The sequence below is a fragment of the Acipenser ruthenus genome, chromosome 11 (assembly GCF_902713425.1).
Source record: "Acipenser ruthenus chromosome 11, fAciRut3.2 maternal haplotype, whole genome shotgun sequence".
In the NCBI taxonomy this organism is placed as follows: domain Eukaryota; kingdom Metazoa; phylum Chordata; class Actinopteri; order Acipenseriformes; family Acipenseridae; genus Acipenser; species Acipenser ruthenus.
In genome coordinates, this window is record NC_081199.1 from 43198153 (window position 1) to 43258336 (window position 60184).

Consider the following 60184-nt stretch of genomic DNA (forward strand, 5'->3'; position numbering starts at 1 on the left):
CACTTTATCAGTCACTACACCCCTAGTAGTAACATGCTGAGCAAATTAGATACGATTTTATCTGATAGCTTTAGCTGGGATGTATACTGTAAATAGCTGGTTACAAAAATGAACAACTATCAATGTGTTAGTGGTAGTTGTTACATTTAATAGACTAGTAAAGTGTGACCCAAGTTTTATATAGCAAAAAATAAATAAAAAGCAGTCATGTTGTTTACTAGCAGCACCTGCATTCGCTCTCTCTCTCTCTCTGAGTAGGACATCAATAGTGGGGGGGGCATTCTTCTAGTTTTATTGATCTGGAAATATATTTATTTCACAGTGATGACAATACTGCATTAGCACTTGCGCTTGTAATAAAATCCAAAAGAAACACTGAATTTGAATCCAGATGCCTGCCTTCTCTAATATCCTTGGAATTAGCAAATGGGTATATTAGTTTTACCATGCATTCACTTTTCTCATTAGCTATTAGTTTTACCATGCATTTGCTTTTCTCATTAGCTATTAGTTTTACCATGCATTTGCTTTTCTCATTATAGCCCCTAATAACCATTTCAATGTCCATGTGTGCTCTCAGACCCACTTCAGTCTCCAGTAATCATTCCACCACCTATTCTCATTAGGGTTTTGGAAATGGAGTGTTGCTTATCTATGCAATGAGGTTGACTTGCTTCACTCTTAAACAGAACACCGCAGGCGTGCTGGAACAGGCTGTGACACCCTGCTTTCCATTTCTTTTTCCAGATGTACACAGCACTGTCATTTGGAGTGATGAAACGTTGCAGCCAGTATTTCAGATCACTGAGGTTGTATAGGTTTTTGCAGCACTGTGGGGGTAGCTCACACTGAGATGGTTTCATGGTACTTTGATAAAGAACCTCCCTCCTGGTAGTTTTGCATTATTTTTAATGTGTCTCTTTTTTAAGTGTGTGTGCTGTGGGGTTCAAATGAAAGTATCTAATCGCAGCTCGTGATCATTTGTTTATTCCTTCAACTTGTTTCCAGCCCATATATAGATCAATTCACAAACATGAAACATTAGACTCCCCTCTCCGATTTCGTCACACATTTGAGTGTTTAAGAAATACACTACCTAAGGATCCAAATGCAAAGACATGTACTTATTACTATTTTTCAAATGCTTGAACAAACTAAAGACACTGAAAAATCCCTGTGATTGACAGGTTCCTCGTCTTGTCTTGTACACGGTATGCTTGTTCAAAGACTTGCAGTGAATGTGTACATGTCATTTGGGGTCTTTTCTGTTGTTTTCAATTGTACCTGCACTTCAACCTCACTGAGAAACAACACCCTGTTAGACTGAAGTTGGGCTCAATCAGAAACTTCATCTGTAGTCGTTCCGGAATGCACAAGAAATTGGGATTCTATCGCCTGCTAGAATATAGTGGACAACAGGTTCGGTGAATGGCACTGTGGTACTGTATAATTGCTCCACATTACATGAAAATCTTTGTGTCATTCTGGCCCATCTACAGGGTATGTTCAAGCGCTGTAGTCTTATCCAATGGTTTCCATTCCACGGTGATTTGGATTCATCAAAATGCTCTTGAGCAGGTTCCACATTACAGAGACAATATCAGTGCGGTTTTCAATTGTGAGTTGCATTGCATGGGAAACGCAGTGCTGAAATGTAGTGCAAACACAACCCCAGTTTCAAGTGAGACTTTAACACCTCTGATTATTGCCTGCTTGCAAACTGTGCGTATTTATTTAATCACATGCTTGCCATTTTCCCTTTTTGTTAAAAGGACTTGGGTTAAGTTGGTATCCTAACATTTAAAAAGGCATTTCGGTAGTATTATTATTTGTTTATTTAGCAGACGCCTTTATCCAAGGTGATTTTTTTTTTTTTTTTTTTTTACATGACTGTCCCAATCAAGAAGCCTCCTAAAGATACAATTCACCCCTTTACCTGTAAATATATAGCATACAGCACAGCACTGTTCTGTAGGAGGCTGTGTGGTCCAGTGGTTAAAGAAAAGGGCTTGTAACTTGGAGGTCCCCGGTTCAAATCCCACCTCAGCCACTGACTCATTGTGTGACCCTAAGCAAGTCACTTAACCTCCTTGTGCTCCGTCTTTCGGGTGAGACGTAGTTGTAAGTGACACCCTAGTCTCTGTAGTCTCTGTAGTTCACACACCCTAGTCTCTGTAAGTTACCTTGGGTAAAGGCGTCTGCTAAATAAACAAATAATAATAATAATAATACTAAGACTAAGGGCTGAATAGCACATTGTCTTTGCAGAGAGGGTAGAAGAGCACAGCACACAGCAAGACAAGATAGCAAGTGGCTGTTCAGACAACTAGGGTTTGGATGAACAGTGTTGATAAATTAGACCATAAGAAATCAAATCTTATTTTAAGCAAAATGTGACAACCAATGGGAAACAATGTAGCGGTACATTATAATGCACACAGGGATCCCAAGGGGATGAATGAATGGTGTTGATTCAGCTCTGCATGTCCCAAGCCTTGTGATCCATGTGTATGGATGTTATCAGTGTTGATTCAGCTCTGCATGTCTCAAGCCTTGTGATCCATGTGTATGGATGTTATCAGTGTTGATTCAGCTCTGCATGTCTCAAGCCTTGTGATCCGTGCGTATGGATGTTATCAGTGTTGATTCAGCTCTGCATGTCCCAAGCCTTGTGATCCTTGTGTATGGATGTTATCAGTGTTGATTCAGCTCTGCATGTCCCAAGCCTTGTGATCCGTGTGTATGGATGTTATCAGTGTTGATTCAGCTCTGCATGTCCCAAGCCTTGTGATCCGTGCGTATGGATGTTATCAGTGTTGATTCAGCTCTGCATGTCTCAAGCCTTGTGATCCGTGCGTATGGATGTTATCAGTGTTGATTCAGCTCTGCATGTCCCAAGCCTTGTGATCCGTGTGTATGGATGTTATCAGTGTTGATTCAGCTCTGCATGTCTCAAGCCTTGTGATCCGTGCGTATGGATGTTATCAGTGTTGATTCAGCTCTGCATGTCCCAAGCCTTGTGATCCGTGCGTATGGATGTTATCAGTGTTGATTCAGCTCTGCATGTCCCAAGCCTTGTGATCCGTGTGTATGGATGTTATCAGTGTTGATTCAGCTCTGCATGTCTCAAGCCTTGTGATCTGTGCGTATGGATGTTATCAGTGTTGATTCAGCTCTGCATGTCCCAAGCCTTGTGATCCGTGCGTATGGATGTTATCAGTGTTGATTCAGCTCTGCATGTCCCAAGCCTTGTGATCCGTGCGTAAGGATGTTATCAGCGTTTCTAACGCTGGGTTTAGGCATCTCCGAATGTGGAATTGCATGTGCAGGAACAGAGCGTTTCACTTTTTTGTCTCTCATTAGCAAAGCAACTTTTTGAATTACTGGATGCCAGGAATGAGTTCAGTAACATTTCTGCAGGTCACCTTCACTGCTGTAGTCTGGGCCGTATCCCTATGAAACGTGGGCAACTTCAATTTTCATCTAATTGGAGTGCTTGAAAAAATGACTTAATTTGCGGTTTAAAGGTACAGCCTTTGGTGGTAATTACTATTTCAAGCAGGGATTTTATTGTGCCTTTTATGAAAGCCTTTCTTGGCCCATGATATTTCTAGCTTCTCTTTTATTAGCCTTTGAAACTGAATGTCCACTCAAGTATAATTTGTCCCTTGAAAGGTTACGTATATGAAAGAGTGCTAACACTTATAATTAGATTTGAGGCAGCTGCTTACATGGTGTACTTTTTTTCTGGTGTAGCAGACGAATATAAAATCGGTTTCATAACTAAATCTTATAATGTGTTTGTATTCCCACTGGCTTCCTTTCTCTAAAACAGCATGGCAATGGCAATCAGGTTTCAGTCACCTGTGTGCTGACACCAGGCCCTGGTTACAGCAGCCAAGTCCCCAGTATTACATATTTAACATGTAATATCCCTTAAAGTTTTCCATGGGGAATTTTGCACAGTAATTTTGCAGATTTCCAATGCCTTTCCTATAGTTTATACTATGCATTGAACAGGTTTGCCATGCTTTTATTTAATATGCTTTACTATGCGTCTCCTGGCTTTACATTGTTTACCTAAGCTTTACCACGCTTTCACTGTGCTTTATTACACTTTGCTGTACTTATATTGTGTGGAACTCGCCTAAGGGTTAGTTTTACCAGGGTTTGTTTTTGAATAAGCTTTGCCCTGCCTCTCTGGGCGTTGCATTGTTTACCTATGCTTTGCCATGCTTTCACTGTGCTTCATTACACTTTGATATGCTTTTACCATAGGAATCTTTTATGTTCCATAATATTTATTTTAAATCCAAATTGCGGGCATCCTTTGCATTACATAAACCTATGTCAATTTTTATGGCTACATTATAGCACTTGCAAAAAACATGCACATTTCAATGAAATCCAGTGTCAAGTTGAAACCCATTCCTGCGCCAGTGTGCGTCTTGAACTGGGATCCTATAGGGGATCCACTGCTGTGCCACTTCCAGTGTGAAAACACTTGTCTGCAGTCTTCAATGAAGCCAGCGTTCCTTGTTAGATAAAGAACACGGAGGCCCCTGAGCAATTCTAATAATAACATATGAAACGCATTTAGCTCAGCTACTCATCTCTGCATTACAGGCTAATACTGGAATTCATTTGAAAAAAGAAAGTAATGTCTTTAAATGAAGTATATAATCACAGACTGCATAATGAATTCCAGATCAACCTGCGCTCTACTGACTGTAGAAAATAATCAAAATTACATGCTGAATTAACTCCACTGTTTCTAAAGACTCCAGTATTTTCACTTTAATCTTGTATATGTTTAATATTCTGTTTCTTGTGCTTAAATAAGTTTATAAGACACTTGCTGGTAACTTTATTTCTAAGGCTGCGCTGTCAGTGAAAGAGGGCGAATAGCTTGCAGTGAATATGTTCCTGTGGCAGGGCTGGGGCTCTGCACCTCTACATACTGGGTTGTTGTGCTTTTATTTGGTTTATAAATACAACTTGTTTAATTTGAAAGTCAAGTGTGTGTTAAATATGGCAGGGCTGGGAGGTAGAATCCCTTGGGAATAAGTCAGATGTTAATTGATTAATTGAGCCTGATTAGCCCTGGCCACATGCTTTTAGAAAGGAGCTGGAAAGCCAGAGTCTTTGTTCTGTCTGGGAACGGAAGTTCTGCTGTAGGATCCTCACAGCTGTGTGTGTTAACCAGGGTGAGAGAAACAAAAGGAAAACTGTATCTAGGATCACTGTGTGTGTTAACCAGGATCGCTGGCACTGGAAGGAATAGGGAAAAAGCTTAGAGAGGAGGTGTCAAAGAGAGGGATCTCCTTTCTAGGGGAGTAGCACTCAACCACTGTTTTGGTCAACTTTTATTTTCTAGTTGTTTTTTAACAGCGTTTTGTTTGAATGTTTTGTATTTTTGTATATACCCTAGTGATGGCCACCTACCACAATTGTAAATTGTAAATAAATCCTACGCGGCTTGGCAAACAAAATCTCCTGTGCCTGTCCTCTCAATCCGTGCATAACCCACACCTGTAACTAACACCCCTGGTACAGTTCATACAAGAGAACCTCCTGTGCCTGTCCTCTCAATCCGCGCATAACCCACACCTGTAACTAACACCCCTGGTACAGTTCATACAAGAGAACCTCCTGTGCCTGTCCTCTCAATCCGCGCATAACCCACACCTGTAACTAACACCCCTGGTACAGTTCATACAAGAGAACCTCCTGTGCCTGTCCTCTCAATCCGCGCATAACCCACACCTGTAACTAACACCCCTGGTACAGTTCATACAAGAGAACCTCCTGTGCCTGTCCTCTCAATCCGCGCATAACCCACACCTGTAACTAACACCCCTGGTACAGTTCATACAAGAGAACCTCCTGTGCCTGTCCTCTCAATCCGCGCATAACCCACACCTGTAACTAACACCCCTGGTACAGTTCATACAAGAGAACCTCCTGTGCCTGTCCTCTCAATCCGCGCATAACCCACACCTGTAACTAACACCCCTGGTACAGTTCCCATAAGGTGTCACTTGTTAAAGTTTGAGTAATTGCCTGTTAAACAACTAGTGGATGTAAATTTGGAGGCAACCGGAGCAGAGAAGGTCCAGCCTCTCATCATTAACATGCTCCCTGGAGGCTGACAGGACTGAGGTCCAGCCTCTCATCATTAACATGCTCCCTGGAGGCTGACAGGACTGAGGTCCAGCCTCTCATCATTAACATGCTCCCTGGAGGCTGACAGGACTGAGGTCCAGCCTCTCATCATTAACATGCTCCCTGGAGGCTGACAGGACTGAGGTCCAGCCTCTCATCATTAACATGCTCCCTGGAGGCTGACAGGACTGAGGTCCAGCCTCTCATCAAACATGCTCCCTGGAGGTGGAGGCTGACAGGACTGAGGTCCAGCCTCTCATCATTAACATGCTCCCTGGAGGCTGACAGGACTGAGGTCCAGCCTCTCATCATTAACATGCTCCCTGGAGGCTGACAGGACTGAGGTCCAGCCTCTCATCATTAACATGCTCCCTGGAGGCTGACAGGACTGAGGTCCAGCCTCTCATCATTAACATGCTCCCTGGAGGCTGACAGGACTGAGGTCCAGCCTCTCATCATTAACATGCTTCCTGGAGGCTGACAGGACTGAGGTCCAGCCTCTCATCATTAACATGCTTCCTGGAGGCTGACAGGACTGAGGTCCAGCCTCTCATCAAACATGCTCCCTGGAGGTGGAGGCTGACAGGACGGGCTGACTGAACCTTAACGTAATTGTAGCGAACAAAAGATGGTACGCTTTACATTACGTGTAATTGTATCAGTTAGGGAGAGGGTTTGAGTTGGGGTTGGAGTTGGGGTTGGGGTTTATAGCACAAACTCTTTCATTTGTAAAGCTAAGTGCTGCTAAATTGGCTCCTGCCCTCATGTTTATTTGGTTGTCGTTGAGTGTCTGCACCTGGCAGTGCGCTTTTATCTTTATCCGCACAAATAGATCTCCAGGTGCGGCCCTTAAATACTCCTTTCTGAATCATTCCAAACACTTCCCACAAGTGACTTGGAAAAACATGCCGATTTCTATCTATTATGGTGATTTTGAGCAAAGTACTCTGAAGTGCTCTTTCCCACCAGTAATGTATGCACAGCTCATGCTAAAGTAACATCATCATTTGAAGGATTATCTTCAGAGCAGTGTCGTCTCTGATTTCATACATCAATCTAGGTGTTTTTTCTTACATATGTGATTGAGACAATCTACCTGGTAGTTTTACATTTTGGTTTTGAGTTTGCTTAAAGCAGAAAATACAGTTTTTATAGGCAGTTGTATATCTTTGTGCCACAATGCTGCAAAGGCACAGCTTGTAAGGAGAGTATACCATTGCAATACTGTTTCTTTCACTCCAGCAATTGTCTTTTGGTACTAAAGGTATTGTTCTTGATCCATGACGCAGTGACTTGTCCTCTCCCTGCTAATTATTTTGTTTACAGTACAATATGGTAAACCTAACTCTAAACCTAACCCTGTCCCGAACCCTAACTCTAAACCTAATCCGAACCCCCGTAACCAAGTGATGAGTGCCAAGACACGTCCAATATTCAAGGTAGTGCTGTCCTGGGCAGTCCTGAGCCAGAGACCTATCAGAGGGTAAAGTGAAGAGAACATGATGTCATACCCAGTCTTTCCACATTGGTAGTAAGTGGATCTTTTTTGGAGGACCAAAGTGCTTGCTGGAAAGACTGTTCATTACAATCTCCTGCATATTTTTAAATAGACAATTTTCTATTCAGGGATACCAAGATATTTAATAAGTAGGTAGAGTGAAGTTATACAGCAGCAAACCCCCCTCCCCAGTTGTACTGCTTTCAGCATATTTTTAAAAAGGAGATGATTATCTATTCAGGGAAACCAAGTAAGGGGTCTGAGTGAGAAAAATGGGCAATACAATCCCCACCCCTAGTCTTGCTGTAAATCATTTGTTATTTCCAAACTTTTTAACACTGTTGTGTGTGTGTATACAGTTGTAGTCAAAAGTTTACATACCCCAATGGAAATTTACAATTTCTAGAAATTTCTGGAAAACAAAGAATTTGGGGAAAAATCTTTTGTAGCAAAAATGTTGCTTTTGTAGATGAGGAAAAAGTTACAAGAAATAGATGTCTACAATTATTTATTATTGCAAAACTCCAAAAATGCTAATTCTAGAAAAGTCTAGAAAATGCTAGATTGTAGGTGAACATTCGTAGAGAGTATAAAAGGATTAGGCATAGGATGATTGCTGTCATTACCTGTCAATATGGGGAAAAAGTAAAGAGCTATCTGAAAGTTATTTATTGTCATAAAGCTGGAGAAGGATACAAGAAGATTTCCAAGCATTTGAGTATCCCAATTTCAACTATTGTTTCTGTTATCAAGAAGTACAAGACTCATGGTACTGTCACAATGCTCCCTCAGTCTGGAAGAAAGAAGGTTATTTCACCAAGAAGTACAGTGATTTTGAGGAAGGTTAATAACAATCCAAGATTGACTGCCAGAGATATTCAAAGTGAATTGGCTGCAAGTGGGTCTGGAGTTTCCATTTCAACCTTAGGTCAAGTATTGTATGGCGCAGGCCAAGGAAAAAGCCACTCTTAGGACAACATCACAAGGACAAGCGCTTAAAGTTTGCAAAACAGCATTTGAAAGATGGATATTAGTTCTGGTCAAAGGTTTTGTGTAGTGATGAAACAAAAATCGAGCTATTTGGTCACGCTGATAGTCGTTACGTTTGGAGAAAGTCTGGTGAGGTGTACAAAGAAAAGAACACCATACCTACTGTCAAGCATGGAGGTGGCTATTTTTCCCCTAATGGCACAGGAAATATAGTTCCAATATATGGTAGAATGGATTCCATAGCATACCAAAAGATATTGGACAAGCATCGCAAACCCTTTGCTACAAAACTTGGTTTGAATGGCCTAGTCAAAGTCCTGATCTAAATCCGATTGAGAATCTTGGGTATGAGTTGAAGAAGGCTGTACACAAGAGAAGACCTCAGAATTTGAATGAACTGAAGAATGGTCAAAAATCACTAAAGAATCATGCCAAAAGCTCATTGACAAATGTCCTAATTGTTTTAAAGAGGTTATTATTACTAAAGGTGCCTCAACTAGTTATAATTTCATTTTCCTTGTCAGGGTATGAACACCTTTGAATTAGCATTTTTGGAGTTTTGCAAAAAAAAATTCTGAAATAAATAATTATAGACATCTATTTCTTGAAACTTTTTTACTTTTGCTACAAAAGATTTTTCATATAATTATACTGTTTTTGAGAAACTTAGAAATATTATAAATTATGAGAGAGAGGGAGAAAGAGATGTAAAGCAGCACTTCAGGGCAATAGCAGTAAAGGATCATGCTCTCAATCAATTCCATTCATCCAGAGATGCACAAATTATAATAATACAAGGAATGCTGGAAGACAGAAGATCGGCTTCATTTCACTGCATCAAGAGAGATCTATTATCTATGCTTAGGATGAAAGGAATAGAGATGTGAATGAGCAGACACGTATTCCATTTTACATTGTTTTCAAAGACACCTCAGACCCTGCTCATCAAGCACAGGCATGTGAGAAACAAATGGGTTATTAGTTACAGGGAAGACATGTAAAACTCTTACTGAACAGTACCTCACGCAATTAGCAGCCTTTTAAAGCTAACACTTTGAGAATGCATGTGGGATATTCAATGGGAAAAAGATTCAATATTAGGGTAGTGAAGATTGAGTAGAAGAGAATGCATGTGGGGTATTCAATGGGAAAGAGATTCAGTGAAGATTGTATAACATAAAGGGAAGGGTTTAAATCCTCTATGCTTTGTCTGGTATGGAGCTTTGTGATCACTGACGCTTCCACAGCAGCCAATGGATTGTTTCAGTCAGAACCTGACTGATGAGTTTGTTAAACACAATCAAACACAATGATTTTACCGATGCCCAGAATAAGGCATTATTACTTTCCAGGTAACACAGTCTCTAATTCCTGTGTATTTACATAGTAGTTACATAGTAAATTCATGTGTACTTACACATAATTAGTGACGTGATTTTAATAGGCCACATATGCAATTCATTTAAAATAGTAAGAGAAAAGGAACACAAAGCCACTAATTGTAATGCATGAGACTTTTTGAAGTTGTTTAAGATGCCTAATTAAAGCATAAAGTGGTCTAATATTTTCACACACTGGTGCCTATTGTTTCTACATCATTTATTCCTGACTGAAAATTGAAATTCTCACACCCAGAGGTTTGCATGCAGGTAGGTATACAAAGAATATACATGAAAAATCTTGGTGTTCTGATACATTTGCACACTGCTGTGTGTGTGTGTGTATGTAAAAATGCTGGGGAGGCAGTATCCTCTGACCAGCTCTTTGATTCATAATAAATACATTACAGGAAGACTGATTTGATCATGCTTTCTTTATATTACTTGGCCCTCTTGATCCAGCTGCAGTGTGCTAGATTGGTTTTACTGTTACAACCCTTATTATTTGTATTGAAGAGTCCCAAATGTATTCAGATCAGAAGAAGCTGATGTGCTCTTATAAAACCACAGGCTGTCTGCCCTGCTGCTGTTTGCTGCTGAACATTAATCTCACTTTATGCCCAACTGGGCCCCCAATCCACAGAACGTGAGCTACCGTATCTACAATTATTTCCTAACCTCTGGGGACCAAATGCAATAGCCGGGGAAAATGTCCTGTTGAAGCCCATTCACCACCTCGCTGCTGTGCCCCCATTTCCACAGCCTTTGTTTGATAAGGTTGTCATTGAAGCCCTTCTTCAATATCTGAAAAGGGACCCAAACTCTCAAGCTCTTCCCTTTCACCAAACAATGCTGTTGTATCGAGAGTTTCTCCTGAAGGTGAAAGGTAAAACCCATCTGCACCTGTCCTGGGGTGTTCTTTCAGGATGGCATCAGCATTTATGACTTGCATTTTGTTTTGTTGCTGCACTGCGGTTTATGGTTGTCTGATGTACATGGGACCAGGAGATGTTTCCTTTTCATTAAAATAAAACTGAACTGAACTTGTCTGATGATAGTGTAGAATTGCAATTTCTATTAATATTTTTAAAGCACTTGGGCTGAGGAAAGAGTCATCATTAAAAGTGGGATGATAGTGGATAGATGTGCCTCTCATAATTCCCAACGTTCTCTTCTTTTAATGAAAACAAGTCACCTTGTTAAAAGGATAGCGATATCATTACTCTTCTCTTCTTCTTGATCCTGTTTTCAGGCATATCTGTCCCCGAGGGCTTGCATTTATGTGGGACTCCAGAGCGCCTATTAAAATGCATCACCATTTCTTACTTAATTAGCCAAGCAGACTTACCAGAGCACCAGATTGCTTATCAGTTAGTTGTGGGAGTGACCCTATAAGAACTGGTCTCAATAAAGTTGGGATAGCTCTATATTTTAATTAATCAACTTTTTCTTTCTTTTATCCAAGACTTCTTTGTTCTTCATTTTGACAGCAACCTAATGCCTGAAACCACATGTCTCATCAGAGTGCAGGAACAGTGTGTACAGGGCCAGTAATCAGTTTAGCAGTCGTGCAATCTGAAGGATTGACAGTGCTAAAACCCTTCAGCTACAGCACAGGCTCCAATAAGAGACAGCTGACAGAGACTGGAACATAGAAGGCTGGAGCACGCACTTTGTTCGTCTTTTACTGTATATACTGCAACACCTTTTACATAGGACAGCAGTGTGGCGTAGTGGTTAGGGCTCTGGATTCTTGACCGGAGGGTCATGGGTTCAATCCCAGGTGGGGGACACTGCTGCTGTACCTTTGAGCAAGGTACTATACCTAGATTGCTCCAGTAAAAACCCAACTGTACAAATTGGTAATTGTATGTAAAAATAATGTGATATCTTGTAACAATTGTAAGTCGTCCTGGATAAGGGTGTCTGCTAAGAAATAAATAATAATAATAAAAATACATTTAGAGACATAAGTAGTAAAGTTATTAATTTCTAAGTGGGGAGAAAAGGATTAACGACTACGTAGTTTCAAATGAGATGTCTGTGTGGTTTTTTTTGTGTATTTTTATTTCTTTTTTATGATATGAGTGGCGTTGCTGAGTTGTATTATTTTTTTTCAATCTGTATAACCTGGAAAAACTCTTTGAGCTGTTTTGAAGACAAGCTCATTTCGAAAGCTGCCTGACATTCCGGCTTCTCTTGGAGTTCCGAGGTAAGTGATGCAAAAACGACCAATAGCGACACTTCCAATTAAAGTAATTATGAACAGTAAAGAATAATACTTTACTGTGTAATTACGTCTCGTTCTAGTAAACATTTTCCTTTCAAAACCTGATATCTGGTGCTGCACTGGGTTAAATAGAACTCTGTTTGGTAGCCATGCTTTCTGACTGTCTGGTATTTCATGGGTCATTTCACCTGGGAATTTGCTAACTTTATTTTATAGTGGAACCAAGGCTTGTCAAAGCACATTTTTGGTTTTCTTCTAGCTCTTTTCTTCTATCTTCTAATACAGCTGGGGATGTTGTGGGCAGTTTAGAGCAATTCCATTGCCAAAGACATTCTTTGTTGTCAAGTGACTTTAAAATTGCGATGATTTAAAGATAACAGTAGTCTGGCATTTTAAAAAAAGCAGTTTTTTCATTGGTTCCCTGGTTCTCTTTAAACAGAACCAGTAACCTTTTCAGTATCAATCACACCACAATGTAATTCTATTATCAACCCATCCCTGCACGTGAAAATGTTATTGTTATTAGCAAAAAGCACTTTCAGCACAGATACACAAATCAACAGTATTTTACCAGACCCATCCTCTGCCATTTCTTCTCTTTAACTAGAAAAATAAACTGCAACCTGCCTACTAAATACATACTGTATTGATATATTTTATTTATTTTATTTGGCAAATGCATAGAACTGAAAAAACTACCATCCTATACCTTACAGCATTTAAGCATGTTGTTGTTGTTGTTGTTGTTGATTGGTGGCAGCAGTGGGATTGATATACCCTTTGCAATTCAAAGGGAAATTGTAGTTCCTGATTATTAGTTCATTCTTCCAGTGTCTGTTTTAATAGTGTAAAATGTGCAAGGAATTAATAACAATAATTCAATAACAACAATTGTTTTCTGTTGCCAGCATTTCAATCTCCCAGGCCAATTAACAATATCTTTATAGTTTATTATCACATCTATAAGTCATCACTTGTCTCCAACTCTTTTTGTTTTCTCCTAATAGAATCTGATTCTAACTATGGTCTGAAGCAATGTGATTTATTTCCAGCTCTAAACTAATTTTCACCTGACAAGTTTAAGATAAGTTTGGTTAAATCTGTTGACAGGACACTGGCATCCAATTTATTTTGACATGTTTCCTTCTGGCAAAGCATGCATTTTACAAGGGACGGAATATGCTATCCTGAGTATATTCCCTGGAGAAATCCTGTTAAGGAGAAGATAAAATAACAAAAGAAAAGAAAACTGTCACAATTCACAAAATGGAGTTTGGAGTTATGGTGTCCAGAAAATAAGGTAAAAACAAAATGATGTTTATTTCAAAACACTTCAGTCTTTCGGAGAAGAAGCAAACGAGTGAGTTCCATTGAGTGAGAATTAGGCAATACAGGACCTGCATCAAGTGTGATTAGGCAGTACAGGACCTGCATCGACTGTGATTAGGCAATACAGTGACTAAACAATACTAGGTAACACTTTACATTGTGTCTTGAATTACTGGGTATTTACACAGTGCAATGCTCTCTTGGTTAAAATGCCCCTTGGATATAACGCTCTTACAGCATGTCCCCCAATTCCCTATACTAGTGATTCATGCAATATTTGTACAGTAAATACTGTACTGGTGTTGTTCAAACTGTAAACAACTTCCCAGTCTAACTTCTGTTTCTGTCTCTCCTTTTTGATACAGTATCTGAACTGAAGCTAGACTGCGCTTCTGCGCTGGCACTTTATAAAACAGACATCTTATTCAACATTTGTTTTATAACTAAATACATATTAGGCCTATTACATGGTTATCTTTCCTAATGCATTTACTTTTTTGTTGTGAGAGCAGCTGCGGCTTTCTCCGTGAGATGAGAAGCTTCAGCTTCACTTCAGCCCCGCTCCAGCAGCCAAACCTGGAAAAAATAAAGCATTGATTACATGGTGCTTTATGGTTAATTCACGGAAAATTAAATTTTTGCTTCACTATACGTGCATTATAGAGAGGGAGTTTTTTAATCAGATGTGTGTTATGTGTCCTGCGGCGCCCCCCACCCCTCCCCCGTTTATAACGCTCTTTGGTTATAACGCTCATATTGTGTGTGTCCTGAGACCCACGTTGTAGCGAGGGAGCACTGTATTTACTTAGTAATTCCATGTGTACTTACACATAATTGCAATGTACTTAATCTGGTCATCTTTGCCCACGATATCTGTAAATACACTATTGTATCAGAAAAAGTTTAGGGTTAGGGTTATATTAGCATTGTAACTGCATAATAACATTGTAATTATGAGTAAGTACACATGTATTTACTAAGTAACTACTATGTAAATACACAGTAATTAGAGCCACTTCATGTAAAATGTTACCATTTAGTTAGAGCAAAGAGAAGATGGGAGGGTGTCGGTGCTTTTGGGGACCACTGTAAATGACCTGAGGTGACAAGCTCTGGATATTATGGGATGTAATCAGGACAGTTACACAACGAGTGATATCATCACATAAACGAGACAAGCTGCTGGCGTGATGTATCACACACACGAGACAAGCTAGTGGTGTGATGTATCTATCCAATTAATCAAATTCATTAAACTCTATTTGGTGCATGTGGAACTGCATTGCAATGATCTCTACAGATTGTTTTAAATGGCCCTGCTAATGTATGTACTGTGCTGTAGTTAACATCTTAAGACAAACGTCGTATATCTTAATAAGACATCCTTGCAAGAACAACTGTTATCAGAGTGTAATTAGTTATCTAACAAAAATAGCAAGTGAAGTGCAAACAAGAAAGAATGAAAGCTGAACCCAAGTGAAGTGCAAACAAGAAAGAATGAAAGCTGAACCCAAGTGAAGTGCAAACAAGAAAGAATGAAAGCTGAACCCTAGTGAAGTGCAAACAAGAAAGAATGAAAGCTGAACCCTAGTGAAGTGCAAACAAGAAAGAATGAAAGCTGAACCCAAGTGAAGTGCAAACAAGAAAGAGTGAAAGCTGAACCCAAGTGAAGTGCAAACAAGAAAGAGTGAAAGCTGAACCCAAGTGAAGTGCAAACAAGAAAGAATGAAAGCTGAACCCAAGTGGAGTGCAAACAAGAAAGAATGAAAGCTGAACCCAAGTGAAGTGCAAACAAGAAAGAATGAAAGCTGAACCCTAGTGAAGTGCAAACAAGAAAGAATGAAAGCTGAACCCAAGTGAAGTGCAAACAAGAAAGAGTGAAAGCTGAACCCAAGTGAAGTGCAAACAAGAAAGAGTGAAAGCTGAACCCAAGTGGAGTGCAAACAAGAAAGAATGAAAGCTGAACCCTAGTGAAGTGCAAACAAGAAAGAATGAAAGCTGAACCCTAGTGAAGTGCAAACAAGAAAGAATGAAAGCTGAACCCAAGTGAAGTGCAAACAAGAAAGAGTGAAAGCTGAACCCAAGTGGAGTGCAAACAAGAAAGAGTGAAAGCTGAACCCAAGTGGAGTGCAAACAAGAAAGAATGAAAGCTGAACCCAAGTGAAGTGCAAACAAGAAAGAGTTGTAGACCAGAACGGTTGACTGTGATTTTCAGCAGAGGTCAGAATTGATGACTTTGAGATGTATTGTAGAGCCGGGGCAGTGTAAATCCAGCAGTTCAGAGCTGTCAGAGTGGTGTCTGGACAAAGCAGGAAGCAGAGGTCTCACTGGCACAATTATCTCTGTGTGTTATAGGGGACAAAGGCAATTAAAGTGGCTGATTATACAGTATGTGTGTCTCAATAGGTTTTCATGGTTAGTTTAAAACATCAGACAATTAGTGTGGCTCACTAAGGACAGGAAAAAAGTATTTAGATCACAAGATGTATCATCTCAGGATCTCGACATTTTGAGCCTTTATTTTTGTATTGTGATCTTGATTTTTTCTTGAGTATTTCACAGTATAGATGAGAGGGAACAGCAGTTATACGCATCTTTTAGGCTGCTTCACTTTTACTAACCCTAGGCTCCAATATATGGTACAGAATACTGTGAATGACTGCTTTAGCTTTACATACTAAATGTATATGACAGTGAGTTTTGGTCTTGAAGTTTAAACAATTGTCTTTAAGACTTAGCAGTTTTATTGAATTGTTTTTTAATTGTCTGTGAATATAAGAGTAAACTTGTCATATTTTAAGTTTGTGAATATTTTATACCCAGATGTTATAGCAATATATTTAACTTTGTTCATTTCCCAGTTTGTCTCTTCCGATAAAGTTCCGCATTGTAAGTTTTGGTTCAAAACAACTTTCATTTTCCACCAGGTGGTGTTAGTATTCTTTGTTTTGAATGTCTTTTAATAGATTATACATCCCTCTTGAAGTGCCTCACTTTATGTTCAGAAAAGGTAACCATTGTATATGTCACCAGTTGAATATTAATTATCTTTGCAAGTCTGGAATAAACAGCTGTTCTGATAACAGTCCGAGTTTTTGTTTTCAAGTGTGTGAAGTCTGGCTTTGTTTGTAGCTTTGAAGTAGAATCTTTGCTCCGCAGACAAAGAGCCTGCAACAGTTTGTTCCTGGCCTGGTAGACAATATTGAGCAATACACATTGTGGTTAGAAAATTGTTCTAACTTTGTTGAAGTATTAAGAAGGGTTTTTATACTCAAACATATTCTAAATAGTTTTTCTTCCATATTATCATCTATGTTAAAAAGTATAATAGCCTGCTAATTTTACATTTGAAAGCCCCAGTGGAAAGATCAAAGTTGCAGCAACACAAGGTTTTGTAACAGGCAAGATAAGCAGCACTTTCATTTGATTTACAAAAGAAACCAGCTCCAAAAAGAGGAACAAAACTTTATCAGTAAGTACTAGGGTTATCACTCGATTACAAGTTTTGATCAGTTAATTTATGAGCATTAGCTGATTAACAGGTAGATTAATCCATCCACATTTTTATTAAAGGTAACAATCTTATAATGGCTGTCCTGCAATAGGAATTTTGTCTTTTTTTAAAAGCATTACTATTATTATTTTTATTTTAGTAAATGTAACAAATTTTCACAGAACAACCGTTCTTTCAGGCCACTGTTGGTCACATACCTGAAAACTGAGCTGCGTTTCCATCATGGGTTGTTTTATCGATTATGTACTCGGCTTCCTGTACTTCTGCTTTGATTGCATAGCAGAACCTGAGACACTGAAGAGATGAAGTATATTTGAACATCAATCCGGGTTTGTCCAGTTGTTTTGAGTGTCACAGTGGCTGGCTCGCAATGACTTTGGGAATGCTCATGTTTTTGTGCTGACTCTGATAGACATCCTAGACTGCTGCAGACAGTGCTGTTCTATATCATCTTTTCTGTATGGAACAAAAGACAGTTCCAGCAGTATTCTTTTTTAAATTGACAGCTATCGGTAAGCCACAGATTCCTTTAATAATTTGAATGTTGGAAGTGGCGAGTATATCCCTTCCCTTCCTGTGTCAGTTCGGGTATTTGTGGTATATACCTCCCTTTTTTAACAATCTCCATTTTTTTCTGAGAAAGTTCTTGAAAATTGATTCATAACCAAATTGGCTATGATGTCTCCACTGTCTGATTATTATTTTTTTTATTTGTAAAAAGTAATTAGAAAGTTCTCAATATAATTCTCAATAACAGTCGCTATAGTAAGCAATATCGCATGAAATTCAGCTATTCTTACACCACTTACCCTAGCATATTTATGTCCCTCCTCTGCTCCCTAATGATTGGACAGCTGCAAAACTAGGGCAGATCTTTGACTTTCCCATTGGTAAATTCCCAAGACCTTCAAATGAAACAGAGAATACCTTCAACGGTTTATGTCCAGCCTCTGCTCCCTCATGATTGGACATGCATAACAAGGGGCAGATCTTTGACTCTCCCATTGGTTAAACTTACTCAAGACCTTCAGCCAAGGCAGAGAATACCTTCAACTGTTTATGTCCTGCCTCCACTGACTTATGATTGGACTGCCGCAGAGAAAATACAGATCTTCTATTGGTTGATTTTATTTTATATAAACAAATGAAATTCTGCATGATTTAAATTTTTTAAAAAATAATCTGCAATCAACTCTTTAGGTGATTAATCTGTCTGATTAATCTGTTAATCGGAACAGGCCAAGTAAGTATACTATCTTACCTAACCCTAATGATTTACTCAACGTTAGTAAAACGGCTTGTTAGATCTGTCACTCATTAACTTGGGTTCATTCATCCAAGGTTGCTCCAAGATGGTTTATTCTGTATTGGAATATAAAATGCGATGTACTATGTATTGCACTTTCCCTTATCACAATACTGCACAGATCACTGCATAGGCAGGGCCATTGATCTCTTGTGTCAGAAGAAGAAATGCAACCTGATGCCTCTTCAAACTACACTTACTCCCATGCTAAAAGCTTTGGAGAATTGGAAATAGAGTGAATCCAAGATGCTTTTATCATTTTCACTGGTAATTCAGTGCTGAGGTTTACAGTTCTGATGACACCAAGCCTGGCACAGAAAGTCTCTTGTTCATGTAGCTGAAATAAAATCGAATAATTGCCAAGTCACTTTATGTTGCACTGTACTAAAGCATGAGAAATCACTGCGCTCTTAGCAGTTAAAGGGTTAAAGGTATCACCACTTTTTTATATGCACCAAAATAAATGTATCGCATAACACAACATACATTTATCTGTGTCTTGAACTTCATTTAGATTCTGAAATAATACAAGTGTTTATTTATCAACGGTTATCGCTTTTCTTAATTTGATCAGCATTGCCAATCATTTTAACAAGTTAGAATATTGGTAAACTCCATCTGAATCCTAAAGCTATCTTTTTAACTGAATAGGCATGAGAACATGCTCATGCAGGGTGTCCTGTTGCTGTATACAGCGTGTAGATCCATGTTATTTACAGTGACCACTTATTAGTAAATGTATAAATAGGCAAATAAGCAAACTCGGCACATGTGTTATTAAACGGCTCTAGGTTGCGATTGCTTGACCTCAGCTGAACTGTTAGATTGCCATGTGTTAAATGATTGATTTAATGATTAATACAGAACAATAAACTAAGCATGTGCACTCCTAAACTCCAATCTCTGTAGCATCTCTTCCATTTATAAAACTGATGCAGTAGGTGAGGTGGAAATAATAATAATAATAATAATAATAATAATAATAATAATAATAATAATATACAATAAATTAAATCAAATGACTGGAATGATTTAAAACTAAAAATAAACAAGCTTGCAGTCAATCAAGGTTTTGTTATTTTTTTATTTAAATAAGTTATTTTCTGATGAAATCTGCCATACAGTATAAAAAAGTGTGAAGAAGGCCTGTTTCGTTTAGTTTAGCGTGTTCACTTTGTGATCGCAGGGCCAGCACAGATACATCATTTATGTATGTGTCGGACTTAATTGGTTTATCAGTAAATAATTATTATTTATAATCCAGCACTTCAAATTTACATACATGTTTCAAAACAAATAACCGACACGCTACATACCCAAAACAAGTTACAGTAGTTGGAAGCAGCTAATTCCACAGCGCGGATTGCTGCTACCAGTGAATTCGATTTATCTGGGAATCAATTCAAGTGCAACTGTACTGATTGTGATTGAAAATGATGGGACAGAAACAAAACGCGTTCCGCCTCCAGAGGCACCGCTTCTGCACTCTGCCCCCTCATGCTGCTTGATGAATGCAAGGTGCTGTCCCGCCGTCCCTCTTTAATCCATTGATCGCACCGTGAGACTCAGTTGTCGAGGAGAGGCGCGCTTGCAGGCAGCAGTCACTGCAGTCACTGCGGTTTCAGCACCTAGGACAGATCATGGTTTGACAGAGCGACTGGACACAGTTTACAGCACGCTATACAGTGCCTGTATTTCGCAACCAGTACTTACAGATGGAACTTAACGTTAAATGCTTTTATTGTGTCGGTTTAGAAATGTGAAGAGGACCCAAACCTTTTGCAGGGCAATGATTGCACTTTGAATAAATGAATGAGTCAAGAAAATGATTACTAATAAAAGGCTACTCTGAAACTTATACGGACTACCAGCTTTGAGACAGAGCTTTTTAAATGTTTGATCAGTGTGAAGTTAAAGTAATGCTGCGCTCAATGCAGTACTCTGTGTTTTATCGAAGTCTGTGTTTCCTTTTTTGCTGGATGTTCAGGCACGCGGGCGTTTAGTCAATGCAGGTCACCACAGCACGTGCGTCTCTCACTCCCGCCTCAGTAATGTAGATGGCGCTGTTCTAAAACTACTGCAGCGTGACTCACTAATGCTAAGTAGGATCTCGCTCCCAAAACTAAATGTCTCGCATTCAACCCCCTTTCAGATCCCTCATTGGAGGCACCACATAGCAACCTCTAGAAACCTAGAGTACAAACCACTTCGCTGCTTCTATGATGGCATTAGCCAACTTGATTCCAGTAGCTAACATCTGCAGCTGGGGGTTCTGAAATCTCTGCGCTTTTGGAAGAACGCTGCAAGCAATTACCAGCAGTACATACGCCATGTCCTTAACTGATAGCTGTGTTATCCAATTCTTAATCACTGCTACTGCGATACTGCTTCTCTACACGCACGGGATAAACAAAATACTTGCAAACAGGATTTTAAAGTAGGCAGTACAGAACTTCAAATTATAATCGGGCTATCGCAGCAGAATTAAAGACTTTCAATCTTTATTGACAAGCCGCACATGCTGGAGAAGACATAAAACTTCATCGACCCTCTTTCTGCATAGATGCTTTTAGTTCAATAACTATTTCTATACTATTCTGCCGAGTTTCGACTCCCGGAAGAATGACAAGGTGTTTCATGTGGAATTTCCTGAGACTAGTCTGGTGCTGGGCTTTTGTGGAAGCGCAGGTAAAACTAATGCTTAAATCTATGTTTCAGTTTAAATCTATTGTTTGTTCATGTATTTATGTATTAACCTTAGCTGCTCGTTACCGGAAGGATTCAGGTCTCAAACTGACTGACGCACTCTAACTTTTGCTTACATTTCAAGATGTTGACTACAACTCCGTGAGACGCCTTTCCCAACCTTAGACAGTGCCTATGTTGAATTGCACCTGTAGGCTATTGTGTCAGTTAAGTTACACAGGAGTAGTTTTCATTAATACTGTATTAAAATCCCAAGCAGTGGTGTACTCGGTACATTTCTAATGGATTCTTGTTCAGGCTATTTCAGTTGTTTTTAGGTGTAATTACTTTTAAACGAGTTAAGCAGCAGTGTATTGAAGGGACGCACTTTGATGTCTAGATTTAGGATCATGCAAACATCTAATCCAGTGTGTGTATTTTATATAAAGCTCCCACAGACCTAAAATCTATGGATTTCGTTTTTACTGGTCAATGTTGTTTTAAGGTATTAAATCAATTATTCTAAACCTGGTATTGTAAACGATTATATTTTAAATGAAAAAAAAATCATGCAGGTTTAGTAAATCCGATTAACAAAAGCTACCATATTATATTACTGTAGATGCTCCATGTTTAATTTACTCAAAAGAGCCAACTTCCCAACGTTTCTGTGTGTTTATATATCTATATATCATATTTAAATAACGGATTTTCCAATATGAAGCCTTTGAATCTTCTAAATGTGGTTCTAATGGTTCTACAAGTGAACACCCGCTACTTAAGTGTTTGAAACTGTCAGCTGTTCAAATCAGTTGTAACTAACTAGTGGTGATAGGAAATGTACATATAGTGCTGGACAAGCTTGCCAATAAGAAGATGGTAAAGCAAGGCAATTCTGAAGTGCCCTGGTGCGTGTTCAAAAACAGCCTTTTATAGTATTGTAGTTTTCTTTTATCGCACTGTGCAGGCATCCTTTTGTGGTGCACATACAGTATGTATCATACTGCGTGCAGTAGCTATGTGAATTACTCCGCCAACACACGTTCTGTATTTATACTGAGCATCAAAATAAACGTATCACTTATATTTGAGCATCAAAATAAACGTATCACTTATATTTGAGCATCAAAAGAAACGTATCACTTATATCTGAGCATCAAAAGAAACGCATTGCTTATATTTGAGCATCAAAAGAAACGTATCACTTATATTTGAGCATCAAAAGAAACGGATCACTTATATCTGAGCATCAAAAGAAACGCATTGCTTATATTTGAGCATCAAAAGAAACGCATTGCTTATATTTGAGCATCAAAAGAAACGTATCACTTATATTTGAGCATCAAAAGAAACGTATCACTTATATTTGAGCATCAAAAGAAACGTATCACTTATATTTGAGCATCAAAAGAAACGTATCACTTATATTTGAGCATCAAAAGAAACGTATCACTTATATTTGAGCATCAAAAGAAACGTATCACTTATATTTGAGCATCAAAAGAAATGTATTGCTTATATTTGGTCTGTCGATCGTGGGCAGGTGCTGTGACTCTTGGTCTCCCAGTTCGTGGCCTGTCATTGACAGAGCGTGTCTGGTTATACCGTCTCGCCAGGTTTGAAATTGCTGTCTGTGAGCACCCAAGACGGCGAGCCACAGTACGCTGCCCTTGTCCAGCCTCCAGCATGCCGATTGCACGAAGACGCTGCTCTCTTGACAGACGTGGCATATTGTTTTTTTTGTTTTTTTAGTGATAAGTTTCTTTTCATGCTTGGTATATAATGTTGTGTTTTGGAAAATTGTGGTTTTCATTCATGACCAACACCTAATTATAGCAGAGGCCACAGTAATATACAGCACCCTAGGCACATATTAGCAGCATATTGTTTTTCTACTTAATGGGTGCATACAGTTCTTTTCTCTTTTTTTTGACAGTTAGCATTGTCTCCAGGACTCCACAATCTTGTAAATTCTCTTTCACTTTGCAGCTATGACTCTGACTCATTTAATAGATCTTGCCCCTCTGAACATCCACCAATGAAAGTGTAGGATGGCATGAGGAGTCTGCTGTGTCTCTGACTCATTTAATAGATCTTACCCCTCTGCACATCCATAGACCCTCCAATGAAAGTGTAGGATGGCATGGGGAGTCTGCTGTGTCTCTGACTCATTTAATAGATCTTACCCCTCTGCACATCCATAGACCCTCCAATGAAAGTGTAGGATGGCATAGGGAGTCTGCTGTGTCTCTGACTCATTTAATAGATCTTACCCCTCTGCACATCCATAGACCCTCCAATGAAAGTGTAGGATGGCATAGGGAGTCTGCTGTGTCTCTGACTCATTTAATAGATCTTACCCCTCTGCACATCCATAGACCCTCCAATGAAAGTGTAGGATGGCATGGGGAGTCTGCTGTGTCTCTGACTCATTTAATAGATCTTACCCCTCTGCACATCCATAGACCCTCCAGTGAAAGTGTAGGATGGCAAGAGGAGTCTGCTGTGTTTTCAGATTTAAAAAAAAAATCTAAATTTACTGGGAAATTGCACTTTGCACAAGACTTTCCCAAAAAGAAATACAGGGTTATATTCACGTGAGAAAACCAGTTATTTCTACTAATCAAATGTTTCATGTTAAGAAAAATGGACACACAATTTTTTTTAAAGATATATTTGTAGTTGTTGTTTGGTTTATTATTAAATAGGCCTATATGTTATGGTAAAAGTCTGAATCTGGTCAATCTTAAATTTTACCGGTAAATGTTAACATTGACCAAATAAGGTGGTAAATGTCTGAAATTATGAAGAACTAGGTAGCTTTTCAGACATTTACTGGTTAATCTTATGATTTACCAAAGCTTATTAGTAAATGCAGGTATATCATTGAAGAATGTATTTATTCCTGCATATCAATTGTCAATTAATAAAATAATCATTATTGTCGAAGAATATATTTCTTTCTGGATACACATTTTCCATTAACAAAATAATCATGAATGAGCTTACAGTAATGCACAATTGAGCAATTTAAACTCGTTCAACATGGTACTGAACAGTATTGTGATAAACTTATGTAGAACAGCCAACATTCTGGTAAATTTGTGTATGAAAACATTCACAATGGCGTTAAAGGATGTTGTACTCCAAATACGTAGTCGTTTGATGAAAAATAACATTCTGTTTAATGCAAATTAAATCATTTAGGTTTCAACAGATAATCACACTTTGGTTATAACACAAAACGCCACAAAGACAGGCAGTAAATAGAAATATTTCCTTACTGCAGCATGGAGACTTTTGTAGCACTTGGAGTTACACAGGACTGCTGAAGCCTTACAATGTGCAAAGGCAGTTGGTTATTCTTGAGATTTACCTGTAAATGTCCAAAATAAAGCGTTGTCATGTTTATTTCGGACGTTTACTGTTGTGCTTGGTAAATATTGACATTTACCAGTAAATCTTAAGATTTTACCAGGGACTTAGTCCAAAGTGCATAATATTTTTGAATAATATTTATATGAATAGCCATTTAAGCCATTGTAGGTATTACTATGATCTTGAGATTACAATATTGCCTATCCACTGTGCTTAACAAAGCCCATAGTAAAACCAGCTATTGTTCAAACTGCTATGCAATAGGAGTCTTATCCCAGTCCCTGCTGTGGAAGCACTAGTGTGCAATCCTTGGTAATGGCACTGTAAGGAAGGTGTAACACAGAATGTTTTTTACAAGGTGTATTTTGCCATTGAACCTGTAGCTACTATTTCCCAAGGATAAGGCTTCCAGCAGAGGATTTTGAGTGGAAATTGCAGCAGCCTTTTCATTTAATTGCAGGTTGGTTGTTTTAGGGTTGGATTGTATTCTTGAACTGATGTCTGCCTGCCATAACAAATGGCACAAAATAAGGGTCTCTGTTTCATCTTGTTGAAAGATGTATCGTAATAGTTTAAATCTGTTCTTATTGTGTAAAGGTGGGGGACTATGAATGATACACGTGGATTGCAGGACAATCCTGGAACCCTGGCGTCTGTTTCTCTCATCTTTTAGTGCAGAAATGTGCAAAATCCAAATCTAGAACATAAGGATACCCTCAGTATAAACTGGCAGTGTGAATGGTAATATCCCACCATGCCCAGATTCACTTTGATTAGTCTCAAGGGGGGCTCCACAGAAGGCAATTTGTCAAAGGTAATCTAAACTAATAGAGAACAGTCAGCTATTAACAGAAGGGCATCACAATAAATCGATTGCTGGTGAAGCACATTGCTGATTGCAGCGCTCCTGTGCTGGGAATTCCATTCCTACATCATTTAATACCAGTCATTTAAGGGAATTCCCTGATTGGCCATTTAATAAAAATGCACTGACAAGCGCTTCTGAGGGCAAGCCTGTATCTAGTGCATTTGGTATTTAGAAAAGTACCTGTGCTCGGGTCTGAATGCATGATGATGTTTTTTGAAAAAAAAAAAAAGATACTGTATATATAATTGAAATTGGAGAATTTCTTGAGATATTGTTAAAAATGAATTAACAGAGATTGAAACATGAAGAAATGGTTTTGGATGTTGTCTCTGTCTCATGAAGCACAGCGTGAACGCGCGCACACACACACATTTTCTAACTCTAAATTCTGACTCTGCTTGCAGTTTTAATGTAATACAGATTTAACTACATTAGTGACTTTGTTAACCTTTTACTTAGAAACGTTTATTGTTTTGTATATATAATGGCTGATTTCACTTACATGGACCCATTAGGATCTTTCCGGTATATTCATCTGAATAATGTCAATTGAATGTTTGTGGATTTTGAAAAGCACTACATGCCAGTTTACATGATGGTGTAAGATGTTTTTGCAATGGCTTTGCTTGAAGTCACTAGTGCTTGCTTGTAAGGCACACTCGTTCTGCTTTGGATATAACAGAATGCCTCTCTCATTTTGAAGTCACTAGTGCTTGCTTGTAAGGCACAGTCGTTCTGCTTTGGGTATAACAGAATGCCTCTCTCATTTTGAAGGCACTAGTGCTTGCTTGTAAGGCGTCCTCGTTCTGCTTATCCAGCTTCAGTTCCTCATTGTCATGGCTCCCCTTGATCTTTTCTGTTCAGCTTTTCATTTCTCGTACAGAGTCAAAACCTTCCTGATAAGGACAGAGGTTGTAATACCAACAGAAGGGTAGAACATTCATTTTAATAGGGATACCATGTATAGCTTTAATGATAGCGTTTGGCATTTTATTTAGCTTAGAATTACAAATATTTATTAAATCATTTATTGAATGTAACTTTACTATACTCGTCTGAAATAATTCGTTAATTTTGAAAGTGAAATATTTTGCAGTTATTGATATTACATCTTCCTATGAGGTACCCTGGGCTATGGCTTTGATTTCCGAGTTGCTGGGATCATGTGATCACAATGCTCGTAGGAGGCACTGCGATTGAAAGGGGCTTCTAAAGGATGCAGTATTGTAACATCAACCCTCATCTGGGAAACACCACCTTAGAGGAGTGATCCCCAAGGCTTTACAATCAGTGGGGTCATTCTTTCAAGAACCAACCTAGAGATTAGCAACTTTTAACATTGTGCTTCCTGGTTCCTAATGACTTCCTGTCTTGTATGTTGTACAATGGGAAGTAGTTAGGTACCAGGAAGAAGCAGTTCAGTCTTTAAATCTTCAGTGTTTTAGTATTAACAAATCTGCATTTATTTAAAAATGAATCAAATAATGGAAAGATCTTCAGAACAATACAAGAGGGACCAGTGATTATTTATTAATAGAGTTAAGAAACCAATTGAAACCCTGCTTTCATCACCTTTGTGTTGACAAATGCACAAAGCATGTATTAGGAGTAAAACGCTCTGTATAGAGTATGTCACAAAGTACCAAGTAAGGGGCTATATACCTGTATACTGTATCGCATCTTTCCTTGTAAACATCTCACTGCTGAGAAGGATTGCCATACCATTGCAGAGAAGCCTGTACTGTTTGCTCTGCAGTATGACCTGTGGATAGTTATGACAGCCCCTCACTGTTCATGTCCAATTACTATGACAGCAAACAGACTGCAATTCATTGAATACAAAATCAATTCAAACAAAAGAAAAACATGCCTCGCTTAATGAAATCAATTATGAGATTCTGGCTTCCTATTTAATCTGACACAGAACTATTCACTTAATTGATTTTGTGACAGGGGTTTGACAGGATAAAAAATGTGTTTAGCATAATAATACTGCAGCACAACACAGCTGTTTATAAAAGTTGATCCATTCATTGGAATTGAAGACACATTGCGAATTCCATTAGGAGCATGAACATTTTAAAACATGAACTCATTTAGAATGCTTGTAAGCCAACCAGAAAACCCATCAGAAGAAGCCCTCCAATAGAGTTGTGTGGGTGGTGCTATTGTGAATTCATGGTGGAGGTTGTGATGTCATTGTGGCAGTTGTGAAGTCATAATGATTGAACCCTGTTGGGGTTTGCTTTGGCCACCAGGTTGATTCTGATTCTGGCATCACCACAGAGGAACAAATTTACCAACTCATTGATGCCAAGCTGCGGTGTGACCTGAACATTTCTGCACAGGATTCTGAAGGTAAGGTTAAGAAGCAGTCCGAATCCTCCAGGTCAGTCATGCCTCCAGCTTTCTCAAGGACACACCAGTGACTTTGAACCCTACTGTATAAGCACTGTAATGTTAGCAGTGACCACTCTTAGGAAAAGTCAAGCAGACAAAGCTTTTGGCTCAGTACACTGATGAAGGCACTAGATACACATTTGTCTACTTAACTTAGTTTCTAAACTATATATATATTTAGAATTCACCGTTCTTCTAGAATAACTATCACAGTAATTAATACCACAGCTATCAGATTCTTTCTGTGGCATTTCAATGCCATTATGCCTACAATGGTTTTCCATCCAACCTAACAGGACATTTCTCAGTTCCAGTGTTTCTGTTCTTAACCAGGGTTCCTGTTGCAATCCAATACTGCCCGCACAGTTGAGCAATATTGAAAGCTACAGTAGCTATTGAGCAACCACAAACTTCATATACCCCTCAGCCCCACACGAGTGGTGCAGCTGAATACGTTGAATAACCCCAAGGCCACAGAGCAACTCGACTCACTGACCACTTTGTCATAAAGGTTGCCTTTGTGAGAATAAGGCTTCTACATTTGTGACAAAAGGAAAGTTGTTTAAGTCAGGCCTCTGCAGTGAGTAATACAGCACAGTCTTGTCAAGGAGCTGTATGGAGGTGCTAGTCAGGTTTCAGTTTTAATTTATTTTTTAAAACCAACCGTGTTTATCCTTGGCAGAAGCCTATTATCCAAGCTGTTATGTTATCTCATCACTGTTTCCGTACAAACCTAAACTTAGTCCCTCTATACGACCTAGAACTCCTGCCTGTTATGAACTTGCAGCCAGGGTCAGTGCAGATCCCCTGTGTCTTTACTGCTTGTGAAAGACCCTTACAAACGGACACAGAAACAGTGCTGGAGAAGCTTGTCCATCACGGCTCTGACCTGTAGTTGAATGTTTTCACACAACAATCATCTCACCAACTATTTCAAAGAAAACATATTTTCACATGATATATATATATACACAGTTTTTTTTTTACATAACAAATATAAAAGGAAATTAGGCAGGGGTAAAGAAGGTACTGTATGCCAGCGATTCAAGAGGTAAGCATTACACAAGAGATGCAACACAAAGCTCCCGAGTCATGTGTGTGATGCAGGGGGTCCAATTCATACACTATGTGTAATGTGCTATGCTATGTTATGTACTATATGTTCCATGTTACTATATCAAGTCATGTTTTTGTGAGAAAAGAGAATTATTTTTTCAGGTATTTCACATCATGTGCTGTTTTTTAATGCATTTCTCTATACAGTGATTACTGTACATGTTCATGGAGCTGTGCATTTCTCTCTACAGTGATTACTGTATATGTTCATGGAGCTGTGCATTTCTCTCTACAGTGATTACTGTATATGTTCATGGAGCTGTGCATTTCTCTCTACAGTGATTACTGTATATGTTCATGGAGCTGTGCATTTCTCTCTACAGTGATTACTGTATATGTTCATGGAGCTGTGCATTTCTCTCTACAGTGATTACTGTATATTTTCATGGAGCTGTGCATTTCTCTCTACAGTGATTACTGTATATGTTCATGGAGCTGTGCATTTCTCCACACAGTGATTACTGTATATTTCACAATTCTATATACCCTTGATACAGTGCTTGAGTTATGAAGAATTGCAGTGGACATACTGTAATGTGTTATTGTACTCTTTTCATGACAGTCTAAAACGGTAGTTAAGCTTCTGCTCAGGCTCAGGGGAGTTTTATTCTGCTAATAGGAGTTTAATTGCATCAAGAAATCCCTGCTGCCCTGTTAACAATGACATTTTGAAGTACCTGTCATGTGAAAGCTGAACCCATTTAATTCCGCCTCTGAGAGCTGCAGAAACCTCCCCTGGTCAGAAATCTAACCTGTTGTTGTTTTTTCAGTAACACTACATGAAGTGCCTCTAATTACTGTGTATTTACATAGTAGTTACATAGTAAATACATGTGCACTTACACATAATTACAATGATGTTATGCACAGTTACAATGTACTTAACGTGGAAATCATTTTGCACAATATATGTACGTCCACAATTGTATCACGCTAACCCAGTCTTGCACTGAGTCGTGTATAAAGGACAGATACTACGTGACAGAGTTTGCGTTTCTCTTATACCCTATAATATAAATCTATGTATTTGTCTATCCTGTCAGGAACTATGATTTGACAAATAAAAATGGACTTTGTTGAATTGAATTCACAAAAGCCCACGTACAGTAGGGTCAAAGCTGTAGCTTATTGTTAACATCTCAGTCTAGTGAATCACCTGACAGCTCAGCCAGCACCTGCCCTCCTAATTGCATTGCCTGCAGGAAGCTGGTCTTGTAAAGTGCAGGAAAAACAATAACAGTGTGTGAATTATCAATTAAACAACTTGAACACAGAGTCTTTATGGATTTCAATGAATTATTAATCAGAAACGCAGTTGTGTACTGTAGACACTAATGGAGGAGTGATTGGGTAATTAGAACTGCATCCACATCATTTCAACAGTAAAGGCAGGATGCAAATGTTAACAAAAAAACACACACCCACACACACACCCACACACACACTGAGACACACACTGAAACACACACGCACACTGAGACACAGAGACACACACACACACACACACACACACTGAGACACACACTGAAACACACACGCACACTGAGACACAGAGACACACACACACACACACACTGAGACACACACACTGAAACACACACGTACACACACACACACTGAGACACACACTGAAACACACACGCACACTGAGACACAGAGACACACACACACACCCACACACACACTGAGACACAGAGACACACACTGAAACACACACACACGCACACTGAGACACAGACACACAAACACACTCACACACACTGAGACACACACTGAAACACACACGCACACTGAGACACAGAGACACACACTGAAACACACACGGACACTGAGACACAGAGACACACACACACACACTGAGACACAGACACACAAACACACTCACACACGCACACTGAGACACACACACAGACCCCCCCCACACACACACACACTAAGACACAGACACACAGGCACAGACACACAAACACACTCACACACACTGAGACACACAGACTCACTCACACACACACACACACACACACTGAGACACACAGACCCCCCCCCCCCCACACACACACATACACACACACTGAGACACACAGACAGACAGACACACTCACACACACATTATAGATCCACTAGAACATTTAAGAATGAGATGAGGTCATTCAGCCCATCAGTTCCCAGTAGCTGATTGATCTCAAAAACATGTTCATGTCAGGCATCAACAGCGTGACTCTAGAACCTCACCACTCTGTGTAAAAAGTCTCCCGTACCATCTGTCCTAAGTCTGTCCTTGCTTAACAATGGCTATCTGCCCACATGGTTTGCTAAGTTCCTGCACCACTGCAACCTTTGCAATACTTTGAAAAGAAATGACCAAGAAATTGTTAAACGGCAAAAAAAATAATAATTGTTTCTAGAAGTTCTTGGGTGTTTAAATAAACTCAAACTGGCCCCATATAATGCTCATTTAGGAGACTCTTCCTAGCAGTTCACACTCTATCGGCACCACTTATTTTATATTCTTATTAGTTCTGTAACTAGAGCCTGGTTTACACTGGAGAGTGACTTGAAGACATGTGTCCTGTCCTGAACATTTGGTCTTTCCATTCTTGGTCTTTTCTTTTTTTAGCATACTGTACAGTGTCATTTCAGTATCAGCCTTTGTGAGCAACTCTTAGAACTTCAGTCTCCTGCATTCACCTTGCCTTGGCTCTCAGACTGCAGGAGTGCAAAGCAGGACTTTATCACAGTCTCATGCGCTCTGTGCTGAAATACTTTCCGGGTGTTGAAGTCTTGATAAATGTTCTGAATGCTATATTGCTTCACACTGCTCCATTCATCCACTCCAGCTCTGGGACCAGGGGACCAGCATGACATATCTGATGAATGACCAGGCTTGGTGAATGAACAAGTTAGACTGACAAGCGATATTACATTGCTGCATGTAAACCTATAGTTTAAAGTGTAAGTGGATTGAAATTACATTTCAGTTTTTTTCAGTCCCTTACCTTGTTATGTTTGCAATCGTTCACAGTGGTTCCATTATCAATCGCTTATCTATCCCGGGCTGGATCAGCCAGCTTCTAGTGAATAGAAACAAACCAACAAGTGTCTCAATGTACTGCTGGCAGCTCACAGCTGTGCCCCTGTGCACTGGAGCACTGACTCCAATCCTATGAGGACACATGGGCTGTTCTAGCCAGGGTTTCATACAGTACGTTTATAGCAGGCAACAAGAACAGCACGTTTTGCACAGTCACCAGTGTAAGGTTTATGAATTAAGGTAAACCTGGAATGAATCAATTTGTTATGCTATAAGAATGAGACCAGACCAAGTTTCAAATTCGAATCATGTTTACCATTTATTAGTTCCAAATACCCACATTACATTCTACATTGAACGTGATTGTTTAGAAAAAATACATGCTTCTAGTATTAATCCAATGACCTGAACCCCCAGAGAGAGCCCTCAGACTGATTCACTGATGGTTCACGATGATGGAGGTGTTTGAGGCTTCTTTGTCTGTGTCGACTCCATGCCCGGTATTTATACCATATGGGATCAGGACATACATGTGACTACAGTTTCTGTTATCTTACTAATTATCAGTAGAACTGAGCCCTTTAGCTGTTACTACATTTAAGTGCAACCAGCCACTAACCAATCTCTTTAACAAGGTTTACAAGGTCGTGAATCGTTTACCATCTTTTATTCCATACGTATCTGCACCTGCTTTATTTCTTGAATCATTTTTACTCTACTTAAAAGTCACCTCCGATAAACTGTTTTAACATTTACCAATACATTTTACTCTCATATGGTATTTCCGATACATTTTCATCCTAAAGAACATAAGAGTATCTCCTGGACTCAGCTCAAATTACTGTAACATGACAAATTTGTCCTGACTGAGTAAGGCAGCTGTGCTATTTTTTTGTCGCTAACATAACAAAGATAATGGCATCTGTCATTTTAAGACCTTTATGCATTTTGTTATCCCTGCAAATGTACAGAGGAATACCGTTAGGAGAACTAGCCCACCCTCAGGGCTGTTCATCTTCTGCTGTAGAAGTACTGCATGTGTGGGAGTTTCTGCATACTCAGCTGTTGTGCAATACACCGAATTATAAACACTAGAGCAATTTCTTTCTGTCTAAAACTGGCTTGCGAGCTGCCCTAAATTCATGTGAATTGAGTCACATCTTAAGCAGGAAACAAATCCCAAGCAGGACATTAGTACTTAAGCAGACATTACCTGTAAATGCCAGTGAATTCACAGAAATGTTTTGTATTTTCCAAGTGCAGCATCACTGACGCACACAAACCCTAATTGCCATTTTTTGTTCTTGTTATTCTTACAGTGGCTGCTTTAATGAAGTACTTTGAATAACCCAAGCTAAATCAGAAACAGAATGTTATGAATGTGTTCAACCTCAGTCAGAAACAGTGTGTTATGAATGTGTTCATACAGGATGCCCCATGTTTAGATAGAGAACCAACTGCCCAATGTTTCTGTATGTTTAACACATCTTTGTCAAGGGAAAGTGTGTTTGTAAACAAACAGTGGAGGTACTTGTAGGCTTTTGTTGCCATGGTAACTACAATCACGTGTTTCTATTTAAATCTATTAATGTGCTTGTGATGTAATTTAATACATAGTTAATGAATTATGTAACAGTCTACTATATATATAATGGTATTAAATAAATAAATAGCTGAAAACTAAACAAAATAAAATTGGGGCACTATATCTTGTTGGAGGCTTGCTGTAATTCTACAGAACCTGCTCCAGGTATTCATTATGGCCACCTACACCTTCACTGCTTACAGACAGTTCTGTAACATGCAGCATCTTGATTTTCTTTTCACAAAATAATTGGTGTACGAACTGGTGACCCCGCGCAATCAAGCATCTTAACCACAGTGCAAAAGAGCCAGGCTCCTCTCCATTAGTGGTTTAGAGCTTTCAACCTCATCTCATCTCACCGACAGCCGACTGGCAGTGCAGCACCCAACACTGCCCTCTACACTAGCACAGTGGTGAAGGATTTATATGACCCATCATGATTTTATAACTAAGATACATGTTTACCATAGCATGTGTTTTTGTGTTTTTGAAATGCACATTTCAATCCTATTTCATATGCTGTATGATAGCGAATGGTAGTGCACCACAGGTAAGATTTTTGTAATGGTTCTTTAAAAATGACTGGTGAATCCTCCTCTCCCTGCAGATGACTTGTGTCCAGCGGATTGGGATGGCCTGGTCTGCTGGCCAGGGGGCTCCCCTGGTGAGGTGACCAGAGTGTCATGTCCATCATACATCTACGATTTCAACCACAAAGGTACCCTTTGCTCGCCTGTGTGATTCTTTATTTATTATTCTAAATTTATTATTTATTATAATATAGTAATCCAAGCCTCCACTAACAACCCACGTAAATTATTCTCTACCTTCTCCTCCCTCCTAAATCCTCCCCCTCCTCCTCACTCCTCTATCTCCCCTGATGACTTTGCCTCCTTCTTCTCTTCTAAAATCTCAGATATCCGCAAACTCTTTAACACCTCTCCCTCCCCCGCAACCCCTCCTGCTCCAACCCCTACACCCACTGCATCCCCTACTAACTCACCCTCCTTCTCCACCTTCTCGCCCCTCTCAGACTCTGACCTCTCCTCCCTGCTCCAGGGTCACAAACCCACCACGTGTGCCCTGGACCCCCTCCACACTCACCTCTTTCAAGCTGCTGCTCCTGCTCTACTTCCCTTTATCTCCTCCCTTTTCAACACCTCTCTCCTTTCTGGTCTCTTTCCCTCTGCCTTCAAAAAAGCCTCTATCACTCCCCTCCTCAAAAAACCTACCCTCGACCCCACCTCCCTCCAGAGCTACCATCCTGTCTCCCTCCTACCCTTCCTCTCCAAAACCCTCGAGTGGACTGTACACCGCCAGCTCTCTGCTTTCCTGTCCAACCACTCCCTGCTCGACCCTCTCCAATCTGGCTTCCGCTCTGCTCACTCCACTGAAACCGCCCTCCTGTCTGTCACCAACTCACTTAAGTGTGCCCGAGCTGCCTCTCTCTCCTCTGTCCTAATTCTCCTCGACCTCTCTGCTGCCTTTGACACTGTTGATCACTCTGTTCTACTATCATCTCTCGCTGACCTGGGGATCTCTGGCACTGCTCTGGCCTGGTTCTCCTCCTACCTCTCCAACCGCACTTACCAGGTAACCTGGCGTGGAGCAACCTCCACACCTCACCCTCTCTTAACAGGAGTCCCCCAAGGGTCAGTCTTGGGTCCTTTCCTGTTCTATCTCTACACCCGCTCCCTGGGCCCCCTCATCGCATCCTATGGTTTCTCATACCATTTCTATGCTGATGATGCTCAGATTTTCCTCTCCTTCCCCACCTCTGACTCCTCCTGCCATATCTCTACCTGTCTGTCTGCTATTTCCTCCTGGATGCACTCGCATCACCTCAAACTCAACCTCTCTAAATCTGACCTCCTTTTCTTTCCCTCCTCCTCCTCCCCCTCCTCTGATCTCTCTATCTCTGTTCCTCTGGAATCTACCACACTCTCTCCCTCTTCCTCCGCTAAGAACCACGGAGTCACCCTGGACCCCTGCCTCTCTTATTCCCAGCAAATCTCCACTCTGGCACGCACTTGCCGATTCTTCCTGAGCAACATCTGAAGAATCCGACCCTTCCTCACCAACTACGCCACCCAGCTCCTGGTCCAGGCCTTGGTACTCTCCTGCCTAGACTACTGCAACTCCCTCCTGGCTGGCCTCCCTGCGTCCGCCACCCGTCCGCTCCAACTCATCCAGAACTCCGCTGCCTGCCTGGTGTTCTCTCTGCCTCGCTTCTCCCACACAACTCCACTACTCCGCTCACTCCACTGGCTCCCGATCACCGCTCGCATCCAGTTCAAGACTCTTGTACTAGCCTACAGATGCCTTGACCAGACTGCACCCAGCTACCTCCAGACCCTCATCTCTCCCTACTCCCCCACTCGACCTCTCCACTCCGCCTGCACTAGAAGACTGGCTCTACCTCCGCTACGCTCCCCTGCCTCCAGAGCCCGCTCCTTCTCCACCCTTGCTCCGCAGTGGTGGAATGACCTTCCTACAGATGTCAGGACTGCCTAGTCCCTGACCACATTCCGGCGCCTCCTTAAGACTCACTTCTTCAAACAGCACCTGTAGAACTCCTCTGTTTGTATCCTGGGACACTATCACCCTTCATGTAAATGTGCTTTATTTTGCTTTTATCTGTCCCCTATTTTACTGCATTTAATCCTGTACTTCAGAGTACTGTAATCTGCCAAGTGTTTAATCTGTAGTATTTTGTATTTAATCATATCCTGATGTAACTATCACTGACACTGTTATCTGCTGTATTATTGAATTGTATTTTGTCACACTTGTACTTGCTTGAACCAAAGTCATTGTATTTATCTTGCTCTTAATTGTATTATTACTTGTACTGTAATACTTGAAATGTATTTGCTTACAATTGTAAGTCGCCCTGGATAAGGGCGTCTGCTAAGAAATAAATAATAATAATAATAATAATAATAATAATAATAATAATAATAATAATAATAATAATAATATTCACAAACGCTTGTTTCTGTGTTCCAGGCCCCTTCTCTCGCCTGTGTGATTCTTTATTTATTATTCACAAACGCTTGACGTGACTGGAGTTCCACATTGCTGTGTTTCTGTGTTCCAGGCTATGCTTACCGAAAGTGCGATGTCAATGGGTCCTGGGAGTTTGTGGAGAACAACCTAACCTGGCCAAATTATTCAGACTGTGCCAAGTTCCTCCACCCTGGCCTGGAAGGGGAAAAAGTAAGTTTAGTTAAAGGTGTTCTATTGAATGCTTATGAATTACATCCCCACCCCTTCTTTCCTTGCATTGTTACTTTGTGCCCTTTGAATGTGTGAAGGATCATTAGGCATTGATCATTCAATCGCTATTGAACAGTGAATAACCATGGCTCATAATGCACTGCTGAATCCACGCCCCATTAGCCTAGCATCTACTTGAACCCTGTTCCTTTCATTCCAGAGGGATTTCTTTGAACGCCTGTATATCCTGTACACTGTAGGGTATTCAGTGTCATTCAGCTCCCTCATGGTTGCCATTTTCATCATTGGCTATTTCAGGTAAGTGAACTGCTATGGTTGTTCAAGGGAAGTGTGGCATTCTAGAGTAATATGGAACACTCCCACTGTGCTCAAAAACAGAACTAATGAACATGTTATACTGTAGACACGTACACTGACTATTAAACATTGATCTTTAATAGATTCTAATTGCTGTGATTAATTAAGGACAAAATCAACTGTTTATGTAAAGGAACTTCATTTACGGCTAATTTGCATTTTTTAAATATTTTTTTGATCCTAGGATATTGTATTTAAACAAAAAATATGAATGATCATTTAGAAGAAAATAGTAAAGATGAAGTCTTTATTCAACTCAGTGAGCCAGGAGAGTTTATTACAAGTGCATGCGGGTCTCTTCAGTGTGGTATGTGTAGTCTGTAATAGAATTTAAATGGCATCTATTCCATTACTAAACGACCTATTGTCATTTAATCTTTCAACCTGTTGTCTTGAATTCTCAGAGGTTGATAGAGAGCAGGCCTGGCATTTCGGTGATTTAACTTGTGGTCTTGTGCAGATCATTCGGAAATGCCGACAGAACTTGATGGCAATTTGGGTATTTTGGAAGGGAGAGTATGAGAGGTGGAAAATCTTGTGTCCATGGTGTGTTTGGGGTCAGACAAAACATGAATGAACTTAAAAGCGTATTGGAGCTTGTGGCAGTCTGGCTCGCAGTGGTGAGGTGGATGACGTCACGGACCAGGAAGTAACTGACACCAAAACAGTGGATGGGCGGGTGAAGCTGAATGCTGCGGCACTCGGCGTATTTATTAATAAACAAAACAAAAGATTTAACAAAACACAAAACAAAAGGGCACGAGGGCCAAACGAATGAACAAACAAACAAGTTAGTGATGTGCTGGGTAATCCAGCATGTTTTAGCAATTGTTTTTTAAATGTTGCTTTCTCTCTCCGCTCCCCGTACTCTCCTCTACACTCAGCCCCGAGTGCAGAGAGCTGCAGGTTTATATACTCTGGCCGAGGGATTAACTAGTAGTTAATTATCTTATTATCCCTCGGCCAGAGTCTGCACGCGTTTGGTAAGGATGCATGACTGTCAGCTAGTTAAATAATCAGTAGCTGATCAGCCATGCATCCTCACAGGGTTTTTAAATATAATAATAAAAGACGCAGCGCTTTTACCCGCGCCGCAAACAAAAATACAAATAATAATACATAGAGGCAGGACACTCCGCCACAGAGCTACACTTAAACTGTGCACAAAAGAACAGTACATTTATAAACCTGTTCAATCTATTAAATAAATACAAAAGCGGCATTATAAGCATTAAAACTGTGTGGGAGTGAGGATAGAAATATTTGCACCAGAGATGCAATGTGTTTTCAGAATACAGAGGTGTGAAGGGCAGCACTTCATAACGGATGTTTAGATCAGGGATGCTCAGTGGTGTGCTGCGGTGTGTTGTCCAATCCAACATCAGGTTTCACAGCCCCCCCCCCCCCCCCCCGTTCTGTTCTTCACTGGGATCATTGCAAACTGCTGCTTTCTACTCATTTAATAATAATAATAATAATAATAATATCTTTATATAGCGCCTTTCATAGTGGATCACCATCACAAAGAGCTTTCCAGTTGATTTAACATCTCATCCGCAGGATGGAGCAGAAGGAGATTAAGTGACTGGCTCAGGGTCACACAGTGAGTCAGTCAGTGGCAGAGGTGGGATTTGAACCGGTGACCTTCTGGTTACAAGCCCTGGACTGTAACCACTGGACCACACTGCCTCAGACCTCAGTGCTTCAAACCCCTTTGTCATCCGTCTTCTTATTGACCTGTTTTGTGCTGTGCTCTGCCTAATGCTCTGTTCAGCCCTCAGTCTCTGGTATTCACTGAACAGTGCAGTACTGTAGGTTATCTATAAAGGTATTGCATTCTACTGTATTCTTTTAGGAGGTTTCTTGTCATATAAACAATTTCACAGTTGTAATTCGATTATCCGAACAATACATTATTCCGAACACCCCCTGCTCCCAGTTAGTTGGGATACCAAAGAGGTTTTACTGTCCTGCATCCATTCTGACAAGCTCTTGCATGCCAGTCTTGCATACTGAAAGCTTTCAAACCCCATCGAATTTGTGACACGCCATAAACTTGTGTGTTGTATAGAAGGGCAATATTCTATGAGGGTGTTGGCACCCCTCAAAGTCTGCATAAATGTCTGTTACGCAGAACATGATTGTATCGTACCGCTTGTGTCAGTATTTCTTAATGTTCCTTTCCTCCCATCCAGGAGGCTGCACTGCACCAGAAACTACATCCACATGCACTTGTTTGTATCCTTCATGCTGCGTGCCATCATCATCTTCATCAAAGACAGGGTCGTCCACGCCAACATCGCTTTGCAGGACTTCGATTCTGCTGCAATGGACGACTATAAAACCCTCTCACTGGCGCTGGTCCTGAACAAAACACAATACGTGAGTACTGGAGATAAAGAATATGAGAGTACTGGAGATAAAGAATATGAGAGTACTGGAGATAAAGAATATGAGAGTACTGGAGATAAAGAATATGAGAGTACTGGAGATAAAGAATATGTGAGAACTGGAGATAAAGAATATGAGAGAACTGGAGATAAAGAATATGAGAGTACTGGAGATAAAGAATATGAGAGTACTGGAGATAAAGACTATGAGAGTACTGGAGATAAAGAATATGAGAGTACTGGAGATAAAGAATATGAGAGTACTGGAGATAAAGAATATGAGAGAACTGGAGATAAAGAATATGAGAGTACTGGAGATAAAGAATATGAGAGTACTGGAGATAAAGACTATGAGAGTACTGGAGATAAAGAATATGAGAGAACTGGAGATAAAGAATATGAGAGTACTGGAGATAAAGAATATGAGAGTACTGGAGATAAAGACTATGAGAGTACTGGAGATAAAGAATATGAGAGTACTGGAGATAAAGAATATGAGAGTACTGGAGATAAAGAATATGAGAGTACTGGAGATAAAGAATATGAGAGTACTGGAGATAAAGAATATGAGAGTACTGGAGATAAAGAATATGAGAGTACTGGAGATAAAGAATATGAGAGTACTGGAGATAAAGAATATGAGAGTACTGGAGATAAAGAATATGAGAGAACTGGAGATAAAGAATATGAGAGTACTGGAGATAAAGAATATGAGAGTACTGGAGATAAAGAATATGAGAGAACTGGAGATAAAGAATATGAGAGTACTGGAGATAAAGAATATGAGAGTACTGGAGATAAAGAATATGAGAGTACTGGAGATAAAGAATATGAGAGTACTGGAGATAAAGACTATGAGAGTACTGGAGATAAAGAATATGAGAGTACTGGAGATAAAGAATATGAGAGTACTGGAGATAAAGAATATGAGAGTACTGGAGATAAAGAATATGAGAGTACTGGAGATAAAGAATATGAGAGTACTGGAGATAAAGACTATGAGAGTACTGGAGATAAAGACTATGAGAGTACTGGAGATAAAGAATATGAGAGTACTGGAGATAAAGAATATGAGAGAACTGGAGATAAAGAATATGAGAGTACTGGAGATAAAGACTATGAGAGAACTGGAGATAAAGAATATGAGAGTACTGGAGAAGACTATGAGAGTACAGGAAATAAAGATGTGTTCATTTGGTTTGCACTGTCCTTATAATGCCCTGTAACAAAACACACACACATACTTCAGGCTGTTTGAAACTTAACCCTTTAAGGTACAAGAGGACATATGTGTCGCAAAAATAAAAATTATGATAACCAAGAAAACAGGGTTTGAAATGTACCGAGGTTGGGACTGGTCATCCAAATGGTCAGTTTCCTTCTTGTGATACTTGCGCCACTCTCATGCACTTTAAGAAGAAACCGTTTGAACGGCCGCTCAAGTCCTAGTGTACCCTCAGGGGCTAACGCAGCCTATTCTTTAATGATCTGAATCTCTCTCAGGGGTGAAACACCAGCATGACTAGCGCAGAGGTAAATGGCGACGTTCTGTAGATCTGCCACGGTTTAGATTATTAAAATAGCAGCAACATGTGTTTCACACAATCTCAATTGCTTTTACTCTTCATCAGGTTAATAACGACTGTTGTGTGATACAGGTACGAGGTTGTAGACCTGAACTGATAGGCACTTCTATAACTAGCATACTGGTATTGCCAGGCATTGAAAACCCGGTGCCCAAGGTGGTCCTGCTACTGTACGGCTCATTAAACCGAGTAGTTGGTGAATTCTGGTTGATATTTAAATAGACAGTTGCTGCTATACTGTATATATCAGCCGGATTAACAGTTTTTGACTTAATTTACCTTAAAAAAAATTAATCATAAACTTCCCTTTACTGTAATGAAGCACTATAATCACTGAATAATTGACTGAGGCAACTGGAATGATGCACCCATTTCAGAAGGGATTTCTGTATTGGAAAATGATATTTTCATGAGATGTGGCAGAGGATCTGGAAGAACAAAGAAGCTATCAAAGACTCACTCCACACAGACAGGAGGGGAGGGTTGAAGCAGCAACAGTCAATAAGTGAGGCAAAGAACTGAGCACTTTTGTATCCCATTTTAGTGTTGAACAGCCTCTGTACAATGTCTGTGACACTGTCCAAAGAAATATTACAACTGATTTAAAAGCATTAGAGCTGCAGAGCTGTGCTGACACTGATCCTGACCACAGCCAGGTCCCTTGATCAATTCCATTAAGCATGCATTTAAAATGTATATATATATATATATATATATATATATATATATATATATATATATATATATATATATATATATATATATATATATATATATATATACACAATACCAGTAGCTGATTCTTGATTGGCATGAAATAGATTATATGTAGTTGTGGTTTACAGTCAGACAGATGGAATCTAGGAAGTCCTATTGTAAGATAAGCTTCATGTCTATATCTACTTCATCTCTGATCGTGTCAGATATGAACAACTCCATTTGAAATGAGCAAAGTTGAAAAAAAGCCAAAAGCTTTTGCCAAATGACAATGTCATCTTCCTGCGGGAGAATAATCTTTTATTAGCAATAGCCACTCCAATGCACTGCTTTAATGCAATTTTCCTTCCTTTTCTGCCTTTGTGGTATGATTGATCTTATCTACAAAACTGCTGCAGCAGTTTGCTACAGTAACTTGACTTGAGTAAATCATGTAAGATTATGTGAAGTGTAGAGAAGCATTCAGAACTCAGCCGATATGATTCTGAACATACTGCACTTAATTAAATGGATCAATTCACTAGACATGACAAAGTGTAGAACACATGCGTTACACACAGAGGGCTGGAACACATGCGTTACACACAGAGGGCTGGAACACATGCGTTACACACAGAGGGCTGGAACACATGCGTTACACACAGAGGGCTGGAACACATGCGTTACACACAGAGGGCTGGAACACATGCGTTACACACAGAGGGCTGGAACACATGCGTTACACACAGAGGGCTGGAACACATGCGTTACACACAGAGGGCTGGAACACATGCGTTACACACAGAGGGCTGGAACACATGCGTTACACACAGAGGGCTGGAACACATACGTTACACACAGAGGGCTGGAACACATGCGTTACACACAGAGGGCTGGAACACATGCGTTACACACAGAGGGCTGGAACACATGCGTTACACACAGAGGGCTGGAACACATGCGTTACACACAGAGGGCTGGAACACATGCGTTACACACAGAGGGCTGGAACACATGCGTTACACACAGAGGACTGGAACACATGCGTTACACACAGAGGGCTGGAACACATGCGTTACACACAGAGGACTGGAACACATGCGTTACACACAGAGGGCTGGATGTATAAAAGTGTTTTGTACCTCTTCCTTGTATCATTTAGGATATGGAGACACACAAAGACTGGTGTGTAGCGTTACTGATATTCTTCTGTAAGCTTTCCCTGCTGTCTAAATAATGTGTTTGTATGTCTTTTTTTTTTTTTTTTTTTTTTTTTTCTTTTTTACAGGAGCAAGAAATTACCAAGTCTCAAAAACACACTCCACATGCGCAGGAAATGTGAACTCCATTGACATTCTAATGATAGACAAACACATGCAGGGCATAGGCCTATCTAGTGCCCGTGTATTACCATGGAACTAAACTTCAGCTAAGGGTTCATTGCATATGAATGAAATACTTATTTATGATACTAAAAATAAAGCATTCCCAAGCTTTCATCTGTTCATATCTTCTTCATATGTAGTCCAATAATTTGCGCTTGATTCCAGGTTTATTACTTTATTCCTGATGTTACTTCCAGGTCACAGATTTTGTTGATTTGTATTTATTTTTAATTTTTTTTTACAATGTGGTGCTTTGCAGATCATTAAAACTAACTGACCTGCTGTACGCGTTACTTATTTGCACATGTGCACGTGCAGGTCTATACATGTAGCAGACATGTATTAGTGTATGTGTTGGCTATTCTTCCCCAGCAACTAACAACGAAGGTGTTAAGACAGCAGAAACTGCTATGCTTAATGCTTCTGTGGCCGAGATTCCTGTCACCAGGCAGTAACAAAGACAGACGAGAGTATTTAAAACCTCTAATATGTTTGGACAGTTGCATGACTCTTAAAATGCATTTCCGGTGTTTGGACAGACATGGAGGTAGGGTGACCGATACTGGGGGTTTTGTCCCGTGTCCCGATGAGGTACTGATATTTAGAGTAAACGCTGAAAATCCAGGTGTAAAATGTGACATTTTTATTTTCTCGTTAGGAAATTTTGTATATGTTGCTGCTGTACTGTCTTGCGGTGCAACAACATACTCTACTGGTTTAGGGCGTGTTGGTTTAGTGAGTTTTTTGCATTGCATCTATGCAGCTATGCAATCACGTTAACCTGTAGTCATGTGTTTTTCTTGGTGCGTGCGCCTGGGCGTCCGGTTTTGCTGGCGAAATGTCATGATGGCTGGTGTTGTTGACGATCCTGTCACTAAAAAGCAAAAAAAGACACAGTGGGAAAAAAATGGATTCAATCATATGCCGATGGTCAAATCATCCAATTAAGATTAGGATTATAATTAGGATTTCACAGACATTTCGCAGACATTAAACATTAAATACACCTAAGATTTTAGAGCACTAGAAAAGCCTAAAAATAGTGGTACTTGCTTCCTTACTAAAACAGAGTGCTGTCATTTGTTAAACGGCAAGCATGCAACATCTCCCAACAGTTGCTGCCGACATTCTCTGTCTGGTGTGGATTTGCCCATACATTGAGACTGCACATCTGCATACACTGAATTGGTTGGAAATGTAAGGCAAAGCTTTGCCAAGTTATGCAGATGTGGAAATCAATTAGAAACAGTCCCAAAACTCGGCTACCCAAGGCATTTGGCATTCTTTAATAAAGTCCATATATGCAGCACGTTCATTGTCATGTTATTTGTCCCATCCAGGAATTTAGTTTATCAGTACCGAGTCAAAAAAAAAGAAAACATGCCTATTCGAGTCTAAAATTCTAACTGTGTTTAAAAAGTAGTGCTGATTTAACATGGGTACAACCAACACAGGAATACTTTTTTGTCTGCTGAAAGCTGTTGTTTGCTTTACGTTCTGTTCAGCAGCCTCTGTAGTAGCCTTTTGTTTAGTGTGTGATTCTGAAGTTCTAGCGATCGATCATATTTTCTTTAAGTCACATTACAAGATGTGCAAAACAATTACCTCCATCTGCATGTACAGTTTCTTTGGGCAATGACACGATCGTTAGCCAAAATATACTTTGCTTGTTTTTCTTTGTCATCCATTTTTGGTATTTTACGTCTAATGCTGAAAACCAGATTTTAGCAACCTGAATCAAAAGAATGCAGCACTGACTTTGTCCCACCTGCTACGCACAGTAAGGCAGGTCACAGAAAAGCCAGTACAGACGTACTGATAGGCTGATTAAAACATCATTGTCATCTGAACAGTAAACAAGAAAGTTAACCGCTTTGGAGTATTTTTTTTTAAATTACATTTCTCTAAGTTTTTGTTTTTGCCTAAGTGCAATGCACACAGGAAGGCAAAGGAATAAAAAAAAGCCTATCTACAGAAGAAAGATACGTAGTTTGCGTCGCTTGCGTTGTGCAGTAGTTCACAAGGTTTCTTTCCTCCCCCACCAACTGAAAGTGTCCCGATTTTTCACTCTTGCTATCTGGTGACCCTACATGGAGGTGTCCTGCAATAGTTCCCTGATATTTGTGGCTGGCTGTGTTTGCAATAATATAGCAATTCAATGGATGATTATATGTGCAGCTGAGGATGATATTACTGTAAAGAGATTTTAATGGATCTATTATTTTCTTAAACATCAGCAAGTGTACTTTCCTCAGAAGATGAGCTGATATGCCCTTATAAAAGTTCCCCACAGTAAAAGCCTAACAAAGTGTAATAAAGCATAGTGTAAGCATTGTAAAGACCAGTGAGGTTCGGTAAAGCATACTGTATTAATAAACATGATAAACCATAGTTAACTATGTTAAACACATAGTACTGCCATGGGAAACGCATGGGAAAACTGGAACAATAGTGGAATAATACCTGGCTAAACTTTTATAAGTGTAACACAAGGGCAGCAGCATTTTGCAGTAGCTGAAGATTAAAAATAAACCAGCTAGGAAGATCACAAATAGAGCAGGGTTACAGGGTTCGGGTTTAATAGCGTTTTCATTCTGCAGATCTCAAAGATAATCTATAGAGTTCCTTTAAGGTCTTTTTATTTTGTTGGGGTATTTTCAAGGTGCAGTACTTTAGAAAAATGCTGCAGTGCTCCCTCTTTGTAATTGTATAGTCGAGACCCATAGTTACAAGACTGTGCCATTTTCCTTCTGCATTATAACAAGAATGAAAGTGCTGGTGGAATGGCATTACGGGGCTTGGGAGAACCACGACCATGCCGTGGTACAGCTGCTTCCACGGTCTAAAGCAGGGGTGCACAATTCCGGTCCTGGAGGGCCGGTGTCCCTCCTGGCTTTTGTTCCAACCTTGCCCTAAATTACTTAATTGGACCAATTATTACCAATTATTGGTCTAATTAAGTAATTTAGAGCACAGTTGGAACAAAAGCCAGGAGGGATCCGGCCCTCCAGGACCGGAATTGTGCACCCCTGGTCTAAAGGGAGCACTACAGAGTGAAACCTGAATTAAAACAGCCACCAGAGGGACTGAAAATGTATGTCTGCATATTTTATTCAGGGCTGTTTGTATGTTGGCAGATTGGGTGCAAGATTACAGTCCTGCTTTTTATCTACTTCCTTGCTACCAACTACTACTGGATACTGGTGGAGGGACTCTACCTTCACAGTCTCATCTTCATGGCTTTCCTTTCAGACACTGAGTACCTATGGGGATTCACTTTGATTGGATGGGGTAAGCCTGGTTTGCCTTCAAATAAATCTAGCACCATTGACTTTAAGCAAATCTATCATGAAACTACCGTACATGCAACTACATGAAGTGTTTCTAATTACTGTGTATTTACACAGTAGTTACTTAGTAAATACATGTATATTTATTATACATAGTTACAATGTACTTAATGTGTAAATATTCTTGCACATTCTAGCCTTATCCCTATCTCTAACCCTTTTCTGATACAATCATATACTTACATATATCGTGCAGAAAAATGTACACATTGTAGCTATGCCTAATAACATTGTAATGATGTGCAAGTATACATGTATGTACTAAGTAACTACTATGTAACTACACAGTAATTAGAGACAGAATGTAAAGTGTTACCAAAAATAATGCTTTCCAACTAAACTTGTCTCTTGCGTATCATGGTTGTGGGTGCGTTAAGGAAGTGAGCCGCTCAGAGCAGAGCATACAGAGCAGATTTCATCGGTGATCTGAGTGAACAGAAGCATTCTTGCTGTGAGCTGCTCAGTTGCTTAATGTACCCAGTATAATTGTTTTCACACCATGTGGTTGGGGTTGAATGTCTTGCTTTCCATATGGAATTTGATAACCCACGCTCATTTTAAGATGAATGTATATGTATATATATATTTTTTAACTTTCAAGGTTCAACAGCTTTCTTGTTTGCATAAGGAGTTTCATGCACGGTAAAGTGAAATAATGCTTTTTAAACAAGTGGTCAAATCAAACTGGAGAATGATATGTTTCCAGCTGGCTGGCGCTGTTGCTAGAGGCATGTTTTATGCTGGATTTGTACATGTTGGATGATTTCAAGCTTTGTGAAGCCCTGACTAGTCTTTCATTTTCACTGCAGGAGTTCCAGCTCTGTTCGTGGCAGCATGGGCAGTCGTCAGGGCAACGGTGGCTGATGCACGGTGCGGGTTGAAGGAGCTCCTTTTCTACTTCACTGATAGTCGCATGTTCATTAACATATTGCAGGTCATATGCATTGTACTCGACCAAGGGCCCTTGTAATACACCAAGCTTCTCTCCAGCATTTTCTTATTTTAATGACAATCAGGACAGATCTTGAGAATGCCACTTTCCTTATGCAGGCGTGACAGTCAGCTCTGTTTGAATGTGAGCAAGCTGAACTCATTTCTAAAAGTTTAGCTGAATTCAATTCCTATGCCTTTACAAATGTGTATTCTGCTTGCCAGCTTGGACTAAAGATGGTGTTGCATTTCAGTTTTCAAAACAAATCACCCAAACAGAGCTGCTAAAGGCAAATCAGACAGAACTATATTCACTTTTCAGACTAATGGGTTTTTCGGATGGTTAATCGTAATTCTAAGGTAAAACTATTTAAAAAAAAAAAAAGAAGTTGTGATTTTAGATGTTCCAATTTTTCAACATACCAGAAGTGAAGTATCACAGTTCAATGCTCATATGCAGAATTGCAATGCGTCTTTATGGCTGTCCTTTCTTGTCCCATATCACGCTAGAAACATATTGGGCTGAAGCATCATTAGATCCCATTTTCAATGGAAAGCTGCTGGAGAGTTAGTTAGACTAGCAATGAGGATGGTGGTAAAGCAGGTGGCACAGCATACTGGCTTCTCCTTCAATAGCATTGGTTAAGAAAAATACGAATAAAATAAATACCTTAATCGGTTGCTGTCATCTGTCTTTGATCATACCATATTCCAGTGACACTTGTCAAGAAATGACCAGTTATCATTTTGGTATATTCAGTAACATCACTAAGATTTGTCAACAAGTCACAGTACACTACAGCTGTGCCTGCCTCTGGAATCTGCTCAGTGATACACTTGCAAACCCATTTGTTACAATGAACAATTCCACTATGTCAAAGTAGCTTGGAAGTTATCTATAGAGATGTTATACACCTTACATGAAGTGTCTCTAATGACTGTGTATTTACATAGCAGTTACTTGGTAGATACATGTTGTTATGTATAATTACAATGCACTTAATGTGTAATTTTTTTGCATGAGATAGCTATAACCCTAACCCTATCCCTTAGCCTAAGTGCATTGTAACTTGGCATGACAGCATTGTAATTATGTGTAAGTACACATTTCTTAGCAGACAATGTAAATACACGGTACTTAAAGCACTTGATGTAAGGTGTTACTCGATGCAGATGGTATACACTTAACAGCTGTGTAACATTCAGAGCATCTCATCCCCACCTCTGCACATACTGTGATGATAGAATTTTAAACAAGCTGCAGGTCTCAGCTCTCAGTTCTCACATTCCCTAGATGAAAGACACATTATAGTAAAGTGTAATTGATTTTTTAATGGGGGAAAAAACTGTGAAGCTGTAAACAGTCGTAGGTTACCATCGAAGAACAAGCAAGTTAATTAGAAAATCAAAGAATTAAAAAAAGTGCTAAACCCCCGCAAAGAAGACAATTTTAAACGCTAATGCTTGTTTAGTCAGCAGAGATCAAAGAATGTGAGTGTGTGTGTGTGTGTGCGTGTATGTGCGCGTGCGCGTGCGTGTGCGTGTGTGTGTGTGTGCCGGTGGGCCTGCTCATAACACATGGTTCTTTATGCCTCATGTTGAATAGCATCAAAGAGGACACAATCAAGTTGGCTGTGCTTTACCTGCAGGGTATTGTGGATCGTTAATCAATGCATAAGCAGAAGTGCAACATGATTTAAAAGGGATGATTACTGACTCAGGATTTCCCAGTGGAGCTGGATGGATAAGGTGGTAACTGGTATTGGTAAAATATGAGGCTGCTTTATAGGGCTGGTTTTTCCAGTTACCCTTATTAAGTTTCATTATATTTCCCCTTCTTTCCAGTTAAATATCCCAGTTTGAGAGACATGCAATATGAGAACAAATGTAATTGAAGTACTCAAAGTGTATTTCGAATAAGTGTGATTGTTGCAGATTTGTTTAACCTAATTTAATCATTATGGGACAGGGAAAGTGTGGAATCAATCTGCTCTATCCACTGAGATTTAACCCAGCACTTATTTAAATACTGTTTGTAGTAAGTCTAAATAAATAACATCTTCAGTCTTAAGCTGAAGGAACACAAAGGCACTTTTTCAGGAACAGTGGCTTGAAACCTGCTTCCAGGAGACCAATATTAACAAAATGAACAGCAATGTGTTGATTATATTACTGGGACTGGTAATCCATCAAAAACCATTAGCCTTTAAATTTAATTATACTTAAATACTGTTGTTTTGTAATGGAGTTTTATGTTCACATTACTGTGGATGTGAAGGTTACTAAATGGATGTCTGAATACTCCTCACACTTAAGTCAGTGTAATTGAATTGTATTTAAGATGTACTCATTTCTACAGATGCTGGGAACTAAGTGCTGGCAACCTGAAATGGATTTACCAAGCTCCAATCCTGACAGCTATTGGGGTAAGTATTTACCAAGCTCCAATCCTGATAGCTATCGGGTAAGTATGTACCAAGCTCCAATCCTGATAGCTATTGGGGTAAGTATTTACCAAGCTCCAATCCTGATAGCTATTGGGGCAAGTATTTACCAAGCTCCAATCCTGATGGTAATGGGGTAGGCATAACAAAGAGCCTTCCGTTTAAACTGTAATGTTACAAGGTTCTTTATCGGCTCAGCGCATTCTTTTCGACGTACCACACTGACTGCAATTTAATGAAGTTACTTATATTTTAACATTAAATTCTTAAACTCAGTGAACATGTTAAAACTTCAATATAAAGCCATACAGACGAATAAAATAAGGACATGCATTAATAAGTTATAAAACTGTTTAATATTAAAGGCACCTTTTTTTAGCAGTTGCCTCTGACGATGGTTCCAGTTGGATTTGTAGCAGGACTGGGGTGTTTACGCTTCAACCTGTGTAGCTTCAAATCCTCCTTATTCGTACTATTTTGGCTGCAAAGACAGCAGGGGTAATGTTTGTTGGGTTGGTTTTTCTTGTGTACAGTTTCCTAGTAACTGAAGACCTTGTATTCTGGGAGATGTAGTTGTTAGTGGAAGTTTTAGGGGAGGGAGACAAGCTGTGCAGCAAAATTGCTATGCATATTTTTACGCATTCAATTTAAATTTAGTGCGTATTACAGATTTTTTTAATGAGTAAAAACGCAGATATGCAGCTTATCTGGACTGCTGGGATAAGGTTTAGGGTTAGGGTTATATTGTGCAAAAAATATTTACACATTAAGTACATTGTAACTATGCATAATGACATTGTAATTCTATTTACTAAGTAACTACTATGCAAATACACAGTATTTATAGACACTTCATGTAGTGTCACCATTAATATTTATTTGGGGTGGTACTTGATAAGATAAATGTACTACAGGTGAATTGGGGTATAGGTATTCTATTCAGGTAAAGAATGGAGCAAGAGGAAGAGCTTGATGAAGCTGGAAAAATGAGTCTCAGTCTTTTGCAGAAGAGGAAGGCAAGGTTAACAAAAAACAAAAAACATCAAGACAGCTTTACAAAAGCCCAGCTGTGAAAAGTGGTCTAATTTACACACAGGACACTGATAAAAAGAAAATCAACGTGTACAACAATGTGAGACCCTGGTATCACTAAAGGGAAATATACATCTATATACAACAGGCTGTGTGGTCCAGTGGTTAAAGAAAAGGGCTTGCAACCAGGAGGTCCACAGTTCCAATCCCAACTGACTCTGTGTGACCCTGAGCAAGTCACTTAACCTCCTTGTGCTCCGTCTTTCGGGTGAGACGTAATTGTAAGTGATAGTTCACACACCCTAGCCTCTGTAAGTCGCCTTGGATAAAGGTGTCTTCTAAATAAACAAATACCAATAATAATAACAGAGGCAGACAGAATGATGAATCAGACAGAAGAGCACATGGAATCTTTATTATTCTTGTTATTTATTTCTGCCAGCCTCTGGAAGGTTCATTAACATCTGGTATTAATTCAATGGATCTACATGATAGGATTAGGTTTCACCTTTCTGTGCTGAGCATTGAGGTTTAAAATGGTTCTTTTTACACAAAACACTGGCGTGCACTAGCCTGCAGGGATGTAATGGAAAATACAATGTTAGAAAAGACTTGGAAAGCTTCCAGTGCTTCCTCAGTTTTTCCTCTGTGTGAAATGCACAGCATTTATAAATAAAACGGTGCACTGGCAATTGAGGTTTTTGAATCATTTTTAATGTGTTATTATTATTTATTTTGTTACTTAAAAATTGCAGCTTTATGTTAGTGCAACAAGCTGTCAAAGGCCATGTTTGCAAAATTCATTTTTAGAGTCATCAGAATATATAATTGCTGGCTTATAAAAATGCAAAGCCTACATTAATTTGGGTCTGATAATTAATTGTGGCTTTTCACAAATAACTCATCACAGCAATCATCTGATGTCAGGAAGATAAGGTTGACCGTGCTTCCTGGTTATATTGGCTATTAAAAACAAAACTTTTTACCCTTTGGAATCATTTTAATAATAATAATAATAATAATAATAATAATAATAATAATAATAATAATAATAATAATAATAATAATATGGACATTGCTGTGTCATCTTTCAACAGTAGAAATAGGCAATGTAATATAAACAGCAGCTAAATCATGTAGTATAAACAGCAGTTAAATTCTTGTATTCTGCTATCAATAGCACATCATCTAGTTTGGTGTATTGATCCATTTGAAAAAACTCACACAGGGGGCTGTCTAATCTCACAGGGCTGTTACCTCACGATATCCTAAGAGGCAAAAAAAGATTTATAGTGGAGAGCAACAGCAGTACCACTGACAAGAGTTCCCAGTGTATAACTGGTCTGCAGAACACTCTGACTGTGTGAGTGACCAGTGTTTCTAACTGACGAGCATTCTCAGCGTGGAACTGGTCTGCAGAACACTGTGACTGTGTGAGTGACCAGTCTTTCTAACTGACGAGAGTTCCCAGCGTGGAACTGGTCTGCAGAACACTGTGACTGTGTGAGTGACCAAGGTTTCTTCTTTGTTTTTTTTTTGTTTGTTTTTTTTTAGCTGAATTTCATCTTGTTTCTGAACATTGTTCGGGTTCTGGCCACAAAAATACGGGAAACAAATGCTGGAAGATACGACACGAGGAAACAGTACAGGTAACACTTTCCATGATTCATGTATATGTAAGTAGACCATTGTATCAGAAAAGGGTCAAGATTAGGATTAGAGTTAGAGTTATATCGTGCAAAAAAGATTTACACATCAAGTACATTGTAACTATGCATAATAACATTGTAACGATGTGTAAGTACACATGGATTTACTAAGTAACTGCTATGTAAATACACAGTAATTAGAGACACTTCATGGAAAGTGTTATCGCTGAAGAAGATTTAATTTGATACAAAATCTTCTGTATATTTTTTCTTAACATCCATAGATTTTGCTGACCATGATTTTATATAAGTAAAAATAATATAGCAGAGTATAAATATATTTATGAGCTTCAATAAAGGACACGTTTCTCAATAATTAAGAACAAAGAGGGACTGTGCATTATTGCATTTGGCATGTTGTTTTTTAAATGCAATAAATGATAACTGAGGTTGTGTTAAACATTGGGGAAAAAAAAAAATCTGGAACCGATACCGATACCAGCACGAATAGACTTGTGTTTCTTTAGAAAACGTGTGTGCCTGTTAATAACACTGGTGTCTTATCTCTCCCTTACCGCAGGAAGCTCGCGAAATCAACACTTGTCCTGGTGCTGGTGTTTGGGGTGCACTATATTGTCTTTGTGGGAATGCCACACACTTTCAATGGGATGGGATGGGAGGTGCGGATGTACTGTGAGCTTTTCTTCAACTCCTTTCAGGTAACATATAGTACAAGTACGTGTGATCAGTGGTACAATTAACCAATCAATCAATCAATCAATCAATCAATCAATCAATCAAAACCTTTATTTATCCAGACGAGTCAATTGAGAGCGACTTCTCATTTCCAATGACGACCTGGCAAGAGGCTCCCACCACCACATCCAACAACATCACACACAATCACTAAGCACTTACAAAGAGCAGTGCGCAACTTAGCAAGAGGCTCACACCACCACAGCAAACAGCATCACACACAATCACTAAGCACTTACAAAGAGCAGTGTGCAACTTAGCAAGAGGCTCACACCACCACAGCAAACAGCATCACACACAATCACTAAGCACTTACAAAGAGCAGTGTGCAACTTAGCAAGAGGCTCACACCACCACAGCAAACAGCATCACACACAATCACTAAGCACTTACAAAGAGCAGTGCGCAACTTAGCAAGAGGCTCACACCACCACAGCAAACAGCATCACACACAATCACTAAGCACTTACAAAGAGCAGTGTGCAACTTAGCAAGAGGCTCACACCACCACAGCAAACAGCATCACACACAATCACTAAGCACTTACAAAGAGCAGTGCGCAACTTAGTAAGAGGCTCACACCACCACAGCAAACAGCATCACACACAATCACTAAGCACTTACAAAGAGCAGTGTACAACTTAGCAAGAGGCTCACACCACCACAGCAAACAGCATCACACACAATCACTAAGCACTTACAAAGAGCAGTGTGCAACTTAGCAAGAGGCTCACACCACCACAGCAAACAGCATCACACACAATCACTAAGCACTTACAAAGAGCAGTGCGCAACTTAGTAAGAGGCTCACACCACCACAGCAAACAGCATCACACACAATCACTAAGCACTTACAAAGAGCAGTGTGCAACTTAGCAAGAGGCTCACACCACCACAGCAAACAGCATCACACACAATCACTAAGCACTTACAAAGAGCAGTGCGCAACTTAGCAAGAGGCTCACACCACCACAGCAAACAGCATCACACACAATCACTAAGCACTTACAAAGAGCAGTGTGCAACTTAGCAAGAGGCTCACACCACCACAGCAAACAGCATCACACACAATCACTAAGCACTTACAAAGAGCAGTGTGCAACTTAGCAAGAGGCGCACACCACCACAGCAAACAGCATCACACACAATCACTAAGCACTTACAAAGAGCAGTGTACAACTTAGCAAGAGGCTCCCACCACCACAGCAAACAGCATCACACACAATCACTAAGCACTTACAAAGAGCAGTGTGCAACTTAGCAAGAGGCTCACACCACCACAGCAAACAGCATCACACACAATCACTAAGCACTTACAAAGAGCAGTGCACAATGTGTCGACCCTACGGCTAAAATCAACCTCAGCTTGAACATTTTTACAGTCATATTTTGTAATGTCTGCCAGAGAAGCAGAGGTTAGTGCTGAGTGCCCCTCAGTTAATTATCGATTTCAGAACGTGGTTAATCTGTCTATCTGTCTGTCACATTCTACATGGTGAACACAATAACCGCCTTGAATTTCCCTGAATCTTCTTCACATGTTTGCCACTCCTACCCTCTTCTAGACCTTTCAGATTGTAATGGAGTATTACCCCAGTAACCGTTTTCTTGGTGCACATTATACCCTTCATATGTATGGATGTGCTTTGATTACGTTCACTGCCCTCAATGTTTCACAGTTTACTTTTAATTTGTATTGAGAGAGGACAGCATGTGTGAAAATTCAATTAGCTGTGTTTGGAACAGATGAGGCTGCCACTTTGAGCTCTTTAGTTTAATATAATTAAACCCTTTAATGCATTAGCTTTCCATCTTTTAAAAATCCACCTGGAATGTTTTGTGAAAGGGTAGCATCGCTGGCAAGGCTGGTCACTGGCAGCAGGGAGATTCAGAGACAGAAAGCTGCAGTGAAAGCACTAATGCACATGTTTATTATCCCACAAAATAAACTAAGACACAGGAACAGAGAGACAGAGTACAAAAACAAGGCACTAAAGGTTCCCAAGCTCCTCCTGTTCGGGCGGGGCAGTCGTCTTCACTGAACCCTCCCTCCAGGGGTTTCTTCCCTTTTATACCACGCGGCTGGGACTTGATTCACAATCACTTATTCAATCGGCTCAATTGGCTGTGTAACATTCAGTAAAACTTCATTATAAAATTAGATGTAACTAATATAAAATGTGAAATGTTCAGTTTTCTATGCCATAAACCTGTTTCATCAGTTGCATGTAAGCATGTAATTTTTATGTGACAGAATTTCATAATCCTTTATTGTTTTCTGCAGAGAGATTCCTCCCACATGCATGCACTGACATGGCACAATAGATAGCCCTTCATCTGTAAAATAATGAATGTTTGTCTTGGCAAACTTACAAAAAAGAAATGATCTGCCGATCTGCCCACATAAACAGTGTAGCCTTTGATGAAGCTGCCTGTGGCATATACAGTATACCTATATAATATATGTGTTTGTGACTCACTTAAAACACGCTGGATAAAATGATTAGGAAATGCTGGTCGTCCTGTACCTATTACACAAAATGCAATACCACTCCACTCTCGATTTTACATGGAATTTCATTCATACCCCATTGAGACCTCTGAAAATGTCAAGTTAAAAGCAAGCATGAAGATGATTCAAACGATAAATAACCATACTGTGCTGCTGCCACAGCTCTTGTGAATCCAATGGTGCTCTTTTCACTTCGTATCTTGTTGACCTTTATCTAGGCCTGCTCCTTCCCAACATTTATTTTTCAGGGGCTCACAAAATAAATCGCTCAGCTTTAAGATTATGGACTGTGGTTCTTCACTGGAACACAATGAAACCTGTTAATTATACAACGGGCTTCGCAACTTCCAGTTTCTTGATCCAAGTATCCAAAGTCCATAGGAAAGCATCAGGTATGACTGACACCTGTTTCATTAGCTATGATTTCCCCCAGCTTGGAAGTCTCTGCCCAGCACGTATGTGGGCAGCTGCTGGTCAGGAGCACAGAATACATTGAAAATGACCATATCAAGTAGCTAAGCCTCTGCATCCTGTTGCACAATTTATCCAGTTTCATGATGTTTCAATAAAGAACTGTAAATGAACATGCTACTCTAAAAGGTGAGTATTTTATTTTGTGAGCCCCTGAAAAACAAACGTGAATAAGGAGCAAGCCTACCAATAAAGTTGCCTGATATTAAAACAACCGTACGTAATGTATACCGCATTCTGTTTCAGGGTTTCTTTGTGTCCATTATCTATTGCTACTGCAACGGAGAGGTGAGTCATTTTCTTTTCAGTATTGAGCATCTCATGAATGCATGCTTCTGGACTTTGCCTTTTGACACTGTATTGAATATTAAGGGAATTGCGCTGAACATTCCTGCTCCAGTAATATTAGGGATGCACAGCAGACTCTCACTAAACCAAACCAGATCGCAATCTGCATCATACTAAATAAATGCCTGGTCTGCTCTTTTATATGTGTAATAAATGCATTGCTCTTTTGGACTGTGGTTGCGGTGTGTGAGGTTGCCGGTTCACACCCAGCCTCTGCCCTGTTACAAACGCACAGACAGCTGTAATAAATGCATGGCTCTTTTGGACTGTGGTTGCGGTGTGTGAGGTTGCCGGTTCACACCCAGCCTCTGCCCTGTTACAAACGCACAGACAGCTGTAATAAATGCATGGCTCTTTTGGACTGTGGTTGAGACGCTTGCTTGCGGTGTGTGAGGTTGCCGGTTCACACCCAGCCTCTGCCCTGTTACAAACGCACAGACAGCTGTAATAAATGCATGGCTCTTTTGGACTGTGGTTGCGGTGTGTGAGGTCGCCGGTTCACACCCAGCCTCTGCCCTGTTACAAACGCACAGACAGCTGTAATAAATGCATGGCTCTTTTGGACTGTGGTTGCGGTGTGTGAGGTTGCCGGTTCACACCCAGCCTCTGCCCTGTTACAAACGCACAGACAGCTGTAATTGTTTTGCAGAGTTATAATATTGTTTTGATGTTGAAGTTTGGTTTCTATCAGCTTTCACTTTGATAGTGTGTTTCATTTTACAGGTCATTTCAGAATGCCAGGGTTGAGATTAGCTTTATTAACTTGCAATACAATTGTCATTAACACTGATTATTGCTGGGGAAAAAAACACCAATTACAATACAGAAACAAATTTTAAAAAAAACACAGCTTGGGACTACTTACAAGCTATAGTTGTTTATTTCTGTTTTGTTTACTTTTTTTGCATTTTTCCTTTGTGAAACACATGGTGCTGATGATCTGAACACTTTGACACTGGCCCTTATTTTTCTTCTTGATTGATTGATTGGGGTCAGTGCATCCACACACTAGTATACTCAATACTCAGGTGATAGCAATTTATGCTGAATGGAATTAACAGTGGCATGTCAAGATCAGTCTAAAACAGTTTAAAAGCTAGTAGCGACAGAATACTCAGTAAGATGGCTAATAATAATAATAATAATAATAATAATAATAATAATAATAATAATAATAACAAACTAAAGAACCCTTTCATTAATCTTCTAAATATATCTATTGCAACCTAGACTTCCCCTTGTTCTCCTTATTCTATTTCCCTGCAGTGTTCTGCACCCCCTTTACAGTGATGCCTGGGGTCACATGAGCAGTCTGACCTTTACCCTTAGCCAGGGATACAACTGTAGACTGTGACAAACCTGCTGATGCTTTAAGATTGGGGTCTGTTCAATAGATATAAATGACATTAAAAAAAAAAACTATAATCCTACAAAAAAACCCCACCAAATATGCTGAAGAGACTTGTGTGCGCTGTCAGATGTTTTAAAATGCTGAGCCTCACTTTCGGTTAAATTATTATAATTAATTTTTCTCCAGGTTCAGACAGAAATCAAGAAGACATGGACCCGCTGGAACCTGGCGCTCGACTGGAAGAGGACCCCCCAGTTCAGCAGCTACCGCTACGGGTCTGTGCTCACCAACCTCAACAACAGCACCAGCAGCCAGTCCCAGCTCGCCCGTGCCTCCCGCACTGCTCTCTTCTCCAGCAGGGTGTACAGGAGCGGACCATCCAGAGCCATCAACAGCCACACCACCCTGCCTGGGTATGTGATCAGCAACTCGGACCCAGACAGCATGCCGCCCTCCATCCCGGAGGAGAGCGACGGGAACGAGGAGAAGCAAGTGGACGACATCTCCCTGAAGGAGCAGCTCCAGCCCACGATGATGAGCAGCAGCTGCGTGGAGGATGATGAAGCAGTGCTGTGAGGGCTTCTCCACGTCAGCCCACGGGGCTCTTTACTCTGTCTGAAACCCCTTCTCCGCTCTTTAGTGTCAGTTTGACCACTTTGGACTCAGTGGCTAATTGATCAATTTTTTTTTTTTTTTTAGAAATACGTTTGTTATCTAGTGAAAGCACAATCTCCAATCCAGCGTCTCAACAAAGCTTGTGTTGTGTGTAAGGGTTACCTGCGGTCCTGCTTTCAGAACTAATTAAGAATCATCAGGCTCTGGCTCCGGCTTCTCATTGTGGTGAATCAGTGTGCGCTTTTTCATTGGCTGCGAGCGTTAACCAGCCCAATTGCAAACTGTTTGTGATCCGGTGAATGCGTGCTGCAGTATCGACAAAAGGACATTTTGAAAAAACCGTCAGACATAGTAATGCTATAATAATGCTTCAGACTAGTTACGGCTGTGTTTGATATTTTCATGCTGGTACGCTAATCTGTACAAATTTTTTTATTGTACTGAACTTTCACACTATAATTCACCAGGGATATTACGGGGCATATGTTCCAATGGCACTTTTTGGGGAGTTGCAAATAAAAATAACAATATTTTAACTGAATGTTTGAAAGAAAAAGTTTTTAGAAATGCCAAATTAATTTGTATATTTTGATTTATTATTATTATTATTATTATTATTATTATTATTATTATTATTATTATTATTATTATTATTATTATTATTATTATTATTATTATTATTATTATTATTATTATTATTATTATTATTATTATTATTATTATTATTAGGGCGGCAGTGTGGAGTAGTGGTTAGGGCTCTGGACTCTTGACTGGAGGGTTGTGGGTTCAATCCCCAGTGGGGGACACTGCTGTTGTACCCTTGAGCAAGGTACTTTACCTAGATTGCTCCAGTAAAAAAAAAAAAACTGTATAAATGGGTAATTGTATGTAAAATAATGTGAAATAATGTATAATGTGATATCTTGTAACAATTGTAAGTCGCCCTGGATAAGGAAATAAATAAATAATAATATTAGTAGCAGTAGTAGTAGTAGTAGTAGTGGTAATGATAGTATCAATAGCAGTAGTAATGGTATGGATATTTGCATGTTGTGCTAACATGCCTGACTGTATATACCGGATCCTCTGTGAGGAAGCTTGTATGAAGGTAGTTTTAGCTTTGCCCCCGAGCCCCGTCTCCTCCTGTAAAATGCATTGCACTATTTGGGCCACATGTGTCAATGATTGTTTACTTGTAAAAAAAAAGAAAGAAAAAATATCTATACAATTATTAATAAATGTTTCCAGCCCATCTTTTTTCCTTGTTACTCAGTTCTGTATTTCTATTTAAATTCATGTGTCAATGTTTTCTGTGCAAATCAAAACTTTGGTTCAATGAGTACAACAACAGTGTATTTAAAATGTTTTTTTTTTTTAATAAAATGAGCAGAATGGAAGGTTTTATTTCACGCCTTGCAGCAGTAGGGAAATCAACTTTGAACTATCCAAAACAATTGTACGAGGAATTCAAGGTGTGAAAGGCTTGTGGCTTTTCTTCAGATGAGCTCTTCTCTTCCTGAAAGGATACAGAAAAATAAAGTGGTTTGCAATGAGAACACAGTGACTCAGAGCCAGGGTGCTTATCACCCTCTCGGAAT

At 39.7% G+C, this 60184-nt stretch overlaps 1 protein-coding gene across 1 annotated transcript; it reads left to right on the forward strand.

The window, feature by feature from the left end:
* Window positions 1–20586: 20586 nt before the first annotated feature.
* On the forward strand, window positions 20587–59827 carry LOC117427099 (parathyroid hormone 2 receptor-like). The gene is made up of 13 exons (XM_034045470.2): window positions 20587–21099; window positions 27601–27700; window positions 34082–34192; window positions 36575–36693; window positions 36914–37011; window positions 39267–39453; window positions 46266–46419; window positions 47288–47348; window positions 49768–49834; window positions 52439–52533; window positions 53114–53252; window positions 56519–56560; window positions 58158–59827. Exons 1-13 carry the CDS (start codon window positions 21034–21036, stop codon window positions 58545–58547), a joined length of 1629 nt encoding a protein of 542 aa, XP_033901361.1. The 5' UTR covers window positions 20587–21033; the 3' UTR covers window positions 58548–59827.
* Window positions 59828–60184: the final 357 nt, after the last annotated feature.

What these genes read in the sequence shown, in the direction of transcription:
- LOC117427099 (XM_034045470.2), top strand. Translation starts at nt 21,034, where the DNA reads ATGACAAGGTGTTTCATGTGGAATTTCCTGAGACTAGTCTGGTGCTGG. An exon ending in CTACGATTTCAACCACAAAG is followed by an intron (nt 34,193 to 36,574) that starts GTACCCTTTGCT and finishes TCTGTGTTCCAG; the next exon opens with GCTATGCTTACCGAAAGTGC. An exon ending in ATTCACTTTGATTGGATGGG is followed by an intron (nt 46,420 to 47,287) that starts GTAAGCCTGGTT and finishes TTTTCACTGCAG; the next exon opens with GAGTTCCAGCTCTGTTCGTG.